Source organism: Lynx rufus, unplaced genomic scaffold (assembly GCF_022079265.1).
Source record: "Lynx rufus isolate CCGP_SWC_20201006 ecotype Redwood Valley unplaced genomic scaffold, mLynRuf1.p SCAF_1, whole genome shotgun sequence".
Lineage (NCBI taxonomy): Eukaryota > Metazoa > Chordata > Mammalia > Carnivora > Felidae > Lynx > Lynx rufus.
Window position 1 is genome coordinate 173,873,784 of NW_025814823.1, and position 69,357 is coordinate 173,943,140.

A 69,357-nucleotide genomic window follows, 5' to 3' on the forward strand; every position below is an offset into this window, starting at 1 on the left:
GTTCCTGATGAATCTGGACTTTTCCACCTGCTGGATCCTCTGCCAAGAATGCCCACCATCACTTACTTGTAGGGTCCTTCTCATCTTTCAAAACCCAGCCAGAATGTGACTTTCTCCTGGAGGCTTTCTGTAGGTGCCCCTTCCTTCCTGGGCTCCCATAGCCCTTGTGCTGCTGTTAAAGTCCCTGATAGCCACTTGCTGTGAATCCGAGGACTCGTTGCTACTCATCGCTTTGGCCCCTCGGTAGCATTTAACCAGCTTTCCTCTAATCCTCTTGGTATCCCTACTACTACTCCTTCCAGCTTCTCCTCTTCCCCATGCTGCTCCATCTCAGTCTGTTAGCCAGGTCCCCTGCCCCTGGCCACACAGGAAGTTTGCAGTGCCTCAGGATCCTGTTCTGGACTCTCTCCTTTTCACTCTCCAGGTTCTCCTGTGCAACTGCACCCTCCCCATGGCTCCAGCCACCACTTCTGTGCTAATGACCCCAAATCCAGCGGTGTGCTAGGCTGGCTTAGACCAGCTTATGAGAGCAGTTATTAAATCTTCAGGAATTTCGGAGCCAGGTGTAAAGTCATTATTTAAAAATTAAGTTCTATAAACTTATGGTTATATAAAAATTATGTTTAAAACATAATAAACACTCGGGGTGCCTGGGTGGCTCAGTCGGTTGAGCGTCCGACTTCAGCTCAGGTCACGATCCCACAGCTTGTGAGGCCAAGCCCCGCGTCAGACTCTGTGCTGACATCTCGGAGCCTGGGGCCTGCTTCAGATTCTGTGCCTCCCTCTCTCTCTGCCCCAACCCACTCACATTCTGTCTCTGTCTCTCTCAAAAATAGATAAACATTAAAAATGATAATAAAACATAATGGACACTCAAAATAGAACTTTCTAATTATTTTACTATTTTCCATTTTCTCTTTTCCATTTACTATTTTCTATTTTCTTAAGATTGTTTTTACCTATTTTGTCTGTGTGGTGAAAATACCGTAAAAGGCCATACTACGGCCCATCTCTTCCCAATTCTCTGCTCTGTGACAGTGAAATCAATCATGGTGGGGGGAGGCAGGATTTACCCCATGGATGTGGGCAACCTCTACAAACCAAGGTACTTCTCTGCTTAGAAAGCCATGTGTTAAAGATTTCCTAGTACACCATGGCCCAGATCTATATGTGGAGCCAGCCCTGGGTGACTTCCTGAGCTCCAGGCTCAGACATCCTACTGTCTGCCAAACACCTCCTCTAGTTCATCTGTCAAGCACCACACAGTCAGCCCCAATCATGCCCCAAACAAGCTCCCCATCACCCCCACCCCCGAGGCTGCCCCATCTCCTCAATGCCTGTTTCATTTTGCAATAGCATCTCTCACCTGCTGTCCTGGGAACCTTCCCCGACTCATCCCTCTCCCTCTTCCCCAACACCTAAGTTACCTCCTGAATAATACCCAACTGTCCCTCCAGCCCTCCTCCAGCCTCCCTTCGGCTTCCACGGTTCGGGCTCCATCATCCCTCCTGTGGATTCTGCCCCAGCTATCTTGTGATCCTGCTGTGTCCTCTATCCAACCCACCTCTATTTAGTCCCACAAAACGCAAATCGCATTTTGGTCTCTCTTGTGCTTAAAATCCTCAGTGACTTCCCAGTTCCTACAGTTGGAAGTACAGACACCCTTCACGTGGTCTTTCTCTCTTCCTCCTGTCCCTCCTGCTTGGTCCTTCTTCATCACAGATTCTGACATTCAGGGGCTCTTAGTCAAGAGTCACAAAAATTGCTTCTGGCTAATTTACGTAGATAAGGATTTTATTATCCGACACTGGAGAGCTCAGAAACTCTCCAGGAAGGCCAGAGAGTCCCCCTTCAAGACCACACTGCCTGGAATAACGCCCAAATCGCACCGCCAAGCAGACCCCCTGCTGCTACAGCCCCCACGGATAAGGCAGCTTTTCCTGTTGGTGCTGGACACTCCCAGAAGCAGTGTCACCGCTGCCTGTGGTCCCTGGTAGGAGCCGCTACCACCAATATCACCTGCCCTCACCAGAGCAGACTGCCCTCCTTCCCTGATTCTTTGGGTTCCAAGTCTGGGACTGGCCTGTCTGGGGTTGAAGTCACAGGTCTTGGCTGCAAGAAAGGCTAAGAAAAAACTGTGAGCTCCTAGAGGGGGAGATGGACCCTGGCTCATAAGGTGGGAGATTCCCCCCAACATAGGAAGGGGAGAGTGTCAATGCTGAGGGCTCAAAAATAATGACAAATGTCCCTTATGCTAGCTTTTAATACTATACAAGTAAAATACTATTCAAAGTAAAATAACCAAGCAGCATAAGAAGGAAGGTGATAAAATGGAAAACTTTCTCTCCCTGAGTGTTCTCAGCCCCACTTGCCAGGGGCAACTACTGTGAACAGTGTTTTGGAAGTCCTTGCTGGTGTGGTCCTTATATATCTAGATATAAGTAAACGTGTACATATTTGTATATAAGGGGTCTGTATATAACTATGTGTATGTATGTATCAAAATTGACTAGTTCCATACATGATGGTTTAGCATGTCAAGCTGTCACTTTACACTATTTCTTGCTACACGCCATGTCAGTACACATGGGTCCTGCTCATCCTTTGTAACAGCAACATAGCATTTCACTGGGTGGATGTAACACACTTCACCAGCCAGTCCTCTATGGATGGACACAGATTATTTCCAGTGCTGCAGTGAACATCCTTGCACAAATGTCTTGCATGTTTGTGTGAGTAAATCCAAGGAATAAATTCCTGGAAGGGGAACTGTTGGCTCAAAAGGAGCATGCATTTATGTTTTTGGTAAACATTGCCAAACTGCCTTCCAAAAAGCATGCACCAATTTGCAGCTCTAGCAGTGGCCTATGAACACTTTATTCCAGGCCCTGCACAGTCTGGCTGCCTCCTCACCTCATCACCTGTCACTTATACACCCTGCATTTCCAGCCACAGTGCCTTTGCCCATGCTATGCCCACAGCCTAAAATACCCTTCCTGCCTGTCTTCCAGGTAAAAATCTTGCCTCTCCCAGGAGACCTATCACAGATGTCACCTCCTCTGTGTAGACTTCCCTGACTCCCCTAAGCTGCCAGACTCCCCTTCCTCTAGGATCCCATAGCTTCTTGGGCATAATTATGTCATAGCTCCAACTGAGGGCCTATGTGTACCTGGCATTCTATGGCCATTTGACAATCACCACCATAACACACACACACACACACACACACACACAAAGTGGTCTTGTCCACCTCCACACACACAAAGTGGTCTTGTCCACCTCCTCATTCCTTCCTGGTTCTCCAGCTGCACTTCCTTTTATCTATTCCCAAGCACCGTCCTGTCTCAGTGCCTTTGCACTTGCCAATTCCCTCTCTGGATCTTGTCCATGTTGGCCTTGGTCCCTCTCTGGGGTCTCTGCTCCCATTGGCCTCCTCACAGAGGTCTTCCCTGGACACTCTGTCCCAAGTCCCCCCTCTAGTCATTCTGTTACATCAGCCGTTCATTATCTTCATAACACTCCTCACAAGCTGAAACAATCTTCTTAGGTGTAAATGTTGACATGTTTGTTTTCTGTCCTGTGTCCCATTTCTGCACACACACAAACACATCATTGTAAACTCCCCAAGGACAGGGACCTTGTTTTCCTTTTCCACTGTCTCCATTGCCTCAAACTTACCTGGCACCTGTCTAAATTCTCAATCAACCTTCGTTGAGCGAATCATCCATCATCCACTATTTTACAGAAAAAGAAACTGGCTTTCAGAAAGGAGAGCTGAGTAGCCCAAGGTCCCACAGTTAATAAAAGCACAGCTGAGATTCGAACCCCTTGAATCCCAAAGGCAACTGCATGCAGTTTTTTTTTTTTTTTTTTTTCCCTACTCTTGGCACTCTGCATTGTCTCCACCGCCAGACTCGGCTCCTGGGGTCGGGACGCGAGTCTGACGCCCAAGGGTCCCCAGAGGCGCGTCGGGGGCCGCCCCCGGAGGCCAGCGGGCTCCGCGGAGATGTCACCCTCCCCGCCCCCTGTCAGTCAGGCTGAGGGGGCGGCGCGGCCGCCAGAGGGGGCGCTGAGCTCAGAGCTGCCGCAGCGCCCGAGCGGGAGCCGGAGCCCGAGCGTGAGAGCAGCAGGGCGCAAGGCGCGATCCGTGGCTGGCGACGCACCCAAGGCCAGGGCACTGCTGCGCCCCGGCTCAGGGCCCGCGCCCCGCCTGCCGCCGACGGACCTGGGCGCCTAGCGAGGCCCCGATTCCCCATCCGCCCCGAGCCCACCCCAGCCCGGCCTAGCCGAGCCCCAGTGTCCGCCGGCCGCAGCCGCAGCCGCTGCTCCATCCCAAGCCCGGGCTCAGCTTCCAGGTGAGGCGGCCGCGCTCCGGACGCCCGGGTTGGGGAAGGGCTGGGGATGGAGAGGGGACTGGGCGGGATGGGGAAGGGGCTGGGAGCAGAGTTGGGGAACCCGCTGGAGAACGGGGAGACGGCTCCGCTAGGTGCGTGTCAGTGTGCGCCCTGGGGTATGTGTGACTGCTGCTCTGTGTCTGCAACTGCCTGGGTGGCCTTGTGGACGTGCGCCCGTGCCCGTGTTCGTGTGTCAGGGTGTCCGTGCGCGTTTGAACGTCTGCGTGTCCTGTATGTGCACGTGAGCGTGTCGGTGGAGAATGTTTGTGTGTATGGTCGTGTGACTCTGTCGTGTGTGTACGTACAGGCAGGCGCTAGGGCTGCGCGCCGAGCCCAGCACCCCGGTTCCTCGGGGCTGCAGGTTGCAGGGCCCCGGATAACCGAGGCAGTGGATCCTCCCGCGTCCCTGGGTTTCAAGGACGCTAGGACTCGTCGCGGCCCTGTGGCCTCACGCTGGGCAGGGGGTAAGACGGGAGGGGGCTCCCGGTCCAGAAGAGCGCTGGAGTCTCAGGAGGGAGGGGAGGGGGCCCGGCGTCCAAGGGGAAGGGCTGGGGTGAGGGTGCGTGGCCAGCGCACCCGTGCCCGTGTGTTCGCCCTCCCCAGGCCGCCAGGATGGACGTGTTCATGAAGGGCCTGTCCATGGCCAAGGAGGGCGTCGTGGCCGCCGCTGAGAAAACCAAGCAGGGGGTCACCGAGGCCGCGGAGAAGACTAAGGAGGGCGTCCTCTACGTCGGTGGGCAAGGGGCAGGGCTTTGGGGCTACCGGGTTCCGGTCCTTGGAGGGAGTGTGGCTGGGGTCCTTAGAGGGAGGGTGTGGGGGGGGAGGGGTCTGGGCAGGAGAATATGAGTCAGCAGATGGGGCCGGGTCAGCAGGGGTCACCGAGGACACAGCCAGCTGAAGGAAGCCTGGGTCAGTGATGACACCTATGGGGAGGGGGGGGAGTGGGGGAAGAGTTGGTGAGGGTGGGGTTCAGCTGAATGGCCGGGGACCAATGTATTGGTCAAAGCAGGTAGCCTTTTATTTTCCCCCTGATTCTTCACATGATTAATAGTTACCTGGAGTTGGAGTTGAGCCCTTACTCTCTGCCAAGTATTGTGTCAAGTGCCATAATGCCCATTACCTCACTTTATGCTCCCGGCCCATTCCACAGAGGTCTAACTATGGTGCTCAAGGTCACACAGCTGCTGAAACCTGAAGCTGGAGTTCGAGCCAAGCTTTATGAACTCCAAAGCCCCTCTCCTTGCAGGCCCTCCCTCCTGGGGCTCCCTGTTCGCCCTCCTCTCCAGCTACTTCCATCTCTGACTTGCTCTGAGGGTCTTCCTGCCTGCCAATGCCTGTGGTTGCACCATTGCCCTCTCTCTGGGTCCATCCTCCTAGCAGCTTCCAGCTGTGTCAGGAGAAAGACCAAGTGGTTAAAATCTCTCACCCCAAGGGTGAGAGGAGAGGGAGCCCCCAGGGTCATCGGCATAAGGGGATGCAGGGCCCCAAACTGACAATTACTGAATTTATATGGTGGTTCAGGGCTTACTAGTGTGGAGTAGGCAGAATTACCCTTCACGTGTGTTGAAGAGGGCTGGTTAATTCGCCCAGGTTTGTGGCAGATTTGGGATTGTGGCGATGTGCAAAATGTTTGTTGACTTCTTGCTATCTATGTACTAGGAGCTGCTGACTTTCCGGATAGCGATACAGATCATTGGCATAGTGGCATGTGACATCAAGTGGCTGGGATGGGGGCCACTTCAGTAGGGGAACCCGAGGGGGTGGCATTTGAGCTGAACCCCAAAGAATAAGGAGCTGGGTGGGGGAGGGGAGTTGGAGGAAGCAGAAAAGGCCTGAAGGAGACAAGCCTGGAGAGCAGAGGGCAGGAAGCAATGGTAGGGGATGAGATCAGAAAAATGGGCAAGAGCCAATTCATGAGAGAGCCCTTGTGGGCCAGGGCAAAGGATTATTACAACTGCCACGAGAGATGGTAAGCTAGGGACAGACATGATCTGATTTCAGAGTAGAAAGGTTCCTCGGGCTTCTGGGGAGAGACCAAATGCAGGGAGGCCTGCCGGGAGGTGGTATAGCTGGAGCTAGGGCACAGGGGGCTTGAGCCCACACCTGCCAGGCCCCAGCTTTGACCTCTCCCCTGCCTCCCCCCTGCCTCCCCCCTGCCTCCCCCCTGCCTCCCCTTACCCAGCCCTTTCACTTCTATATGGATCCCTGGCTCTCTGACACAGTCTCCCTGCTAACAGACTCAAAGCACCCCCTTCCCCTTAGTTTGGCACCTCCTACTCCTCCCCCTGCCCAGGAACCCCTGACGGCCCCCTGTTCCTACACATTAAAACCTCAGCTTCCTATAGCCACAGTTCATGGTCCCACCTCAGTCTGTATTTCCATCTCTGCAGGTGCACAGACAGCATTGATGTGCTCTGTGCAGGTCCAGAAAGCACACCTCATTGTACCTGTCCGCATGGTTTCTGGTGCCTGAGATACCCTCCCCACCCCCACCCCCACCCCCAGTCTCCTTTCTGCATATCTGCCTGTTCCCCATTTGTCAAGGCACAGACAGTGCTCTCTCCCCCCTTCACGTACCCTTGGAGGCTAGAAGTCCCCTCCCCACTACATGAGTTCCAGGACACCAAATCTGCCCTTCTCTTATCCCCATCCGACAGTGAGCCATTGGCCTGGGGCGTGGCACAGAGCAGGTGCCAACAAATGTTTGTGGGAGGAATGACTGGGTACAAGCAGCCCGCCCCCTGCTGTCTCGGTCTGGCTGACCGTAGCCCGGAGGATCCTGCCTTCCCATGCTGTCCTCTCCTCCTCCCACTAGCCTCAGCCCTACTAGACACCCTTTTACCTATTCTGGGGTCTGCCAGCTGTTGTCTGCACTGCCAGATCCTCAGTATAGCAGACTCCCCACTTCCCTGAGGGCTCCTGCCCCCCACGTCAGATCACGCCATCTTGCCTTTCCCAGCTACCTCCTAAGAAGGCCTGGCCAATGCCATGGATGTCAGTCCCCCTGACACCCATCGTGCACCTGAGACCCCTCACTTCATCCAGAAGGAGAAATTCACACCCCAGTTAGGAGAAGAGTCTTTAGTTGGAATGGAGTGGGAGCTGGCGGGGGTGAGTGTCCATAGGTGAGGTGTGGGCAGTCAGGCCTCAAGGACACCAGAGGAACCTTTCCAAATACGAACCTCCCAGCTCCAGCCCCACCCCCACCCCCACCCCCACCTCCACCCCCACCTGCTTACCCTGGTCGGACAGTTAAATGAAACCGGGGAAGTAGAGTGCTGGCTCTCAGGTGGCACACCCCAGAGGGGTGCAGGTATCGTTGCAGGTGGAGAAGGGGCAGACTGTGGGGGAGAACTCGCAGTCCTCAGGGAGCAGGTGTGGAGGGTTCAGTGCAGTGATGAGGGATGTACCTGTGGGCTTTGGGGGCCCAAAGAGGCGGTGATGAGGCCAGGATGCCCACTGTTGTCTGGATCCCTCTGCCCACTCTGTAAACCCCGTGCTTGCCAGAGTGTCTGTTCCCTCAGCTCGGAGTCCTTATGTGTGCTCCTTTTTGTCCCTGCAGGAAGCAAGACTCGAGAGGGGGTGGTACAAGGAGTGGCCTCAGGTACCAGCCCAGCCCTGGCACAGCCCCCTTCCCACACCTCGGGCCTGGGATCTGACTGGGATCTGGAGGTGGGGGGCTGGCAGTGGAAAAGGGTACCCCCAAAGATTCCTGAGAGTGTGCTCCACGAGGGAGGCAAGCCCTGGGACACCACGAGGGACAGATGCATCTATGTCTGCTTTACCTTGGCCCCCAATCCCCTTCTCAAATCCTATGCCTGCTCCAGTGGCTGAAAAAACCAAGGAGCAGGCGTCACATCTTGGAGGAGCCGTGTTCTCTGGGGCTGGGAACATTGCAGCAGCCACAGGCCTGGTGAAGAAGGAGGAATTTCCCACTGATCTGAAGGTGAGCTTTCCTCTCGCCATGGACACGCGCACACACACACACACACACACACACACACACACACACGCCAGGCAGGCAGAGCTGTATGGGTGCCACCGGGCTGCCGGCTCCTCCAGCCAGCCCGGGCACACCTTGTCTCACGTTCTGCAGGACCCTGCTAGACTCAGCTCGGAATGAGTCCGCATGAAGTTGTGTATGGGTGTTGTGCTTCCTGTGACAGTGACCCAGATCTGATTGTATACATGTATCCTGCTTGTGAGCGTGACCTCGACCACTTAGGGCCACGTCTGTATGTCACTGATTGTTCATTCATTTCTTGTCATTCAATAAGTATCCATGCCAGAGAGGAATTATTCTAGGGGTTGCCACAGTGAATATGTTCATGGACCTGACACTGTAGTGGGAGAAGATAGACAGTAAAAAGCCAACCAATAAACCAGATGGTTTCAGACAGGGATAAGTGCTACGAAGAAAAGACAAAGGTGATGCGATAGAGAGTCAAGCGGTAAGGGGACTGCTTTAGTTGGGAGGGCTGCTCTGACAAGGTGACATTTGAGCTGACACCCAAGGGATGAGGCAAGCCATGCGAGAATTGTATTTCAGGCAGTAGGAACAGCATGTGCAAAGGCCCTGAGGCAGGCATGAGCAAGTGTTGGCCATGGAGGAGGGGCGAAATATGCATCACATATTTGTGCAGGCATGTTCCTCCAGGGGGGAGTGACAGTGGCTGTCCACGTGCGCATGAAGGCAAATACTTTCATTAGAATACACTACAGCGTAAAAGCTGTGATCTCTGAAGCGCTGCAGAGTTGGATTTGAATCCCAACTCCACTGCATCCTGACTGTGTGACCCTGGGCAGATCCCATCACATCTCTGAGCCTGATTCTTTGGCTTTAAGACAGAAGATGAATACAATAGGGCTCTAACATAGATTAGGGATAATACGTATTGGAGGTTCTCAAAACGTATGTGCGCATCAGAATCATCAGGAGGTCAGGTTAAAATGCAGACTGTTGGCCACATCCCTAGAATTTCTGACTCTCTAGGTCTGAGATGGGACCCGAGAGTTTGCATTTCTAACAGGTACCCAGGTGATGCTGATGCTGCAGGTTCAAGGACCACACTTTGAGAACCACTGAGGTAAAGAGCCTGACTTGCATTCAGTGAGTGCTTAGTAAAAGATGATAGCCCTGCCATCGTATGAGTGATCCATACCTGCCCCCAGGGGCGCACGTGACCACAGGTGTGCATGGAAGTGCACCACCGTGACAGTGCACTCTGTGGTCCTATATGTCTGCCAGACATTCCTTCTGTGAGGTGCTCCGTGTCTGTCCACATACAAGTGCAGACCGCCTTCGTGGGCGTGAGGGTCTCTTCAACTTTTGGTTTGGGAGATTAGGTACATTCTGCATGAGTGTATCCACTGGGCTCCGGGAGGAGACCCCACACCACCCTTCACTGCAGACATTTTACACAACTGGTCCTTTCCCCTGTTGGAAGTCTGGGACTTGACTCAGAAGTTCTGGTTCAAGTCCTGCCTATGCATTTTATCAGCTGTGTGACTTCCCGTTTCTTATCATTATTTCCAGGGACCGCTCCCATTCATTGATGTCTTGTACGGGCAGGCAGTGTTCTAGACACGTTACATGGAGTAACTCCACAACTAGCTCACTTTATAGATGAAGGAACTGAAGCCCAGAGAGGTGAAGTGACTTGCCCAAGATCCCAGTTCCTGCCTGTCTCTCTAAGAAGAAGGTGGTTGGGAGGATAAGCTCAGGTTACATCACCGGAGTAGCTTGGTGCCCCACAAGGCCGGCCCCTGTGCTGGGAGCTGGGGTGCTGAGAAATCCAGGTCTGAGTCTGAGTTGTCAGCCTCGAAGCTGTTTGTGAGAGGCCTTTGCACAGAACCATTTCTCTCAGGCCTCCTTCCTCCTACCAGCACTTGTGATACCTCTGCTCTAAGGGGGCTCACGATCGTGGATTTCCTCTTTAAACAACAGCCCTTTGGGGTTACCGGGCATGGGGAACCCGTGCAAGTCCAGGATGCACATTTCTGAGTGTCTCCACTTCCCAGCCTGCTCGTGTGCATTATCATGGGACCCTCCCCACATTCCTACTCTCATTTCCCATCCAAAGCAGCTGAGTTCACGGTGAAGTGACTTAACCTGATGCCAAATAGCTAGTGAGTGGCCAGGCTGGGATGTTTTTTAAGTAAACATTTTACTGAGGTACAACGTACACGCAGAAACCACACGATCGCATGAAATTTTCAAAGAGGGAACCCCGCCCCCATGTAACCAGCACCCACAGCAAGACACAGATCATCAGCCCCTCAGAAGCCTGCCTTAGACCTCCTTCCAGTCCCAAACCCCCCAGGCCCAGGCTAGGGTAAGATGAGTGAGGTGTCTGGGGTGCAAAATTTGAAGGGGACACTCATTCTCGGGTCTCATTTGCATGGCCTTGAGAGTGAGTACCTTCTTAACATTTATACCCTTATTCACCTCGCCTTTGTCCTGGCCCTGCCTCCCCCTCCAAGGGTAATTGCTTCTTGACTTCTGACACCACGAATAAGTTGGGTATTTTTCCACTTCATACAAATGTTATCATCAAGTACATGCTCTTCTGTACATAGCTTCTTTCACTCAACACTGTGAGATTCAGCCATGTGTGGCATGCATTGTCATTCTTCATTCTTGTTGCACATCAACTATCGTGTGATTAGCCATAGTGCACACCTCCATTCTACTGTTGTTGGACATTTGGGTCGTTTCCAAATGATGTGCTCAAGCTATTTGTTTTTAAGAAAGGTTTAAAGTTTATTTATTTGAGAGAGCAAGAGAGAGAGGGAGCAGGGAAGGAACAGAGAGAGACAGAGAGAGAGAATCCCAAGCAGGGCTCCTCACTGTCAGCAGGGAGCCTGATGCAGGGCTTAAACTCACGAACTGCAAGATCATGACCTGAGTCAAAATCAAGAGTCAGACACTTAACCAACTGAGCCACCCAGGTGCCCCACAAGCTGGGATTTTTAATACTGGGTGACTCTGAGCAAACTAATTTTTCCCCACCTCCTAGGTTTTGGTGTACCCCATCTGTACACTGGGGGAAATGAGCCAGGTCAGGAGCTATAAACTCAGCCCACCTACACTGGGCCCACCTACACTGGCAATGTGAAAGAACTAAAGCTGCCTGGATAGGGGTAAGGCAACTAGACCACAGAGGTGGTCAGGCAGGCCTTCTCAGTGCCAGCCCCCCAGGCTCCCAAGATTCTTACCTCTGCCCAGTAGGGAGGGACCGTGGTTATATGTGGAAAATGGGGAGGTGGTATACCCCCTACCTACAGATTCCCCCAGGGGTCCAGGAGTGTGCCAGCCCATATGTGGCCTTGTGCAGCCGTGCACGCACCCCAGGTTATTGTGTGTGCTGTGGGCAGCTAGCTCAGTCTTGTGTTTGTGCACATACATGTGCTCACCTGCAGGTGGCTGGCCGTGTGTCTGGCAACCCCCTACTTGTGTGCCTGCTGGTCTGCACCCATCTGGGCAGCAGATGCAGGGGGGAGGGGAGAGTCTTAGCTCACACATCCAAGCAACACCATGAGCTGTTGCTTCCAGCTTATCTTAAAATAGCAACCGCTGAAGAAATCAGGCCACACAGGACCCTGGGGGAGGGATGGGTGGAAGGTGGCAAGGGAATGGCTCAGAGCTCCTGCCCAGCCCTGTCTCAGAGCTTCCATCTCCCTCCAGCCCAGAGGAGCCTCCAGGGTTGTCTCTGGGGTCCTGATGCCCAGCAGAGGCTGACACAAGGCAGGCAGGGATAAATGGGTGATCGAGCGTGCTCTCTCCCCATCCCATCCCATCCATCCAAGTGATGGAAGCGCAGGTGGCTACCAGGTACTGAGGGGAGGGATATGGAGAGCCTTGTTTCCCCTTTCCACTCCCAGCTTCCTGGTGATCTGGGGTGATTTCACCCCTCACACCTTCACTCCACTTCTGAGGCACTCCAAATAAACAATTTAATGAGAAATTCTGGTTGTACTGCCAACAAAGCCCAGCCTTCCCCCAATCAGCCAAAAGCTTCCCAGGGTACAAATTTCAGGAGCATCTCCAGCTGCCCTCATGGCCCTGTCCCTTCTCTGCCTGCAGCCAGAGGAAGTGGCCCAGGAAGCTGCTGAGGAACCACTGATCGAGCCCCTGATGGAGCCAGAAGGGGAGAGTTATGAGGAACCACCCCAGGTGAGGGGTGGCAGGGCTGGGTGGGGCTTTGGGCATCCTAGAAGATTGCCACCATCCCCAGCTAGGGTGGGAGGACCCTGGTAGGGTACGGTTGGGCCAGGGAACTTCATACCCCCCTTTTCTAGAACCAGGCCCTAGGAGGTGGCAACAGAGAGGGAGGACAGATGGCGCCTAGCACTGGGCCCCAGGCACCCCTGCCCTGGAAAGTCCCAGCTTCCAGGTTCCTCCCCTGCCCAGGGAGAGGGGCGTGCACTGCTCCTCCTTGAAGGGGAGGAGTCTCAGGGCCAGAGCCTGGCCACTTGGTCTCCAACCACTTCCTCTTTTGCTCTTCCCCACTCCATCCCCCATCCCTCTACTGCAGGAGGAGTATCAGGAGTATGAGCCAGAGGCGTAGGGGCCCAGGACGGCCCCCCACCAGCAGCACAATTTCCTCCCTGTCCCCTGCCCCACCCCCCCAGAGCCAGGGCTGTCCTTCTACCCCTTCCCCCCAAACACGAGATCTTCCTTTGCTCCGAGGGGCTCCCTTGGAGCCTGTGTTGGTGTCTGTCCATCTGTCTGTCCTACCCGCCCGCGTCCAATCCTGGGGCGCGGACAGGGCCGGGGCTGTTGCCCCCACGTATGTTGCCCTCCTCCCCACCGCATCCCGTCCAATGTCTGCGCGGGTGTAGCATGTTCTATGTATTTTTAAACGAAGATCAGAAAGCGACGGCTCCCTCCACACATCCCCGACAGAGACTCTCCGAGGGCCCCCCCCCCCCGGGCAGCCCAGAGCCCCCCACCCAACTCCCACAACGATCCCAAGAACGTTTGTTGTTTTTGTTTTGTTTTGTTTTGTTTTTTAAACCAAAACCAGGAGCCAGGCTGTGCCATGCCCCCTCCCTCAGCCGGCCCAGTCCGAACGCGGGCGTCGTGTGTCGTGATTGTGGCATGGAGAGTCCCCCACCCCCCGTGTGAGCGTGTCCTGGGTGGGCGGGCCCGGGCGCCTCCCCCCTTCGCGTGTCCACGAATAAAGCCAATCTGTCTGTAGCCGCCGCCGCATGGGCAAAGGCAGGGTTGGGAGGTGGGTGGGGGCGGCCGACCGGCTTCCAGGTCCCAGACTACAGGCCTGGCACCCTCAGCCCAGGTACAAGACTGACCACCTCGTGCCTCAGTTTCTCCATCTCCTATCTTCCCCTGGGATGACCTGGAGGGAGAGGGTCTACGCAGGCTGGGTACTGCTGTTGGCTAGGAGTGAAGGTGGCCTCAGGCGCCACCTGCTGGACCGTAAAGCGCCTGCTGGGGTGCAAGGCCAAGGGAAGGAAGCCCAGAGCCGCACGCAGCAGGGCAGGGTGGACGGGCTCACACCTCTCTGCACACTCAGCGTAGGGACGCGGATGATAACGCACGCGCAGACATGTGTACGGGTATCCTGGTCCTTGCGCGCCAGCCCGAGTGTACGCACCTTAGCAGGCGCGCACGAGCAGACACGCGTGCACACACACTGATCGGCACGTGCAGACTCGCGCGCGCACTCAGTCACACGCGCGCCGCAGAGGAGCCCCCGGAAACCAGCAGCGCGGGCACTGAAAGACCCCGCTTGCGCGCGAGCAGAGCGTTTACAGGTGCATCCCGCAGCGCACACCTGACTAACACAGAAAAACCCACGCAAGGGTAAGGGGAATGGCAGTTGCCCCAGAAGGAGGCAGAGCTCGGGCAACCGATGTTCTATCCCTCCCGGAAAGGCGTCTGAAGGTTTTCGGCTTCGGATGAGGTGGGCGAAGGTACGCAGAAAGCTGGGAGTCCGGCCAGGAGCCCTGAGAGGATCAGGATCGGCACTAGAGGGCCCCCAACACCGTCTAGGTGTGGGGAAGAAGGGGGCGGAGCCGCCGCGGTGAGGCGCAAAGGCTCCGCCTCCGGCAGGGGGAAGGCGCTGTTCTGATTGGCATAGAAGCGCCAGCTGAGGCTCCGCCCCCACCGGTGCAGCGCTGCGGCCTCTTTTGCCGCAGTGGCTCTCTAAACCTGGCTCGAACGGAGGCCCCGCCCCCGCCCTTGCGGAAGCCCCGCTTTGCTTTGCCGCAGGGGCCCCTAACCTGGTCTGCGCAAGACGTCACCCCCTTTTCTCCCGGATGCGACCTCCTTTCCGACTTTAGCCCTGCCTCGCCCTTTAGACCCCGGGGCTGGTAGGAGCTTGCTCTATTTAATCACCTCCTAGGTGTTAGCGCTTCGTCTTTCCCTGAGTCGTTGGGGCCTGGAGATGGTGCCAGGGCCGCGTAGGCCTTGAAAGCTGCAAGAGACCCGTCCGTTCGGGTCACCTTGGCCTGCAGTGTGCGAGCCATGATTTCCGGAAGTAGGAGGCAGCTGGCAGCCGTGTGCGTAGGGAGAACAAACCGGTGGGCTCAAGATTCTCTGATTCAACGTGTGGGTGCCAGGATCTCAGATCCCTTTTGACTGAATTAAGATACTATTTACAAACTCATAGTTTGCAGGGATTGCAAACTCGTGGCCTTCACGTTAACCTTGGCCTGTGGAGATGTTTAATGTGCTGGCACAAGGTTTAAAGGTTTCTCATTTGATTCCAGTTAATGACAGTCCCTTTCCCTCCCCATTGTATTCATCTCATCCACTTCACTCATTTTAATGAACTACCTGGCTGGTAAAGAATGTAAGTTTGCCACCTCTTTTCCAGCTACCATCACCTGATCCCCATTTTTAGATGCTAAAATCAGGTACGCCATCTGGCTTATGGGGAGGTTTATTCTTCCTTCCTGAGTGCCAAGCCACGCACCTGGTTTTCTGAACCTGGTTTTCTGCTCAGAGACCAATGTTGTCATCTGACAGGGTCACTTTAAATGCATTCCAGGCACAGGCCCAGATGCATCAGTGGAAGATACCAGCCCTGTGTCAGAGGGCAGTCCTGACTGTGGGTACACACGTGAGAGGACACCGCTGATGGGTTCCTCCCTTATGAAGGGATGGAACCATTTCTCAAGTGCCCAGTATGTCCCCAGCATCCAACACTTGTCTCCATTATTTTACTTGAAACCATCCTCAAGGATTCCTTGTTATTTTAAATTTTTTTTTTCAACGTTTATTTATTTTTGGGACAGAGAGAGACAGAGCATGAACGGGGGAGGGGCAGAGAGAGAGGGAGACACAGAATCGGAAATAGGCTCCAGGCTCTGAGCCATCAGCCCAGAGCCTGACGCGGGGCTCGAACTCACGGACTGTGAGATCGTGACCTGGCTGAAGTCGGACGCTTAACCGACTGCGCCACCCAGGCGCCCCTGTTATTTTAAAGCCAAATTTATGGATGAGAGAATGGAGGCCAGACAGGCAAAGTTACCTGTCCTAGGTCATATTTCTGGGAAGTGGCAAAGTCCACATTCGGCCCCAAGCCTGAGTCCAAAGCTCACCTCCCTTGGAATTTTCCAAAACGACTTTCTCTGGGGGAGACAAAAAAACACCAACAATAGGGAAACGTGGAGGCAGCCACAGAGCAGAAATAACAGACACTTGTGCAATTTCATGGAGCCTGAAGTGAGATGAAAGGGGTTGAGCTGTGTGGGCACACTTACCTATGTGATGCAAGTGTATCTGGGTCTACACGTGTACATGGATGTTGCTTGAGTGTGTCATGTGTGATTATTTAGTCGTTCAACAATGCCTGCTCTGTTCTTAAAAGCGAGGGGCTGCAGGTCGATGCCTTGAGAGAGCTCACATCCTCTGGATCCACGAATACTTGGAATAAGATAATTTTGAGTTTTATGACTAACGTAAAACAGAGTGATGTGATAGGATCTGACAAGGAGGGGTTGGTGACCAGTGTAAAATTGGGGTGGTCAAGTCAGGCATCTGAGGTGAGGTTAGAGCTGAAACCTTAATGAAAAGGAGGTTGGCATGGGAAGAGCTGGGGAGCAAGGGCCCACCTCTCTGTTGGCCAGCCCCGCCTCACCTGACCCACTCCTTCCCTTCCTTTGCCGGTGCTCTTTCTTCTACCTGGACAGTTCCACCTCTACCTGTTGAAATCCTTCCCTCCTCTGATCTTAGTCCGTAGCCCTCCAACCAGAAGTGATTTATTTCTCCTCATCACCCCTGTGCCACCCAGCTGTGCACAGAGAACCCACACCCCACACCGCACCCATATTAGCACTCAGACGGTCTTTGCTGGCTGGCTGATCTGAAAATTGCCCTCTTCCCCCGATGAAGAGCTGGGGGCTGTCCTGGTGTTCCCACCATTCGCCTGTCTCCCTCCCGGTCTCCCCACCCCCATCCCTAGTAATGTGGTTCCACAGCTTTCTCTGGAACTTTATTTTTGTTTTCTCCCTTCCCTATTTATAGCTCTCTCCCCTCCGAACCATCCCTGCATCCATCCTGTTGCCTAGAAACTGGCTCTGGGCTGAGGGTGGGGGAAGGCCAGGCCCGAGCCCAGGCAGGGGGGAAGGAAGAGCTGTCACCCACTCCCCCTCTCCGCACCGCCCCCAGGCTCCCAGAAAGCCACTCCGCCCTCTGCCCAGCACCCACAGCTGTTTTATAAAAGATAAATCGAAATGTAAAAAAAACAACAGCTTTTGTGAAGTCCTTCACAGCCTCTAAAGGGCATGATGCGTGTGATTTCATTTGTGCCTCTCAATAGCCTACCCTGCCAAAGGCCTGCACCCATTTCTTCAGATGAGGAAACTGAGGCTTTGGTAAGCAAAGGACCCACAGCTGAAGTCTTCTCAGTAGAAACTCCGCAGCTCTGGATTTTTTAGACTTGGGATATTGGCCTGAAACACTGAAAAGAAAAATTTTTAAGTATTAAAAAAATAACATGATCCATGAATTGCAGAGGGTAGAGAAAAATGTCATGATCCCGCTGCACACTAAGCAACCGATCATGCCTCGGCCATGACCTCCACAATGCCCCCTCCCAAGCCACTCCACCATGCCCCTTTCGATGCCCCAACAATGGTTTCACCATGCCTCCCACCATGGGCCCACTATGCCACCTCGCAGTCCCCCTACCATGTTCCTACCATGCCCCACGATGCCCAGCTGTAGCTCATCTCTGGCCCTAACACTTATCTTCCACAGATTGGACCAGGAAGCCTGAGCTTGGCTCCTGGCTCTGTCATTTCACCAAGCGGGGTGACCCTGGATAGTTCGTGGAACCTCTTTGAGCTTCAGTGTGCTCAGCTCAAAAGTAAGGATACTAATTTCCACCATGGCACTAATAAGAGAATTAAATGAGATACCAATGAAAAAGTGCTTTGCAGACTGTGGATTGCTGAAACATGTGAGTGATCAATTAGAATAATAAATATTGGGGCACCTGGGTGGCTCAGTCAATTAAGCGTCCGACTTCAGCTCAGGTCATGATCTCACGGTTTGTGAGCTCAAGCCCTGCATTGGGATCTGTGCTGACAGCTCAGAGCCTGGAACCTGCTTCAGATTCTGTGTCTCCCTCTCTCTCTGACTCTCCTGCTTGCACTCTGACTCTCTCTCTCTCTCTCTCTCTCTCTCTCAAAAATAAACAAACATTAAAAACAATTTTTTTAAGTTTAGAATAGTAAATAGTGTTATTGTTGTTATCATCAGGGCCAAGAGATGGGGCAGGGGAACCAAAGTGGGCCCTGGGATCAGAGAGGGAGCCCACAGCCTGTGTCCAGGAAGAAGGGCCTCTTTTCCTGGAAGAACGCAGGACAAGGGTAGAGACCACCTGAGAGCACCTGCAAACCACTGAGCAGTGGAGGACGGAGCCCCAGGTGCCTGATTCCTCTTTCTTTCTCAAGTGCCCCTGTTCCCTGTCCCTATCCCCTGCTTCCCCTTCTTCCTGTCCCCCATCCCAAGGCCCACTTCTGCCTTCAAAACAAGCTCTCTGGGCAGAATGGGGAAGAGGCCTGCCAAGGAGCAGCTGGGCCATGATTCAGCCTGAGTCACCCATCCAAATCCCAGGGCCGCCCCCAGCTGGGCCAGGGCCTGCAGCTGCCAGGGGAAGGGGGCTGGGCGGAGGGAGGGAGGGAGGGGCCTCTGTGGGCAGTGGACTGTGCTCAGAGGTGCCTAGTCCAGGAGCTTTCATGAATATAGGGCAGTGCTGTGAGGGCCCGGGTGTGATGCATATGAGGAGATGGGGTGGGGAGGTGACCCCATAGACATCTATTTGGGCTGACTGAAGAGGTAAGGTTTTCGTCTGTGTGTGTGTGTGTGTGTGTGCTTGCCTGCACATTCATGGGGTGTCACATGTATATCTGACTAAATGAAGAAGGGCTAATAGTGTGGGCAGAAGTTTGGCTCCCAGCTCTGTCGCTTTCTAGCTGTGTGACCCTGGCAAGTTACTTAATCTCTCTGAACTTCTGTTTCCTCACTTATGAAATAGGAATAATAATATCAATCTCAAATGGTTTTCCTTAAATGGTTTTTAAAATGTTTATTTGGGGCGCCTGGGTGGCGCAGTCAGTTAAGCGTCCGGCTTCAGCCAGGTCACGATCTCGCGGTCCGTGAGTTCGAGCCCCGCGTCAGGCTCTGGGCTGATGGCTCAGAGCCTGGAGCCTGTTTCCGATTCTGTGTCTCTCTCTCTCTCTGCCCCTCCCCCGTTCATGCTCTGTCTCTCTCTGTCCCAAAAATAAATAAACGTTAAAAAAATTTAAAAAAATAAATAAATAAATAAATAAAATGTTTATTTATTGGGACACCTGGGTAACTCAGTCGGTTAAGCCTCCAACATCCGACTTCGGCTCACGTCATGATTTCATGGTTCGTGAATTGGAGCCCCGTATCAGGCTCTCTGCTGTCAGTGCAGAGCCCGCTTCAGATCCTCTCTGCCCCTCTCCTGCTCATGTTCTCTCTCTCTCTCTCTCTCTCTCTCTCTCTCTCTCTCTCTCTCTCCCTCCCTCCAAAAATAAATAAACATTAAAAAAATAAAATGTTTATTTATTTATTTTGAGAGAGAGAGAGAGAGAGCATGGGTGCAAGTGGTGGGGGTAGAGAGAGAGGGAGAAAGACAATCCCAAGTAGGCTCTGCACTGTCAGTGCAGAGCCCAACACGGGGCTCAATCTCACAAACCGTGAAATCATGACCAAAGCCAAAATCAAGAGTCAGATGCCTAACCAACTAAGCCGCCTAGCACCCCCACTTAAGTATGAAACGTAATAAGATGATGACTGTAAAACATTTAGGCGGCCAGTGAATGGTACGATACTACCACCACCATCATCATCTAGAGTATATTGGATTATACAGTGCTTGCGTGAGGATGGACATGTATCTGAGTGTTTGTATTCCTGTGTGTCTGTACAAGCCTAGGTGGGTAGGGGGTCTGGATGAGTGTTTCTTAAAGGACTGAGTGAATGTGTATTGTGTGTGTGTGTGTGTGTGTGTGTGTGTGTGTGTGTCTGAAGCAGAGATAAGAACTCTTCAGAAAGTGGGTTTATATGGTACTGTCTGCCATATGATCCACCCCCTTCCCCCCCCCCATATCACACCTTCCCCAGAGGCCATGATTTGCTGAAATTCAGCCTAGACCACGACGAGCGCTCAGGCAAAGGAACTGAGAAACTGCGGATGCTGCTGTATGGGGAATCTCACTTTCTCAAAAGCCTTTAGCCTCAAGCAGATCTGGAATGGGCGTGAAAGGGGGACTGTGTTTGATGGAGTGGCTATGAACATGAGAGAGCACGAGGGGTACGTGTGTGTGCGCGCATGGAGTTGGGGGTTGGCTGCCGTCTCTGCTCTGGTACAGGCTGCTTGTCTCCATGGCGCCTGTTGCCACACACGCTTGCTTTTCAGAAAGTCACTGGGATTGTTTATTCCACCCCCAGCCTGGGCGCCAGCCAAGGAGCTGCAGGCACTTGTTTATCTTCTGGTGCGTACGAGCGTGTGTGGCTTCCCAGCAGCAAACCAACCCGAGGTACGTGCGCACACACACTCACACGGGTGTGGTGACCATGTTAGTTTTTACAGGATGAGCCCAAACCCCAGGATGAGTCATAACCCAGGCCCAGGCAGATTCACTCCACATAGGGACGAAGATGACCCCTCAGCAGCTCTAGGTAGACAACACACCAATTTAGCAACCCCCAAAGCTCCAGGCAAATGTGAGAGCCAGTTGCTCTGGCTGTGGTCCTGTGCTCTGGCCCCAACCCCAGAACTAATCACTGTGCGGTGGTTGGCCAGGCCTAGGTCACTGCCCACTCCTAAAGCTGGCGGTGAGGCCCGTCCTACCCCACCACATGGGCTGGAGCGGGAAGGTGGTTCCCCAAGGAAAATGGAGGTGCTGTGGTCAGAAAAGGGTGCACAGAGCTGGGCCTGCCATAACCCTCGCATCTACCATGAGTGTTACACTATGCTCAGTGCTTGGTGGTTTTATTTCTCCCTACATCCTCTTCAGAGGTCTGAGAGCTGAGGTACACAGGACGATGTTGAGGCTCAGACAGACTGCAGTCAAGGCTACATAGCTAGTAGCCGTCAGAGTCAGGATCTGAACCCACACTGCCTACTTCCGTGCGCTTTTTGAGCTCTCACTCTGTCTTAGCAAGTGTTTTATTTTGTTGTCTGGAAATTTTCATTTTTAAGCATGTTTCTATCAATAAGTTTGCATGGAACAAAAGTGGTTGGAGAGTGTGGCAAAGGGCACAGGTGGAGAGAGGCCCTGACTGTGCCCATGTAGCAGACACAGCTGGATCTCTGACCACATGCCTTCAGATGCCCTTACAATTTCTGTACCCGCCAGCTAGACTCCCAACAGGTGGTACCTGAATCTTTGTCAAAAATCTGCCCCTGGGTTTTGGAACCCACTTTATCCACATGTACTGTGGGCCAGAAGTGCCTGGGAATTAACACACAGCTCCACGGGTGGGCCCTTCATCAATGTCTGCCAGGTGCTGGGATATAAATACACCAGCTCCTCTGCCTTCAGCCACAGGAATTCTGAGGTGTACATTTACCCCATTTTCTAAAACTTCCTGCAGGATTAAGCTTCAGCCACCCACTGGGGTAGCTGGCTTAATAACCACCTCTTATTGGATGCCTTCCCCTCCTGGGTCACCTTTCCACTGCCCTGCTGGTGTCCCTACACCTCCCCAATAAACCACATTCCCTCAATCTTCATCTCAGGGTCTGTGAGCTGCCCCAGGACTCTGGATCCCATTCTCTTCTTCCATCCTGAGCATCTGGGCCCAGTCATTATGCTCTCCCTTCCTGGCATCTTTCCTTTCCCTCACTACTGGCCTCTCTCATCAGAATTCAAATGCCTCCAAATCTCCTCAACTTAACCTCCTATCCCACTCTAGAGATTATGATATTGTCTGTCTCCCTTCAAGCCCAAATTTGCTGAGAGAGTCATCTACTTGCTCTCTCTACTTCTTTACTCCAATTTATACATCAATTCCCCCACCCCAAGTCTGCCTTCCACCCCCACCACTCCACTCACTGTGCTTTCATTAAATTTCCATTACCCTCTTTGCAAGTCCAGAGATCGCCTCTCAGGCTATATCTTGTCTTCCTGATGCAGTTGACCGTACCTTCCTTCTGTAACATTCTCTTCCCTTAGCTTCTGAGACATCATTATCCTGAGTTTCTTCTGGTTTATCAGACTACTGTTTCTCATTTTTCTTTGCAGTCTTTTCCTAGCTGGTTCCTTAATGTTGGCATTCCTCAGGGTGGATGTGGGGCCCTTGTCTCACCTTATTTGGCCTATACCCTTCCTTCACATACTGACACCCCTCTTGTGACTTCCGTCACCAGAAACCTGGTCTGTTTCCAGCCTGGACTACTCCAGATCTCAGGTTTGGATTCAGATGTCTCAGCATGGCCACCCCACATTCTTTCCCAGGGCTCATCAGGTATCTGTCCTCCACCCAGTCATCTCTGCAAGGCAGAACTTCAGAGAAGCAGCAGAATCTTCTCTCCCTTCACAGCCACAACCATCCATGACCAAGGCCTGTTGGCTTTACCCCTAAATAGGTATCAAAACTGTCCCCTCATCCATCCCAACAAGCAGTGCCATGGTTCAGGCATCATCATCTCTCACGTGGACAACTTCACGGCTTCCTCACTCATGCCCTGGTTCTACTCCTATCCACCCTCACCCTGCCCCAGGGGGACTTTTTAGGTCACAGGTTGGTTCTTGCCACTTTTCGTGTTTTATAAACCTCTCCAAGACTCGATGTCTTCATCCGTATCATGGGGCTGGTAATGTTTACCTGGAAGGATTGTAGAGGGAATAAAATGAAACGATGGATGTAGAATAGGGTTTGTAAACTGTGAAGCGAAGTGCTTTTGTGGGCATGAATGAGCAATTTTCAGGGCCTGAAACGTTAGGAAGCAGCCCTTGTGTGGTTGTTGTCCGTGGTGCTGAACACTGGTCCTGTACCCTGAGGTTTTCTGCTTCTCCGGGATGTTGGCTGAAAACGCCGGTTGGATAGACCTTCTTCTTTTAGCATCTGGATTTTAAAAATGATTTTTAAAAAGATAACGGTGATTTACGGTTCACTAGGTAAGCGAGAGGAATAGAAACTAGGGGTTTAGCGTGAGGTTTCAGGAGTTAGCTCCGCCATTAACTAGGTGTGTGAACCCAGACAATTAACCCATCACTATCTCAGGCTTCTTATCTGAAAAATGGGAATATAATATATAAATATTGTTCCTAAGTGATTGGAAATTGAAATTATATGACACCTGTAACAAAAACTTAGAACGGTGTCTACTCCTAAATAAGCGTTACATTAACGTTAGTTGTTACCATTTTTAATAGGTGGTTTCAAGGTGCAGGTGAGAAGGTTTTATCACCTCTCGGCAATTACAGAATTATTTGTTCTCCTCTAGGAAGTCAAAGAGGAGGGGACTATCTCCTCTTTCTGAGGAGAAACGTCAAGAAGGCCTCATGTCCTTGGCAATTCATATTCATCTGGAAGCCCCTGAACAGCTACTTCAGGTTCCTTCATCTTTCCAAGACTACTGTGAGATGATTAATGTTGGTCCCATTTTATAGATTGGGAAACTGAGGCTCAAAAAGGTGAAACAACTTGCTCAAGGGTACCCGGAGGGAAGAGAACCGAGCTTGCACAGACCAGAGAGTGGGCGGGCACTCTGGCTGGGGAGGCCCGTAGCTAGGGAATCGAAGTCGCCTCCCTCCGACCCTACTCGTGTCGCCTCAACTCGTGGGAGCGTGGGCGGCGGCGAGACAAAGGGGCAGGGGCGGGGCGCGGTGCGGGGAGAGACGGCCGGAAGTGCGGCCAAGGCGGAGGCGGGAAATTTCCGCGCAGGTGGATTTCGGAGATCGCGCCGACCTGGGTCCCTTTCCAGGCGCTGCGTGTCTTTGGACAAATGGCTTTCCCTCTCTGAGTCCCAATTTCCTCCTCGGTAATACAAGTAGAGGGTGTTCGCGGGGCTGGATTGAGTGAAACCTGACGAGCAGCGCGCCCCGCCCTCAATACGCACGGCAAATGGGCAGTCGCTCCGCCCCTCAGTCTCCCTGTCTGTGAAATGGGAACCCGGTCGAGAGGGGCGGGGAACCCAGGAGCCCGGGAACCTCGGTGAGGAGCGAGGGGCTAAGGGCGCCCCTCCCTCTCTCCAGCCTCCGAGTCCTCGCCGGCACCGCCCCCTCCCGGCTTCGGAGACCGCTAGTCGGCCAGCGCGCATGCCCGGGGCGGGGCGCTGGGCGGGAGCGCGGAGCCGGCGCGGGGGACGGCGGCGCGGAGTCCGCGGGTCCGCCCGCCAGCCCCGCCGGAGGCAGCCGAGGCCGCTCGGGCGGCGGCGGCGGCAGCGGCAGCGGCAGCGGCTGGAGCTGGAGCGCAGCGCGCCAAGGAGACGAGCGGTGGCACAGCAGGGTAGGTGCCGAGCCCGCACCTGCTGCCCGCTATGGGCGGGCGGCAGCGACCCCATTCCTCTGCCTGCGGCCGCCCCAGAGCCGCTGTCCAGGGTCCTGGAACCACCTGGGTGGAGGGGCTCGCGCACCGTGCGAGGCGTGTGCCCAGCGTGCGCCGGTGTGTGTGTGTGCGCGCGCGGCCGGGGGCGGCGGGTGTCCATTTCCAGGCTCCTCGCAGGGGTGGGGCGGGGCGGGGGCGGGTCCCGCAGCCTGGGGCCCGGCGCTCGAGGGACCTTGAGGGCCAACCCTCCCTGTGTGTAGGACCCGGACCCTGCGCCCGGCCTCGCCGCGTGCGGCCGCATTGTTCGACAGGGTTGTGCGGGAGGGGGCGCTTCCCGCCACCGCGGGGAAGGGGGTCCGCCCGCGTTGATTCATCTGCCCCCTGGAGCGAGCTCTGTGCTCGAGTGGCTCCACTGAAACCACCGGCACTACTGAGCACACTCGCTGTCGCACACTCAGTATGGCATACACTCTGGGGCACCATCACACACCCCATTACACACTCACCGCGTTCATACATGGGCATCCCACTCCCGGGTGAGGCCACGATCTTCTCTCTCTCTCTCTCTCTCTCTCTCTTTCTCTTACACACACACACACACACACACACACACACACGCACACACTATGGCCCTTGGTCATTCCATCCTACTCATACACACGGCCACCTGTGCACCCACCCAGTACACTAAGTGGGAGCCTTGCGTATATACCCAGGCATAGCTACGCATTCACACCGGCCATTGCCTATCACAGAACACCCAACTCAACAATAGTCGCTTATCACACCACACTCACAGCCACCCTGCTCTGACCTGCTTCTGCCCATTCACATTTACTCATGGTATCCCTCACGTACCCCTAGACCCTGGAGTAGGCTGTGCACACACTCCCTCTCCCACACTCTCCATATCTTAGCTTGCTGCCCATCCTCTGCACTCACTCAGCCCAAGTATGTGCACCCCTGATTGTCCACTCTTGCCCTCTTGTGGATGAACGGATGGATGGTCTGGGTCCATTTCTGGAAAAAGGTATGGCTGTCACCCTTTGCTAGACTCTTTCTCCCCTACGGCCCTAGGCAGGAAGCTTTGCTGCTCCAAGGATACTAGGAGACAAGGGGCGGAGAGGGTGAGGGGCAGCAGACCCAGATTGTCAGACACACACACAGGCATACACTCACACCTTCTGGAGTACTGCAAGCCTTTGTTGGTCTCATCACCATGGGAGGAGGTGTTTGCAGGTGCCTGGCAGCCCTGGCTTCATATAGAGAAGAAGGAACGGACTGGCCAGGTCTCTGGGCTGGAAGAAGAATTCACAGGGGCTCCTCTGCCCAAGCACCTGTGCCTACAGCCAGGCCAGCTCTCCATGAGTGAGACCCTGAGGCCATGTGGCCACACGTGTGTACACCCACAGGGTCCAAGTGGCCCCCACAAGACATAAAGACATAGGCCATTCTGCACATACAAGTTGCACGTATACACACGCAAGCTTTTCTTGAGCAGAATGCAGGAGCCAGGTCCTGCCTCTCCAGGCTGGCTTAAGCTGGCACAGACATCCATAAGCAATCTGCATGCTCCTCTGCATGCGAGGTGAGCTGGCCCACACACCTAGGGGATCATTTCAATCTTCTACCTCAGTCAGGCCACATAAGTGTGCAGGCTTATCTGCTCATCTTGGTGAGCGTGTATCTGTTGGGACATGCTTCCTCACGTCCAAGGGATCAGGAGGACCCTTGGCCTGACCCCAAAAAGCAGAAAGGGGCTTTAAGAGCCAAGCGTCAGTGTCCAAAATCTTAGCTGATACAAGCAGGAAGAACCCAGGATTTGGGTTGAGACACAACAGGCTCTGAACCACAGCCCCCGGCACCAGCTGTGTGCCCTTGGTCAAGTCTTTTTTTCCCTTTGATTTCAGTGTCTTCATCTGTGAAATGGGATGGTAATGCCCCCCCACCCCCCCACCATGAGATCGTTGTGGAGTCTAGATGACAAAATAAGCCTGAGAGTGCTGGGCCCAGGGCTGAGCACACAGTGGGGAAAGTGATGGAGCTGGGTTCCAGTGCGAGGGTAGGGCATAAGGAGGGGGTGCCCCAGGCCTGGGCTGCCTCTTGGAGAAGTGGCTTGAGGATACTGAGGCTCCATCAAGAGCCAGGAAGCACCCAGTAGAACTGTGAGCAGCAGAGCCTCTGAGAATGGTGTCTTGGCAGATCTTAAACCCAGGGCTGGGCCAGCGATTCTAGATATAACTACATCCCTTCCCCCACTTCACAGACTGAGGCCCAGACTGGAAATATTCACTCAAATTCATGGAGCAAGTCAGTGACCAAACTGGCACCTGATGCCACATCTTTCTAATGCCCTGACCAGGCTCTTTGTCCCTACCCCAGACCTTCTAGCATGTCAGAAAGCAGCAAGCTGGGAACTGAGAAGCCAAACTCTTCCGGGGGGGGGGGGGTGCGGGTGGCGCTTTCAGAAGAGGCGTGTTACCCTCTGGGCCATGCCTGCCTCTCAGTGTCCACTTCTGGAAAATAAGAACACAGCACCTGCCTGGAAGGTGTATGGGGCCTGCACATAGTAAATATACTACAGGCTTGATGTGTGTGAGGTCATCTCCCACCCTTCTCAGCATCTAGGTCAAGTGTCAAAATTCAGGTGGCTAGAGGCCAAGGGGATAGCCTACATGAGAAGCTGGCTACAAGAAAAACCTTCAATGATCGATAGTAACGGGCAGCCAGCCTCAGTGCCCAGGACCCCATAGGGAGGGGTGGAGATTGTGGCTCGTTGGAGAGTGCACCCCCATCCAAGAAGGCAGCCACTGCTTGGCTCCAGCTGACTGTTGGCATGCAGGAAGCATGCTCAGATTGCCAAATTCTAGTTTTCTAAGAGAATCTGGAAATCTGATTTTGCACATGAAATCTTACAATTTTTAAATGTCGATCAGTTAATTCCTTTAAAAATTTCTTCTTAGCACTCTGGGTCAAACAAGCAGGTCTGAGGGCGAGATTTTGCCAGTTTGTGCCCCTGCTGTAGCTACCTCCCCCCCCCCGCCCCACCCCCTGCCTCCTCCTGGGAGCACAGCTGGGCTCTGACAGGCTGAGTAGATAAAAACAGGCCTTCCGTGTACACAGCCCAGCCCCAAAGTGAGCAGAGCCCCGCACGCCCCTCATCTTCTCTAATCCTCACAACAGCCCTGTGGGAGCAGGGGAGGCCTTGTCAGGGTCCCCAGTGAGGAGAAGGGACATGCCTGTGCTCATAGAGTTGCTAAGTAGGGAACTGCTTCCTCCTGCTCCCCTTCCGACTTCACTCCATTCACTCCAGCCGCTCCGGACTTTGTATGGCTACTTCAGATGCTGCCCCCAAACCAAGTGCCCCACTGTTGTCTACAAGATGGCCCCTACCCCAGGGTCTCCATTTTGGTGATGACCCTCATCCACCCAAGTCCCATAAGCCCAAAGTCTGGGGGACACAGTGGTGAATGGTCTCAGCTGCGTCCCCATTCAGGGACTCGAGGTCTAAGCAGGGACCTAGAGGTATAAACGACACATAACGTGTGTCTGGCTAGGGGAAGAAGAAGAGGCCATAGGAACTCCAAGGAAGCTAGTGGACAAAGAAAGCTCACTGGAGGAGGAGGTGTTTGAACGGGGGCCTGAAGGTTTAATGAGAGCCAGGCAAGAAGGTGTGCAGAGGCTGAGATGCGAGAGACTGTGAAGCCATGGATAAGCCCAGAGAGGTCGTGGTGCATGTGTGTGTGTTTGTACGCACTGTGGGGAAGTGCATACTGAAAGATAAAGCTTAGTGGGTTAGTAACTACACAGGGGCTTGGAAGCACATTATAGAATTGGACTCAACCCTAAAAGTAATAGGGAGTCACTAAGGTTTCTTTTTTTCCCCCATTTTTAAAAAGAGTGATATGTGCACACATAACCAAAATTTCATGAATCACAAAGGGGCATAGCAAAGAAAGAAAGAAAAGAAAGAAAGAAAGAAAGAAAGAAAGAAAGAAAGAAAGAAAGAGGAAGAAAGAAAGAAAGAAAAGAAAAAAAGAAAGAAAGAAAGAAAGAAAGAGAAAGAAAGAAAGAAAGAAAAGGAAAGAAGGAAAGAAAGAAAAGAAAAAAAGAGTCTCTTCCACCTCTGGATCCCTGGTCTCACTTCCCAGAGGCAATTGCTACTAAATTTCATGGGTTTCCTTCCAGAAATTTTCTTTTTATAAATAAACCCATATATGTGTATCTGACCCTTTTTGTATCTGCATGCATGGGGTCCCACTAGCCAGGCTGTCCCTGGATTTTTTCACTTAATTTATCTTGGGCATCCTTCCTCATCACTCCGTACACTCTGACAGCTGTGGGGGCTCCGTGTGGCTGTCTCACATTTCATGAATTAGCTTCTTGGTTTTCTTCTCGTCACCAACCGTGTTCTCTTGCACCCTCGGTGCACCACCGATCCTTCCTCATGACCATGCCTGGAGGTGGGCTTGCTGACCTAAATGCCAAGTGCACTGTAAACTTTGATGGGAATTGACAAATATCTTTCCAAAAAGATTACAACCAGTTTACTTTCCCAGCAAGAACAAAGACGGGTTGGAGCCAATGAGCGGCATAGTTGGACCAACCTATCAGAAAGATCATTCAGTCCTTCGTTTAACAAATATTCATAGGGAGCTACTTGCTTACTCTATGCCAATCATTGTTCTCAACCCTGAGGTTATATCCATAAACATGACAACGTTCCCATCCTCCTGGAGCTGACATTCTAATGGGAGAGACAAACCACAAGTAATAAACAACTGTATGTAATATGTCAGATGGTGACAGGTACTATGAAGAAAACTGAGCAAGACAAGGGCGATGGAGAGTGCCACAGTGCTGGGGACTATGGGTCAGGGAAGGTCCCAGGAAGGCGACCATGAAGATATTGGGAGAGAAGCCCTTCCAGGCAGAGGAAACAGCCAGTGCAAAAGCCCCAGGACAGCAGGTGTCCAACGATCAGCAAGGCAGCCGGTGTGGCTGAAGCAGCATAATTGAAAGTAGTAGGGGGGCGCCTGGGTGGCTCAGTCGGTTGAGCATCCAACTCTTCATTTTGGCTCAGGTCATGATCTCACGGTTTCGTGAGTTTGGGCCCCACATCGGGGTCTGTGCTGGCAGCTCGGAGCTTGCTTGGAATTCTCTTTCTCTCTTCTTCTTCTTTCTCTGCCCCACCCTCACTCATGCTGGCTCTGTCCTCTCAAAATAAATAAAAATTTTTAAAAATTAAGAAAAAAAAAAAGTAGTAGGAGACAAGGCCAAGATCAGTGATGGGGCCAGAAGATGCAGGGACATGTAAGGAGTTTACTTTTACTTCACACAGGATGGGGAGACACTACATGGTTCTGAGCAGAAGAGGGATGATCTGCCTTGGATCTTGCTAAGATCCCTCCAGCTGCTGTGTTGAGAATGAACTGTTCGGAGCAAAGGAAAAAGCCAGGATAATCCAGGTGGGAGATAGTGTGAGTTTAGCTCAGGAGATATTCTGGATATATCCTGAAGGGAGATCCATTATGTTTTGCTGATGGATGGGATGTGGGGTGTGTGAGAAAAGTCAAGGGTCTAGGGCTTTTGACCCGAGCATTAGTGAGGTGGCTTTGGGAAAGATGTCAGGCAGAGCAGGTTTGGGGGGAACCCAGTGCCCTGCTCACTCTGGCTGCGGATATGTAGTGGGATGGAGTTGCTCACAGATCCAGCTGCCTGCCAGATCCTCTCCCTGGATGTCCCCCAGACACCACACGCTCAGCTTGTCTAAAACACAACTCTGTTTTCCCCCAGATCTCCTGCCTCACACACACACACCCACCCTGGCCAGAATCCTGAGGGTCGCCCTTACTGTCACCTCCTACAGCTGGCTGGCTCTTGTCAGTTTTCCCCAAGATTGCTCAATTCTGCCAACTCTCTATCCCTGGGACCTTTACTGTACCAGCTCTCATCTAGATTATTGCAGAGAAGGGCTGGGTGGAATGAATGAAGAATTGGAAGGATGAGAGATTAAAGAATGATTGGCTAACCCCTCTCCTCCAGCCTCCACCCCAGAGCAGTCTTTGAAAGCACACATTTCAGACTATGTCCCTCAACGACAAACCATTCACGTCTCCCCAGGGCCTACACAGACCCAAACTGGTGGGCTACAGACGTGTTTTGTTTGACCCACATAGTGTTGTTTTTCTTTTTTAACCTTGAATTAGGGTATTTTACGTTAAACTTCTGGATTTCCTGCTGCTCACTGATACTACCAGGATGTACTTCTCCAAAGCAGTCCTTGGCTGGTGGAGTAGTGGCCCCCACTTCAGACAGGGCATGCACTCTCTGGTTTGTCCCTTTCCCCACCATTTCCTATTGTTTTCTATCCAGCCTGCTCCCCTCACTTAAATTACCTGCCTGGCCCCTATGGCATCAGAGTTTGTGACTCACGGTCTGGAAGACAAAAGCGTAACTTCTAGGTAGCATGCTGCACGGGGTGGGCTGACGAGGTAGATGAAGGGTGCATGCTGCATGGGTGATGGTACATAAGCTGAAAAGTTAGTTGCAAAGGGCCTTGAATGCCATTTTGAGAAGTCAGACCTTTATCCAGAGGGCCACTGGGAGCAGAGAAGCAGGGGAGTGATATGGTGGGACAGGAGTGGACCAGATGGGGGCAGAGAACCCAGAGGAGGCCCAGCTGCTAGAAGACAGGTGGGAAGGAGAATATAGAGACTCCTCCCCACTAGGTCGTCCTGAGTCTGAGTCTGTTTTCTCTGTGTTTCAGAACCAGATAGCAGCCTGGGGCACAGGTATGGTCACGAGGGCAGTTGGGCAGTGCTGAAGACCCAGCCTGGCTCCAGCTTCTTTGAAAGAACTCCAGCCCCCCAGCACCTCAGCCCACAGCCCTCTGCTGCCCACAGGATGGGAGCCTGGGGGCTGGGAACCCAGCCATGAGGGACTCCTGCCCCTCCCAGCAAAAGGCCAGCCCTGCACTCCTGAGGCACACCCCTACCCAAAGCCCAGGCATGGACTCTAGACACAGCAGCCCCATTGGGGCTGGGGAAGGGGCCTCCTGTTCTGAGGGCCCTGGCAGGAGCTTGGCCTGCCCCTCCCTGACCTGCATCCCTCCCCAAGAGGCAGCCACCAAGGAGACATTGGGGGCACATGGAGCCTTGATCTCAGGGACACAAGAAACCACCTTCTCTGGGAAGCCAGACCCTGTGTCCTCAGTGAACACTGATCTCTCATCTTTGGAGAATAGAAATCCTGTGTTTTTAGAGAAGATGGAATCCAAGTCTTCAAAGCAGGCAGATTCCACTTCCATGGGAGAGGAAGATGCTGGGCCCTTGAGAAAGGCAGAATCCGTGTTTATAGTAAAAACAGAGCCTGCAGTCTTGGGAAAAGGGGATTCTGTGGCTCCTAGAAGGAAGGATCCTGTGACCCCAAGAAAGGAGGATCCTGGATCCTTGGGAAAGGTAGATCCTGTGTGTTCTGACAAGGTGGATACAGTGTCCCCAGGGAAGGAGGATCCTGTATCTGCTACCAAAGTGGATCCTGAGTTCCCAAGAAAGGAGGAGCCCAGGTATTCAGGAAAAGAGCTTCCTGTGGCCTCAAGAGAGGTGGCTTCTGCATCTGTGAGAAAGGCAGATCTTGTGTCCTTGAGAAAGAAAGACCCTGGGCCCTCAAGAAAGATGGATCCTGTGTCCTTGCTAAACACAGATGCTGCATCTTCAGAAAAGACAGATCCTGGGTCTTTGGGAACACTGACTCCAGGGTCATCAGGCAAAACTGAGCCTGTATCCCCTGGAATAGTAGCTCTGGGGTCCTCAGGAAGGATGGATCCTACTCGCTTGGGGATGACAGATCCTGCATCTATGGGAAATACAGAAATTGTGTCCCCCACAAAAGAGGACCCTCAGTTCCTGGGGAAGGTGGATCCTGCCTCCTCAGGAAAGGAAGATTCCATGTCGACGAGAGTGATAAAAACTATGTCTGCTGGGCAGATGGGTCCTGTATTTTCAGGAAAGATGGAACCCACATCTTTGAAAAATATGGATCCTGTGTCTTCAGGCAGGGTGGGACCGGTTTCTTTGGGGAAGGTGGAGCCTGTGTCCTCAGGAAAGCCAGAGCCCTTGTCTCCCGGGCAGGCAGAGCCAATGTCCATGGGAAAGACAGAGACCGTATCATCACAAAAGGAGGACCCAGTATCCTCCACAAAGGTGGACGCCATTTCTCTGGGAAATACAAAAACAGCATCTTCTGGAAAAGTGAACCCTGAATCGAAAGGAAGAATAGACCCAGTGCCCTCAGGTCCAGAGACTCCCAAATTCGTGGGGACAGCAGGACTCTCATCCTCTGTAAAAGGCGAGGCAGTGACTGGGGGGGAAGCAGATCCACTGTCCTCAGAGAAGGCAGGTCCTATGGCCTCTGGAATGGTGGGTCCCACAGCCTCAGGGAAGGCTGATCCCCTGGCCTTGGGCAAGGCAGACACTGTGAACAGAGGGAAGGCAGAAACTATTCCCCCTGGGGAACTGGACTCTGTGTCTTCAGGAAAAGTGGACCCCATGACTCTAGAAAAAACTGTCCTGGCATCCTTGGGAAAAGCAGAAACTGTGCCAGAGGAAAAGGTGGATCCCCGGGCCTCGGGGAAGGCAGAACCCAAGTCTGAGGGCAAAGCAGAAACAAAGCCCCTTGGGCAGGAGGGCCCTGCGGAAGAAGCAGAGGCTGCATCTCTGCAGAAGGAAAAGCCACTGGCTTTGGAGAAAGGGGAGCCAGAATCCTCAGGAAAAGCAGACCCTATTGCCTCTGGGAAAGTGGAGCCTGCGGTCCTGGGGAAGGCCAACGCTCCAAGCAAAGCAGAGCCCTCATCCTCCGGGAAGTTGGGCTCCCTGCCTCTGGAGAAGGCGGAGGCCTCCTCTTCCAGGCAGTCAGATGGCAAACCCTGCGGCCCAGGCGCTTCTCCCGCGGGTGCCGGTAGCGGCGGAGGCCTCCTGGAGCCAGCGCCAGCGCCCAGCACAGCGGTCTCCAGCCCAGGCCAGAAAGACCCGACGGTCGCTGGGACCGAGAGAAGCCCCGGCCCAGAGGCCGCAGGGCCCCCGGTGGGGCCACGGACTCGCGACAACTTCACTAAGGCGCCGTCGTGGGAGGCCAGCGCCCCGCCGCCGCGCGAGGACGCGGGCACGCAGGCGGGCGCACAGGCCTGCGTGTCGGTGGCCGTGAGCCCCATGTCTCCGCAGGACGGCGCGGGCGGCCCGGCCTTCAGCTTCCAGGCGGCGCCTCGCGCGCCCAGCCCCGCGCCCAGGCCGCCCTCGCGCCGGGACGCGGGCCTGCAGGTGTCGCTGGGCGCCGCCGAGACGCGCTCGGTGGCCACCGGGCCCATGACGCCGCAGGCAGCCGCGCCGCCTGCCGCGCCGCCCGCCTTCCCCGAAGTGCGGGTGCGGCCCGGCTCCGCACTGGCAGCCGCCGTGGCGCCCCAGGAGGCGGCCGAGCCCGTGCGCGACGTGAGCTGGGACGAAAAGGGCATGACGTGGGAGGTGTACGGCGCCTCCATGGAGGTGGAGGTGCTGGGCATGGCCATCCAGAAGCATCTGGAGCGACAGATCGAGGAGCACGGCCGCCAAGGGGCGCCCGCACCGCCGCCCGCCGCCCGTCCGGGCCCCGGCCGTGCGGGCTCCGTGCGCGCCGCGCCCCCAGAGGGTCCCGCCAAGCGCCCGCCTGGCCTCTTCCGCGCGCTGCTGCAGAGTGTGCGCCGCCCGCGGTGCTGCTCCCGAGCCGGACCCACGGCCGAGTGATCTCCTCCCCTTTCGTACGCCCGGGTTTCCAACCTTTTCAGGTTCCCTTCTTGACCCCGAGCTCCTAGAAGGGATCCCTTAGACGGGCGGGAGGCCCACGAGGGGTGGGCAGCCTCTAGGGCCTTCTCATCCTTTTCTTTCCAGCCTCCTCCCCCGCCAGCCACACAAATGAACCCTCGCTACCCAGCCCCCTCGTGGTCATGAGACCACGAACCCAGCCCTGACACCCACCCTCCTGTCCCCTTACAGCTCTCAGCTCCACTCCATCCGGGTCACGCTGGGTGACCTCGGGGCCCTGCTCAGCAGGCCCAGCCCTGAGAGCTGAGGCAGGCTCCTGAGATGTCCAGATTGGTAGGCCGAAGTCATCAGTGGCCGCCCGGTCCCCAGAACAGGAGAGACTGTACAAAAGCTCCAAGTGTGCAAGGATTGGTGTGTGAGATCCCTGAGTGTGCAAGGCTCCAAATGTGAGGCCCCTGGAAGAGCGTGAGTGTGTGTCCATGCAGTGGGCTGGCCCCCATGGCCCCGGGCATGTCTTGCATGCTGGTAGTCATCCCCAATTCCTGTCTCCCTCTCACCTGGCCCCATCCCCAGCCCTATCTCCACCCTCACTGGACACTTGTTCACAATTCCTGACAGGGGGAAGGCAGCTGCAGGGGTGCCCCTGGGGGGGGGCACAGTTCTAAGAGTCTCAGAAAGGTCAGAGGCTCTCAGACAGGTCTGGGAATCACAGACAGAAGCTCGTGGAAGGTCTTGGGTCCCAGGCAGCCTGACAGCTGGTCTTGGGTATTGGGGGCAGGACGGAGAGCTCATTCTACAACCCCAGTTGTCCTCTCAAGGCTGCCCTCTCCCACCCCTCGTCCCCCCTGTGCTGTGAGCCCCACGAATCCCTTGTGATCACTCAATACCCGTTTTCCCCCACCCCTCCAGCCACAGTTTTTGGCTACAAACTGTCACAATATACATTGGTAATAAAAATTTCCCCCAGCTGTTGTCAGCTGTGATTGGCTACAGGCAGAAGGGGGGCAGAGCAGCAAGATATATTGTCGTGTTCAGGGAGGGGTAGGTGTCATTTGGGGGTGACAAGACCTCTTCCAAGGTGCAACGGAAGAGCGGGGGCCATGTGGGGTTCTGCAGCCTGGGTCCTGTGGCAGCGACATCACAGGTCTGTGGTGTCCAGGCCAGCATTGGTGAAGGAGAGCTCCTGCTGTCCATCTGTGTCCACCTTCCTTCCTGACAGCACTGCACCCAGGGGTTCCGTATCTAGCTCCACTGGACTGTGTAGGGGCTCCTTCTGTGGGGAGAAGGAGGGAAGGTGTGAAGGCAGAGACAAGATGGGGTGATTTCCTCAGTCCTTAGCGGAGTGGGCCTTCAAGCCCACGACAGGTGGCTCCTTTACAGGGGTCCCGCCTGTTCCTCCTAAGGCCTCAGTTTCCTGGCTGTGTCCCAGAGGTGGCGACAGCCCCTAGTGGTGCAGACACACTCAGGTGAAGGGGTGGGCCTGAAGGGGGTCTGTTCTGGCCTTTGCCCCAATCCACGGACAGAGGAGCACTTTGGTGTTCTTCCCAGTCCTGAATAACACCAGGCCCTGTGTCCTGGGCCGAGGAGCCAGTCCTGTCCACTACCTGCCACCTGCATCCCAAGGCAGGCCACCGTGCTGGGCACAGTCCGTCCGTGACCTAAAGTCCCCACAGGAGCCCCCTGGGGGAGGGATCACGTACCCCGCTTTACAGATGGCTGAGGCTCAGAGGGATCGCATGGCCAGGAAGAGGCAGAGCAGGGTTTGGATCACTGGTTGTTTTGACTCTAAAGCCTGTCCATCGCTGCCTCTGGTTGAATTTGGCATCTCCTTCTGCCACAGTCAGAGGGACACATCCCACCCGGGGTCCCACCTGCAGTTCATTATGGCACGCACTCCCTAATTGGTTCTAATTGAACCAACTCGTCTACTGAACAAATGATGGCACTGCTGATTATTCGAGCCTACACCCTGCCAGCTTTCATATAAAGGGTATGAACAGAGGGAACCAGGTTTTTTAGCACTTGTGTCATGCCAGGTGGTTTTTTATACCCACTCAAACTTCATCCTCACAAAGTCCTGCATGGTTAGTGTTCTCATCCCCATTTACAGATGAGAAAACTGAGAGCTAGAAGGAAGCCGCCCACCCAGAGTCACGGCGAATGAGTAGAAGAGCAAGGATTGGACCCCATTCCGAAGCCATGGGGCTTCCCGGGGCCTGGCGCAGGGACATGCCCATGTCATCAGCAGGTCCTTCAGCTCTGTCCTGAACCCCACCCCTTCAGAGAAGGACCCCAAGTCAGAAGCCCCAGGCACCCGCTCATCCCCCATCTTGCCTTGGTTTTCTGCTTGTCCTTTTCCAGGTCCACAGAGTTGTCATCCAGGGAATTGAGGCTGTGGGGGAGATGGTGGGGCTCACATAGTTAGCAGCCCCAGTCCTCCCTGTCTGTGGCCAAGAACCACCATTGCCTCCATCACCACCACCACCGACCAGCCTGGCCGTGCGGGCCACTGCTCACCTCATGTGGTCTAGGTCACTGGAGGAGGATAGGGACTCGAAGTTCAGATCCTTTGTGGGGAGGTTCAGCATAGGGTTGGCCCTGGAGAGAAGGCCTGTTTAAGCAGTTGGGAGCCTCAGACACCGCACGGGGCCTCTTACCCACCCTTTGACCCCCGCTCACCGCTCAGTGGTATACATGTTAGTCCCAGGGATGGCAGAAGCTGAGGGCATCACCCCTGCTGCTGTCCTCCGGGCCTCTTTGGCAGCCTTCATAGCCCGAAGCTTTCGGTGGTAGCTGTGGAGAACCAGGAGGAGGTGGGGCGCTACTCTCCCTGCACACCCACTGTGTGCCTAGTGCAGGCCCTGCGAGTGTGACTTCACAACAACCCTGGCAGGTGAGAGTGTTAGCTCTATGTATGGAGGGTACAAGTAGGAGCCAGAGATAGGATATGATTTGCCAAAGGCCACAGCTGGCCAGCGACAAGACCTGGAGTCAAATCCAGAGGTGGCTGCTGCCTCCAAATATATTGGAAAGGGGAAAAGAAGCAGTATTTATAAATGGATAGTATGTGCCAGACATCCTGCTGGTTGCAAGATGCACACTGCTTCCTTGTGTGCTTTGAGGAATCTAGTGTTGTGCTCATTCTGCAGATGCGGAAACTGAGGCTTAGGGAGGGAGAGATGAGCTGTCCAAGTTGTCACGACAGGTCTCTGGGGATTAAATACAGGTATACCAGATGCCTACACCCAAGCTCTTTCTACCCACCGTATGTCTTAGATGGTGGGAAAGGTGGGGTTGAAGATGGAAGGGGTGATGGGAGCAGTACCTCTTCCGGGTGCACACAAGGGCCACAGTCATGATCACGATGACCAGCAGCAAAGCCACTCCCAATCCTATGATGACACTGCTGAGCAGCTTTGGCAGGTCTGACTCCTGGCTCTCCTGGGAGCCCTGGAGAAGAAGCATGAGGGAGGTTGTGGGTTGACATTCCCCCTCCCAATGCCCCCATTACCTCCACCATGCTGACACTCACCAGCACCACCAACCCCAGCTGCAGCAGCTGCGTCAGGGAGTCCTGGTCATTCCGGATCATCCTGGCCACAGAGCCCCACTCAGGCCCGAGGGACATTGGCATCCCCCAGGCTTCCTGCTCACCCTCCTGCCCACCCCACGGGCAGCCCCACTCACACACTCAGCTCATCAAGTGTCAGGGCAGACCCATTCGAGAAGACAAAATAGGCATCGAGGTAGGAACGGCCCCGGGCCCTGGAATGGGGCAGGGATGAAAAGTAAACAACCCAGAACCACCCAGCAGGTCCCTCATACTGCTGCTTCTTGTCCTCCAACCTCTGGGACTGTGGGCACTCACCGAGTCATGGATTCTATGTCCTGAATGCTCACAACGTAGACAGTAGTCCTGGTGGCCTGAATGAGGGCCCTGCAAAGGGGGAAGATGTCGCAGAGGCATGGGGTAGGGGCCCTAGTACAGCCTGTGGCCAGTGGAATTAGGAGTTGTGTTAATTAGAAAGGGGCACCCTCTCTGGACAGCTTCATTGGCTAAGCAGGTAACACCTCTGCAAATCAGGCAAGGCAGCCCCTTCCTTTGGGGCTGGGTTTATGACTTAGCAAGCAGAATGCCCTTGTGCAGTGCACAGCCTTCACAACTGTACATGGCGGCCCTATTTAGGCCTCTCTCTACCCAGCCAACCCTAGGCTTCTAGGAGCATTGAGAAAGGAACTGCAGGTACAAGTACTGGATCAAAGACAGAGACAAAATCAGGGGTAGGTCAGGGACAGAATCGACATACATTCCATCCAGGTCCTGTCAGGGACCAGACTCCCAGGCCCTGTTCTTCCCCACAGGCCCCTCTGGATGCCCCAGACCTACGCTGTAATCTCTTCCATGTTGGCGCCCACCTCCTCCTTGTTCATGGAGAACTGCAACCTTACACGGTAACTTTGGTCCACAGTGAAGAGCTACAGGAGGAAGGCATGGTGAAGATGAGGCACGAGGGACCTGGGAGCAGGCAGAGGGTACTAGAGGCAGGGCCAAACACTCACATTCAGGGTGATAATGGCTTCCTGAGCAGGACCCACAGAAGGTCTGTCCCGGGCCTCGACTGTCACTTGGTAGGTGCCTTGGAGGGTGGAATCGAGGTTGGTCACCAGCCTATTGGAGATGGAAGAGCACAGCTTGGTCTTGGGACCCAACTGAAGTCCTCTGGAACCTACTTAGGTACCTGCTAGGATGAGGAACTCACTGTCTTGAGGCCCTCCCTTGGGTCCCCCCCCCCATCCAGGGGCTGCCCACAGTTACTCAATGTTGCCAATGAACACATTGGCCTCCAATGAGGTGGAGACCCGGAAGAAGCCCTGGAAAGGGGTCGTGGTCCCATCCTTGGCGATGAAATCCACTTGGAAGATGGAGAACAGGATGGCCCCGTTGTTCCCTGAGTCATCGTCTTTGGCCTGGGAGAAAGAGTGGATGGCACCTGGGAGGCAGGCTAGGCACCCCTCCACCCCCAGCAGGACTCAGCAGCTAAGATGGCCTGGGAGACTGGTCCCATTATCTCCATCAGCCTTCTCCAGGCCACGTCAACTAAGCAAACATTTTAGGCAATGTTCTTGCTCTGCAAATCCAGGTTTGGACAAGTCCCTGCTTCTGGCCCCCTAACTCATCAAGTCACTGCCCAAAGCCCTTCCCATGTGGAAATCCTGCCTTGCTTCCCCTCACCCACTGCCGCACACACACACACACACACACACACACACAAGCACAAGGACACTCAAATTTCCTGAGTAGCTACTGTGTGCCAGGCACCTTCCCTTAGATCCCTCATTTCAGTATTTACGACATTGGTACAAATTCCCCTAGTAGGCCATGAAAGCGGAGGTGAGGGCACAAACATTCTTATTCATTCTACCGCCTTTAGAGAAAAATATACCGACATACAGACCATGAGCCTACTGTTCAGAACGAAGCCAAAACTGGTGTTTATGTTTCAAAAAAGAGCCAATTTAAAGAAAACGGGTCAAAGTTATGGCCAGACTCATGACATTGGACTGCAACCGGCTGAAGATTTGAAGACTCTTTAAGGCTTGAAAGAACCTGGAGAGGGAGAATTACTATCCCCATTTTGTGAGAAGAAACCAGAGCTCTGAGAGAGACGCTGTGCTGCTGAAGGCCCAGCTCGAAGTAGGGAAGGTCAGGCCCAGCCATCTCCAACACCCGTGCGCTTTCCACAGCCCAGGGACTGGCACAGGCATACCACTCATCTGTTAACCCCAAGACTACTGCTGGGAACTGCCAACTTCTTGCCCAGGAAGGAAACTGAGCTCCAGAAAGGCAGGCAGCTCCCGGGTCGGTAAGAGGCCCGAGCAGGCCTGGTCCCCAGAGCTGTGTGGGAGGTCTCAGCCTTCTGTGAGGCGTGGCCGGCACCCTCTAACAAACACACCCACATCCAACACCATAAAAACGCTGAAAGTATGTTTATAATTTTACTCTGAAAATTACTTATCTCCAAGGAGCTCATTTAATTTACAGTTGCTATGATTTCTCCGTATTGCTCAAGAATTCTGGCGTAGTGAAAAAAATCTGGCCTGCAAATGGTTTTTATGGTCATGAAAATTTTTATAAAAACTAAATAACAATTAATGGAGTTGAATCATATCAATCAGGCATGTGTTTGTTTCCATCCTGGGGTTTTCTCTTCATGTGTTGGAGCCAACAAATTTCCTCTCTAGTGTTAAAACATTTTAGGGGCAGCTGAAAGGCCTGAAGGCCTTGTTTCCTGTGTCTCCTGGGGCTAACGTGATGGACAAAGGCGGGAGCCAAGGACTTACCTGGACAGAAGCCACCTGCTGGTTGGGCACCACAAGTTCTGGGATGATAACTACAAATGTGGACAAGAAAGGGTCAGTGGAGTCGGGGCCCGTGCCCACTTGTCTGAGGTGCTGACCACAAGCCCAGCTCAGAACTCATTCCCCCAAACTTTCCCTCGACCTCTTTGTCACCAGAAACCCCCATTACAATGGCCTCTGAGCCGTTAGTTAGCAGCTCATCCACCTCCCAGTGTGCAGATAATGAGGAAACTGAGGCCCAGAGAGGGAGGGAGGGACTGGCCCAGGGTCAGATATGAGTTGGGGCAGACCTGGGATAAAAACTCAGATCCCCCCTCCTTTTGAAATCCTGGGAAAGAGGCAGGATTGGGGACCTTTCTTTCTTTCTAAGGGTCCACTTGGGGCCTGAGGAGGGTCTATGGGAGCTACCTAAAGGTAATTCTAGCAGAGTATGGAGGGAAAGGCTGACTGCTTACCAAAAGTCTTATTGTCAGGCAGAAAATAGGGTTTATTATCATTCGTGTCCTCGATGGTGATGGCGAGGCTTCCTAGAGGAACAAGGTTGGCTCGTTCTGGTCTCTAGGCAAAGGCCTGACCCAGAAAGCCTGGGCCTCAGGCACACTCCCAGCTGCCTCCCTCCATGCATCTCCCATTCTCAGCCCCCTCCCCTGCTTTTGACCTGAGGTGTCCACTCAGTCTCCTCTGGCCTTTGTGGCAGGGTGTATCCTCCCCATACTTCAGAGAAGGTAAGCAAGTTGTCCAAGGTCATCCAGCAAGAGCATCAGGCCAGGATTGAGCCCAGCCTGGATATGTCCCACCTGACCCCAACATTGTCCTGACACTTGCTAGCTGTGTAAGCTAGGTTATTGAACTGGCCGCTGTGTGCCTCAGTTTCCTCATCTGTAAAATTAGATAGGGATCACCTACCCCACGGGTTGTGTGGGAATAACATAAGGAAATGCTTATAAGGTGCTTGGCATAGCTCTTGGCTCTAGCAAGTTCTCAAAATATGCTAGCTCTTAATGTGGTTATTATTGCTATCATAATCAAAGGCAGGATACGAGCACTCTGAAGCGTGTTCCTTCCTTTACACTGCCTCACAGAATAATAGCATTATTATTTTACACGCGTGTTTTCTTTTAATCTGTACAGCCAACCTACTACCCAAGTCCACTTGACAGATGGGTAAACTGAGGCTTAAGGAGGTGTCACAACTTTCCCAGTGACACAGCTGATAAGGGCTGGAGCCAGAATTCGAACCCTGACCTTGTAGGTCCCAGCCCATGGCTGCTATGCCGCAGCCTGCCAGGCCACCTCACCATTGTCACTGTAGGCCTGGAAGCGGAGGTCCGTTGTGAGGTCACAGGCCCGCACGACTAGCGTGACCAGGTCACAGGTCTCATAGTCAATGGCCTCACTCTGATTGATGAACACAGAGCCATTGGCCGACACAGAGAACCAGCCACGGCACAGGCTGCCCACGTTGACCCCGGCCTTGGTGCAGATGACGTTCACAAGCTGTATCTCCAGCTGGGCCATGGTATCCACATCGCGAGCAACCACCTCAGCCACCAGGCCACGCTGCGAGCCATTCTCAGCCACACGGACGCCCCGGAGTGAGGCTGAGTCCAGAGTGGGCGGTTCATCATTCACATCCTCCACAGCCACAAGGATTTCTGCTGTGGCCTCTCTCCCGTGGGGGTCTGGGTTCTCAGCACTCACTGTCAGATTGAAGAAGGGCTGTGTCTCGTAGTCCAGACTCACATCCGAGGGCAGCCAGAGGCGGCCCTCAGCCCACCCAGCCCCCAGCACCGAGCCTTGGAGCACGAAGTTGTTGGCACCACTCCCTGAAAGACTGAAGCTGATGCGGTTGTTGGCTTCCGTCTGATCCGCATCCCAGGCCTTCAGCACGCCCACCAGCTCTCCTGTGGGTGAGGGCAGAGTTCACAGGGACCCCTGGCCCAGGCATCGGCGGCTTCATCTGCTCTCACCTCCCTCAACTGCACCCTGGGGGGACCAGATGCCTCACTGGGCCCCAGCCCCAGTGCCTGGCCTGACCCAGGAAGGACTTACCTGGGTCCCTCTCCTTCACCGAGAAGGAATAGATGGACTGGTTGAAGACGGGCAGATTGTCATTGATGTCCTGTGGGCAGAGGTAGTTCTGAGCCCAGGGACCTCAGGAGCACCCACAGTTCGGCCTCCCCCGAGCCCATCTGAGAAATCGGTGCTTCCTCTGACCCAAGGCACAGAGGCTGTCAGCATCTCCTCAGAGATCACCGTCCGCTTTGCAGATGAGAAAAGGGCCTTTGAGAGGACGGAGCTAGCCCAGAGCGCACACCTGGGGCTCACAGACCGGTCGCGGGACCTCTGAAGTTAGTTCTACGATTTCAGGGAGCCCCACCTCCTTCTTGTTTCTCTGACCACAGCTCAGAGGCACCTTAGACCCTGCCTTCCAGAAGGGTGGTTGAGTACCCCCATCAGTGTCCCTGCTGGCCCAGCTCGACTCCCCATCTCTTGGATTTATTGTGTTGGCACCAATGCCACTGTTTCCACAAAGGCCCTGCAGCCCATGCTTTCCCTTGTCACGTCTTTTCTCCCGTCCCTCCTGCCTTCAGCCGACCCCAGGACACTCGCTCCTGTGCTCAGGCAGAGCTGAGTTCAGGGTACCTGCCAGGGCTTAGACCTGGTCCTGCCCCCAGATGCCCACTGTTTTCTGTTCTCACCTTCCTTCTCTGGCCCTGGCCACTCACACCTACAAATGCTGCCACTGTTGTTACAGCACAGAGCTTCCTTCCCAAACACTGGTGTGTGTTGGGGGGGGTGCCCTTGGCTTTTCCAGCCCTTCCCCGAGGTGGCCCACAAGTGTCTGCTTTTGCTTTCAGCTTTTTTAAAATAACGGTTCAACAGACACCTTTGAAAACAAAGCCATGTCCCCCTTAACTAGATGTATTTTCTGGGGGTGATTTCGCAGAATGGCATTGCTGGCTCAATGCACACGGCCAGCTGCCTCCGAAGTCGCAGGGGTCGCTAAGAGCACAGCTCTGAGTCAAATCCAGCTCCCCCTCGGCTTCACGCATGACTTTGACTTCTCTGGGCCTCAGTGTTTTCATTCTGCAAGATGGGTCGTAGTGCCCAGTCTAGGGGCTGTTATGAGGACTAGTTCATGGGTGTGAAAGGACCTACTTGCTCAGCTAATGCAATTCTGCTTGCTTCCTTCTTCGTGACCTACTTCACCCCAAGGACAGCTGAACAAGCTGGCAAGTCCTAATTTGGCTTCTGTTCCTCCATGTTCCCTGAGGTCTCACTCTGATCCTTGTAGGAAAGCCGTGCATCCCGACCCAGTGGGACACAGGGCTGTTCTGTGGGATGTTGCGGACTGTGCATCGCACAGCCCTAGGGGGCGCCAAACACATCACGGACATTGTAGAGGTGCACATTTGTTACAACACTTTTCTGAAGGAAGGTGCCCTGTGGGCTGGTGGCAGCCTTAGAACCAGAGAGACTGGGTTCAAAACCCGATTCTGCGACCCTAGGCAAGCTACGCCACCTCTGTGCCTCAGTTTCTTGATCAGTAAAATGGTAATAACCATCCCTACCTTGCAGGTGTGATGGAAACCCCATAAATGCTGATTTTCATCCCTTCTGTTTACCCTGGAGCGGTGGTGAGGAGATAGGAGAGTTTCAGGTAGAACTTTGTGAATGATAATTAGAGCCAATACAGTGAGTAGTTCCTGCCTTATCTGTGGGAGAAACGTTCCAAGAGCCCCAGAGGATGCCTTTAACGGCAGATGGTACCAAACCCTATATGTACTGTGTTATTTCCTATACGTATGTACCTATGATAGGGTTTAATATATAAATCAGGCACAGAAAGAGATGAACAATAGCTGATAATACAATAGAACAATTATAACAATATACTGTGATAGCTGATAATGTGAATGTGGTCTCTTTCTCTCTCTCAAAATAGCCTTTTGTCCTGTACTCATCCTTCTTCCTGTGAGGCTGTGAGATGGTGAAATGCCCATGTGATGACATGAAGTGAGGTGGATGACATGGGCGCAGTGATGTAGCGGTGGGTAGCTACTGACCTCCTGATCATGTGTCAGAAGGATCATCTGCTTTGGGGACGCTATTGACTGCAGGTCACTGGAACTGAGGAAAGCGAAACCGTGGATAAGGGGGACCCGACTGTATTCACGGAGTACTTTCCTTGGGTCAGGCACTCTTCAAAGCCCTTTCCATTCGCTAACTCACTTTAGGTTGTTTTTATCACCATTTTACAGATAAGGAACATGAAGGCACAGGGAGTTTGAGTGATTGTCTAAGGCCACACAACGGAGCCAGAATTCTAACCCAGGCAGCCTGGTTCCAGACCTCTCTTGCCCACCATACTGCAAAGGGCAGAAATGTGACTCAAGTTGGAGGGGTGGGATGCTGGCCGTACGCAATGAGCTCCCCAACACAGGGCCCACCCTGGCACCCCTCCTATGGCCGAGCCAGGCCTTACCTCCACGTTGATGGTGATATTGACTTCAGTGCTGAGGACAGGCACACCACAGTCAGCCACAAGCACGGTCAGCACAATTCGGCCGCCCAGGGCAGGCTCAATGGCCTCTCGGTCCAGGGGCCCCAGGTTTCTGAGGATCCCTTTATCAGGGTCCACTGAGAAGTTGTGGCTGTAGGGGCCAGGCAGCAGGCTGAAATGCAGATGGCTGTTGTTGGTGTCTGGCTGGTCGTTGTCGTGAGCCTGTGCGGATAACCAGCATTGGGCCATCAGCTCCCAGATGCCCCCCAGCCCCCCTTTGCAGCCTGGCCTCCCCCTCCAGCACTGGCACGCAAGGCCAATAATTAGGCCTAAAGCCAGTGGGACGCTGGCCAATCTCTCAGCCTCAGTCTCCCATCAGAGGGTCAGATCAACAGCTTGCAAGAGTTCTGAGGTCTTAAGCTCCTGATGTCAATCATTTGCCCCACAAATATTTCCTGCCTACCTACCGTGTGCCCAGCCCTGTTCTAGGCACTGGACAATCACAGAGCCATGATCAAGGCAATTCCCTCACGGAGCTGAAATTCTAGTGGAGAGGGGGCATGGGGGAGTATGTTATAGCTATTCAAAGTTCAAAAACAGGGGTGCCTGGGTGGCTCAGTCGGTTAAGCGTCCGACTTTGGCTCAGGTCACGATCTCGCGGTTGGTGAGCTCAAACCCCGCATTGGGCTCTGCGCTGACAGCTCGGAGCTTGGGGGCTGCTTCCGATACTGCGTCTCCCTCTCTCTCTGCCCCTCCCCTACTTGCTCTCTGTCTCTGTCTCTCTCTCAAAAATAAATAAACATTGGGCGCCTGGGTGGTGCAGTCGGTTAAGCGTCCGACTTCAGCCAGGTCACGATCTCGCGGTCCGTGAGTTCGAGCCCCGCGTCAGGCTCTGGGCTGACGGCTCGGAGCCTGGAGCCTGTTTCCGATTCTGTGTCTCCCTCTCTCTCTGCCCCTCCCCCGTTCATGCTCTGTCTCTCTCTGTCCCCCAAAAAATAAATAAACGTTAAAAAAAAAGTAAAAAAAATAAACATTAAAAAACGAAAAAAGTAACAAAATTCAAAAACAAACAAGTATAAAATAAGTGTGAAGTCCAACCAGTTTCTGATTTTCCCACAATGACTACTTCAGTGCTGTTGTTTTTTTTTTTTAACCCGATGATTCTTCACCCAATTCGTGTGTGTACGTGTGTGTGTGTTCCTGTCCCGCCAGGGTCCTGAACACATGTGCTTGGTTTGCCTTCGGGGTGATCCAGCATGGAGAATGCAGCAGGTTCCTTGAGTCCTTTGCATATGCCTTCCCCTCACCCCAATGCCTTCTACGCCTCTCTGCCTGACTCCAGGCCAGGTTGGTGATTGCCCGGGGCCTCTACGTCCCCTGTGCTGTCTTTAACACAGCACGGGTGACACCCTTGGGTGACTCTCTGGCACCCTCCCCTAACTGAGAGGCACCTGCAGAAATATGGTGGACTCATCTGAGAGGACCTGGGGCCCAGCAAAGGGGCTTTGAATCCAGGGCTGGGCTACTCTGACTTGGAAGCAAGTCTTCCTCCTTGCCCATCCCCCACCTCAGCTCTTTCATCTCAGCTCCACTGGGACTTGGTTATTAAATGCCTCCTGTACAGGCAGCCAGAGATGTTTGCTCCAGAAGCCTGACCCTGTCTGTTCACGCCTCAGCACTTTGAATTTGGGCCAGTTAATTCACCAAGCGCTTCTCGGGGCTAACGCCGGGCACCGTGGTTACAGCAGCAGGTCTGAAATGCTCCTGCCCCAAGGAGCTCACAGAGCAGAGTGAGAAGTTATCAAGGAAAAAGAAGAAAAGGCTCAGGTTTCAGGGCAGAGAGGTCTGAGCTCTGGCTCCAGGGCTGCCACTTACTCTCTGTGCAAGCCCCCAAAAGTCACTGAACTTCTCTGAGCCTCAGTTTTCTCCTTCTGTGAAATGGGGATCATTACAGCATCTGCTTCACAAGTCAGTCGAGACACCAGAGGTGGGAATGTGCCCTGGAAACCACACAGCCCCAGAAATACGAGAGCATTCTGTGGCCACATGATTGTCATTCTGAGGACCTGGTCTCTTTCCCGCTTCTTACAAGACCGCCTTTCAGATGACTCAGGGGAGATGCTTGTGTCTGATGTTTCTTTGGAGACAACAGTGGGTTTTTATCTCATAGACTCTGTGAACCTAGCCACTGATATTTCCTGTTTTGCACTGGCCATCAGGGAGCTCAGAACTGAATTTTCAGCCCACTCTTAGCAATTGTGTGGCTCTGGGTTCTAACTTTACCTTTGTGCCCATTAGCAATACCATTCTTATTTTCTCTTTTTCCTTATTTCCCCCATTTTTACCTTACTTTTAATCAAAATCACCTCAAGTCCCTTTTGGAATGAAACGGGGGCTGAAATTAAAAAGAACTATATGTTTTTGAGGGCTTGCTCTATGCTAGGCTTTACACTGAGCACTCTGAATGCATTATCTCATTATTCTCTAGTGGCCACAATTGTCCTCATTTTCCAAAGAGGAGACGGAGGCCCGGAGAGACAGATTAACTTTCTCAAGACCACAGAGGAGAGCCCAGATTCCATCTCAGGGCTGGCATGACTACAGAGCCAGGCTTGGTCCCTTGTCCCTGTTCCACCTGCCAGGTCCAGGCCGGCTCGCACCTGGATGGTCACAAAGACATTGCCCTCCTCCTCCTGGACAAAGATGTTGTAGGAGCCGGTGACCACAGGCGGGTTGTCATTGACATCCAGCAGGATGATATGCAGTGTGGTGGAGGTCGACATGTTCCCGCCGTCTGTGGCCTGCAGCGTGAGGTAGTACACAGCCTGCTTCTCACGGTCCAATAGCTCGCTGTTCCTCACTGTCACTGTCCCTGAGTCTGGATCCACCTCAAAGACGTCTGCCCTGCACAGGGTGGCCAGAGTGAGCAAACAAAAATATAGGATGCCCACTTAAATTTGAATTTCAGATAAGCAATGAAAAATATTTCAGTATGTCCCAGGCAATATTTGCAATCTACTTATTCTAAACAAATTATTTGTCGTTAATCTGAAATTGGAATGTAACCTGGTATCCTATTTGTTACCCACCTACAATAGCCCCACTGTGAGGCAGAGAGGCGGGCCCGGGTCCCGCTCATCCACCTGCCCCCTGCCCATGCTGAGACCTTACCCGTTCCCCGGAAGCAGGCTGTAGGTGATGCGGCCCCCATCACCCGTGTCAGGGTCGAAGGCCTGTGAGCAGAGAGTTAGACAATGGGACACTGTTTGGAAATGATGTCACTCCCTGTCAGCTATGCAACTGATGGGGACAGGGCTGTCCTGCTTCTTGACACAAAGGGAGAACCCCTAACACACTGGGATTCACAAATAGACTCCTCACGCATATGTGTACACACTGGCTAGGACGTGATGACATCAGGTGACACAGAGACATGGCAGGGTCACGGTCCCCAGGTCTGCCCTTCTCCATGTCTCTCCTGGCCCAGCCCACTCAGGTCCCCGTCACTCACATGGATGCTGTTGGTGACCACAGTGCCGTCTGGACTGTTCTCCGAGACACTGAGGTTGTACAAGCTGTGGGTGAATGTGGGTCTGTGGTCATTAACATCCCTAATGTGGATGGTCACCAGGGCAACGGAGGAGTTCCCACTGACTGAATCAGTGGCCACGACCTGAAGACAAGGGAAGAGCAGCAGCATTGGGACCAGAGCACCCGTGGACCGCACTCCCCGGCACCCCAGAGCACCCCTCACCTGCACCAGCATCACTGTCTGCCTCTCGTAGTCCACCAGTGCGGGAGCTCTCACAAGCACCTGCACATCCACTGAGCCCGCCGCCCGCTCGGGGGAGACACTGAAGGCTTCGGCATCGGGGCCCCTCGTGGACAGCAGGAAGGTGCCATTGCTGCCCTGTAGAGTTGGGCATATAGTAGAGCAGAGCCCCCACCTCCTACAATGCACCAACCTGTATCTTGCCTGTAATCCCCGCCCATAGGCTCCTGCCTCAGGAAGCCCAGACTTCTGAAGTCCCATAGGTGGGGCATTGGTGGGGGGCTCTCAAAACACTGAGGCAAGAGGGCCCTGGGGAAGCTGGGCTGTGCACTCCCTGCAAATGTGAGCTCATTGGAAGAAGACATCTCTAGGTGCCTGGACTCCTGGCTTGGGCTGGAGAGACAGAGCCTGGACACATTCCCCTCACTCCCAGGAGACGTTACTGAGTCTTGCTTACGAGCTCCCACTCAACATGCTCCACCACCCGTACCAACACCAAATACCAGTAATGCCCAACATCACCCCATTACCCAAAGCACCCTCCATCCCACACCCCCTCCGCTCTACTCAACACCAACCACTAACTCAACACATCTCCCCACCCACCACCACCCAGTGCCATCCTCCCCTCCACATTTTGTATCAACTCAATATCACCCAATAGACCAAATACCATCCATAGGTATTCATTGCTCAACACCACCCCGCTCAACTTCCACTTAAGAATACTCTCCAACTTAGCACTCATTCAGATCACTCTGTGCTCAGCACTGCCATTTCCCCAATATCCAATACTGCCCAACACCCCTCAACTTCACCAAGCACCCATCAGCACCCCCTCCTCAACACCACTGAAAACTATACTCCATTCAACATTATGTAGTATCCGGTAGTAACCTCCGCTCAACACTGCCTTTCTTTTCACCACCACCTAGCATTGCCCTGAGCACATGACTACCCATCAGCGTAACATAACCCAACATTTCCAAGTATCGCCCAATAACTCCAATTTTCTACCACTGTTCATGATCAGCACCAGCAACACCCACCACTCACCTCCCCACCTTGCATCTTAGTACCGCGTTCTATGGGTCAGTCTCCATCTCCCTCCCCCAGTCATCTCCCAGCATCACCCTCACCCAACCACCCCTTGTCTGGGTGTACCTGCCTTGTCTGGGTCGTACACGACCATGGTGAGGTCATCGATGGGGATGCGGGTGGAGGCATGCTCATCAACATAGCCAGTGAAGTTGACTTGGGTGTCTTGGGGGGTGAAGGTGCAGGCTGGGAGGCTGCAGTTGTAAAACTCGGGTTTGTTATCATTGACATCTGTCACCCTCAGCGTGACCCATATGCTCACCTTGGCATCTTGCCCGTAGATGTTTTGGTGCATCTCGGTGGCCTGAGAGCAGAGCAGAGGCCAAAGGGCAGCACTCAGAGAACAAAGGCTCAGAGAGAAGGGAGATTTAAGGCCAGAAGCTGAGAGTTGGGGTGCAAAAGGGGGCAGTGGAGCCCTCACTCACCGTGACCTGCACCTTCACCTCTTCATCCTCCTCCAGCAGCTGCTCACGGTCCAGGGAACCACTGACCGTGATCACCCCATCTGGCCTGATGTCAAACAAGCCGGGCCTTGTGGAGTCTAGTGACAGGCAGTAGGAGCTGCTGTTTCCAGTGGCTCTGGCAGAGCCCCCATCCCTCCCCGGCCTGGGAACACCCCCATTCTCACTGGAAATGCTGTAGATCATCTGGGAATTGATGCCTCTGTCACTATCCACAGCCTCCACCTTCAGCACTGAGGTTCCCTGCGCAGAGAACCACCTGGTTCAATGGCCCAGACCCTTTCCTTGCCTCTTGGGCCCACCCAGGCCCCCTCCTTGTCCTCTAGCACACCTGGGGTGCATCCTCAGCCACAGAGGCTGAGTAAAACTCCCTGACAAATTGGGGGTCCAGGTCCGGCTGGTCGACCACAGAGATGGACAGGAAGACAGGCGAGGAGCACTGGGTGATGTGGCTGTTGTTGTATATGCCGCCTGAGTCCTGTGGGGAGACAGGTCCCTGTGAGCCCGGGCCTCGGGTCACGGCACCCCTCCGTCTGTGCCCCCACTCACGCAGGCCTCCAGCTCCAGCTGATAGAAGGCACTTTTGTTGTTGTAGCTGAGGTTGCCATTGAGGATGATGGAGCCATTGGGCAAGATCCTGAAGAGGTGCTGGCTGTCTCCAGTGCTAGGGATGACCTAAGGCAGAGCACAGTCAGGCCAGGCTCCCCTCTGAGAGACCTGGGTTCAAATCCTGGCTCTGCTCTTGACCAGCTCTGCCACTCTTACCAGGTCACATAACCTCTCTGAGCCTCAGTTTTCGCCTCTGGGAAATGAGCTCAGATATTTCATCGGTGGGTTGAGAGAAGGGTCAAATGAAGTAAAGTATGTGCTAGGCACATCATGGGCACTCAGTTAACAGGAGCTATCGCTAGCAAACTTGTCTTCAGGAGAACTGAACACCCCCTTGGACAAGACACTGAACATCTCCAGTCGGCCACCAGGCGGTGTGATATGAACTCAGCAAGGGCCCAGACAGTGCCCTGGGCAAGGAGGTGAGAAGGAGGGTCCTGTCCACAGCTTGGCCAAGTGAGGTCCAGCAGGGGCCAGCGAAAGGTTTGGGAGCTAGGGCTGGGCCACCACAAGGACACTGTCCTCAAGCCGACACTCAAGGTTCTTGCAGGTTGTGTGGGAGATGCTGCCCCCTGGTGGCTATGAGGGGCAGTGGGACCTATACTCCCAGGGACTTGCCAACGCTCACCGCCTGTATGGAGTACACCACGGCTCCTGCAGACCCCGTGTCCGGGTCCTTGGCCATCACAGAGAACACCAGGGAGCCGACTGGCAGGGTCTGTAATGAGGAACTCTAATCCATCCCCTCCATAACTGAGCATTCACTTCCCCTCCCTGAGCTTCAGTGTCCCCAGCTGTACCACAGGGATAATATATTCCAGAGCCTGAAACCCAGTGTTCCCCTTTCCCTCCCACCTGGGCTGGGCCTCTGGAGACAACTGGGGGGGGGGAGGTAGGGAGGGGGGAAGGTTACCCCCTCTTCCTCTCCCCAACACCTCAGCTGGCTTCTGATTTGCAGAGCCCCTCAGGATAAGGATGAGCAATCATTCAGGAACCCAGGATGTGTCACTCCCCTGCTCAAACTTCCCATGGGCTCTCTGTAGCCTATAGCAGTACATTCCAGACAGCACCCTGCAAAGCTGGATGGTTCTCTGGGGAGGCCTTTGCCAACTGTGACCTGTCCACACCTTCACTATTTCCACAAAGTGGTCAAAGTGATTTTTGAAAATCATGAATCAGACCACATCACTCTTATGTTAAAAACTCTCCAATGGTTGCCCCATTCTGTCCAGAATAAGGTCCAGACTGCCTCTACGGCCCTCTGAGGTCAGGCCACTGCTCACCTGTCTGACCTCACCTCCTCCTCACCTTTTACCCTCTGCTCACACCCGCTTCCTGGTTATCCCTAGAACACCCCAAATTCATTCCCAGCTCAAAGCCTTAGAATCTGCTGTCCCACTGACTGGACCATCCTTTTCCTGGAGCATCTCATGGCTGGCTCCTTCTTGCCAGGTAGGTCTCTGCTCAGATGTCACCTACTCAGAAAAACCTTTCCTGGCCACTCAACCTAAACCAGCCCCCTTCCTGGTCACTTTCCTCCATTTTGTCCTGTTTCATGCTCTTCATAGAACTTAACACTGTCTAAAATAATCCTGCTTATTTAATGTTTCATTGATTATTATCAGTACTCTTCATTAGAATGTGAGCTACTGAGGGTGGTAACCAGGTCTGTCTTATTTACCAAATATTCTCAGCACCAAGGACACTGCCTGGTACATAGTAGGTGCTCCATCACAGTCTGTCAAATGGCTGCCTGGATTTCACTGGTCTTGTGTCTGGCCTAGTATGGGGTCCTACATCTTATCATCTTCAAAGCCACAGGGTAATGAAGATCCAGGAGTGATGTTGTATTTGCTGTTCAGGGACCATTGGGGAACCTCCTCCCACACAGGCAGTTCAAGTGGGGCTGTCCTCCCTTACTAGAAGGGAGGGCTCATGTACAAACCTAGCCAATCAGAGCATTCCATACCTCTAGGTTCATGGGCACATGACCCAAAATGAGCCAATAAGAGTCAGCTCTGGAGTTTTGGCCAGGACTATGGAGAAAGAGGCACTCTATGTTCAAGTTGCAAAGCATAGAGTTTCAGAGAACACTTTCATCACCACAAGAGAGAATGGCCCCCTTGCCAAAGATGGGGACAACAAGAGAAACAGAACTGAGACATGGAAAGAAATCTCTTCTTGATCACATGGTTTGAGTACCTGAATCCAGCCATGCCTAAAGTTAGTGTACCTCTGAATTTTTCAGATACATGAGAAAATCAATTCCTTTTAAAAAAAATTTGCTTTCATAACTGAAATCATTCTAATCCAGTCTGACTAACATGTTGCTATAACTATTGTTCATGGGGTTACATTCCCCTGGATTTGGTTCCTGCAGCTGCCCCTTCTAAGAGGTGCTTTTCCCTGATCTGGACCCCCTGCTGGCTGTCTCTTGTTCTTTGCACTCTAAGAACTTCTGGGATGCCCGCATCACACACACACACACACACACACACCCATTAAGGTAGATGCTACCTCATTGATTTTGGTGGAGAAGCCAGTATTCTGGAAAACGGGAGCATTGTCATTTCTGTCCTCCACGATCACATGCATTTCCTTCTGCACCTGCAGGTAGGAAAGCCCAGGTGAGCCTGGAAAATGTGAGCGCTTGAGAAGACAAAGGGAGCAATGTCTGGGTTGGGAGTGCAAACTGACTTCACTTCTCAGGCAATTAGGCAATATGTGGGATAATCTTGTATTTGATACAGCTTCAAACACCAGAAAAGTTGCGAGTATAGTACAGAAAACTCCCAATACTCTTCATCTAGATTTACCCATTGTTTGATTTCTTGCTCTCCATGTGTTTACAGAACTATTTCAGAGTAAGTTGCAGACATAATTAGGTCATTTCTAAAACATCTAAAATGTGCCTGTCCTATTATAGGAATGGTCATTTTCGCTTGTTTACCATAATTTGAAGCTGTGAACAAACCTAGGTGTCTCTCAGAGGAGACCAGCTAACACAGTATGTACGTCCCCACGCTGGAAAATACTACAAGAAACAGGTAGCTCGTGAGCAGACATGGGCAGAGCTCCAGAGCCAATTGTTGAGTGGACAGCACAGTTCAAGATAATAAATACAGCAAGATCCCACTTGAGTTTCAGAAAACGCACAAAAACGACAATCTTTCTTCCGTGGATGTATGTACATATCTACATACATACATACGTGTGTGTGTGTGTGTGTGTGTGTGTGTAAACGCATAGTGAGGGATGTGAAAGAGCAGTGACCGTGGACGCTTCCGCTGGGGTGGATAGGGAAGTGTCATCCCAGGGACTTGAACTTTAGTTGCGACTTTTGAGATGTTTACGAAGAGAATATGTTCATGAATATCCAAGTCATTAAAATGATTTTTTTTTTAATGGACAGAGTTCGGGGAATATGTTATGAAGACAAAATCCTCCACTAAGGCACAGTGGTATAAGTGTGTTATTTAGAAATATGAGCACGGATACCAGCTTGTTCAGCCAAGGGAGTTGAAAGCAATCGGCTCAAAAGAGCTAAGGTAGGGAGGTATTTAGCACCTGTCTTTTATTAACATTTATATTAATATAAATTAATATAATTCATGTTATACTTATAAACAGCATATTTATATAATTAAAGTAAATTAATAATAATATTAAAATCTTGGTAATATTGTGTGACCCAAAATGGGCAAGTATAATTTGGATGAAAATAAACATCAAATTCAGTTTTTGTTAACTAGGGCCCTCTCTGCTTGCTTGAGGTAGGGGACAGTCAGGAGTGGCCCTTGGTCCTCCACTCTCCGATCCCAGGACCACCCTGCCCTCCCTTCCCCCCTTCCAACTCACTGGGTTGTTGTGACCGTCGCTCACGGAGATAGTGATGGGGAGCAGGTAGCGCGTCTGCAGCGGGCAGAGAGGAGAGGCCCCGAGGTGGACTCCTGCTCAGGGTGGGAGCAAAGACAGGGCCCCCACCTCCCCGCCCCCCTCATGGGGCCCTCCCAGGCTGCTGCCCTTTACCTCATAGTCCAGAGGGCTGGCCAGCTTCACTTCCCCAGTGGCTGGGGTGACACTGAAGAAGTAGGCAAATTGGCCACTAATCCCATAGGTCAGCGGGTCCTGGTCACGGTCCTGAGCTACCAACCAGAAGGCCTCGGCACCTGAAGGTGGGACAGAGAATGCCCACAGTCCATGGTCACCTCTTCTGGCGCTGGCCTAGCTGAGCTGGGCTAGGGGCCCTGTGTTCTCTGGGACCTCCCGGCCACCAGGGCTCTGCCCGCTGTGGTCATAAATGTCAGGTTTGGCTGTTGCTCCTCAGCACCCACTCCGTGGCCTTTTGATAACATCATGCTGATGTCCTCTACGGTGAGACCCCATCTGCACTGGACACGGCAGGGTGGGCTGTTATCCAAGCATCTCCCTTTCCCCTGGCCCTGGGATTGCCTCCCTGGAATTGGTTGAGAAGAGACCAGAGATGATTGGAATGGAAGTATCTAGCTGCAGCTGCTGGGTGCATCCTAGACGAGGACCGCTGGAGTCCCTCTGGAGGTGCCTGGGCCTCCTCTAAGCCTTTCCTTCACCCGGAGACTGTGCCTCCAGAGCCTGCCAGAAACACCATCTGCGCAAATGAGCGTCTACAGGAGCCCCGGCTCTTTCGTTGAGCCTCTGGAGGGCATGTCCCTGGGCAGAGCAGAGGCTCAGAGATAGCGGGGGACTTGAAAATCCCAAGGCCTTCAACTCTCCAGTCTAAAAGAAACTTTTTACAGATTCATCAAACCCTGCTCCAGGGCCTCACCTCCTTTATCACATCCAACCTCTGCTCAGCCACCTCCAGCATCAAAACTTACTCTCTCCTCAGCCACCCCCTCCCATTGTTGGACAAATGTCCATGAGCAAGGGCTTTCTCCATCTCACCAAAGTGTTTCCCTGTAACTCCCACCCACAGGTCCCCAAAGGCCATGAGCTGGGGTGCCCTTGGGCCCTTGCTACTTGTAAGGGACCCACAAGAATATTTCATTTCTGTCATAAAATATAATTTTAATATTTATTTTGGAGTAAGGGGCTCACAAAGGCAGAAGTGCCGTGTGGCTCAGCGCCCAGTCTGAGGGCCTCAGGGACCCAGTCCTCCCCTTTTGCCCATTACAGCTTTTCAGAGACAAGCTCATCAGCGTGCCCCGGAGTCAGCTTTCTTTAGCCAAACAGTCCCAGCTCCTCCCACAACTTCTTGGACAGCTTGGTTACAGTCCCTCCCCCCAAGCCCCCTCTTCCAGGAAGACCACCAGACCACTGTTCTGCTAAAAAGATGTTAGTGTCTACTTTATTTTTCCTTGGTCGTGAGACACGCTGTCAATTTAATGACTGTTTGGGGGGGGAGAAAAGTCACTCTGGGTTAGATGACTATCTCAATTGTAAGACACATCCTGGTTCAATTACAGTGCAATAGGATGTGGCCCTTATGCCTAAGGAAATATGGGAGGTGAGCAGGTGGGTGTAAATCCTTATGTGTTTATATTTGTCCATGGGCATAGAAAGACGTATCAGTGGACAAATGCTCTTTAAATGCTCTTTTTTTCAGGTTGACCTGAAAAAAGAAATTAAATATAAGAAATCAATAAAAGACATGTATTAGGTCTCTGTGTATAAGGAATTATATAGTTTGTCACTAAACGAAAATGGATATATTTAAAAATTTTTAATGTGTATTTATTTATTTTGAGGGGGGGAGAGAGAGAGAGAAAGTGGGGGAGGGGCAGAGAGAGAGAAAGAGAAAGAGAATCCCAAGCAGGCTCCAGGCTATCAGCTCAGAGCCCGACACAGGACTTGATCCCACAACCTGTGAGATCGTGACCTGAGCCGAAATCAAGAGTTGGACACTTAACCGACTGAGCCTCCTAGGCACCCCTAAAATTGATATTTAAAACACCATAATTGGGGCGCCTGGGTGGCGCAGTCGGTTAAGCGTCCGACTTCAGCCAGGTCACGATCTCGCGGTCCGTGAGTTTGAGCCCCGCGTCGGGCTCTGGGCTGATGGCTCGGAGCCTGGAGCCTGTTTCCGATTCTGTGTCTCCCTCTTTCTCTGCCCCTCCCCCGTTCATGCTCTGTCTCTCTCTGTCCCAAAAATAAATAAACGTTGAAAAAAAATTAAAAAAAAATAAAAAAAATTAAAACACCATAATTATATATTTTTTAAAAATCTGCCTGATGAAGCTAAACTATTGTATAGCGTTAGTGTCAGAAAAAGAGGTCTTGTGTGAGAGAGAAAGGACAGGGAGTGACCGAAGGGACGAGAAAGGGGACCTGGGAGTGTTGGCAACATCCTAGTTCCTGATCCAGTGGAGGTTACGTGTGAATTCAATGCACTTTCCTGTACATATATTATACTTCAAAATAGAAAGTCTAGTTCGTGTGTTCGCACCCTGTGTCGGGCTCTGAGCTGGCATTGTGGAGCCTGCTTGGGATTCTCTCTCTCTTTCTCCCTCTCTGTCTCAAAATAAAATTAAAAAAAAAATAGAAAGTCTAAATGACATAGTTTTTAAAAACCTGACTGAAAATACTTCCCATTGTAAGAGAGCTGTAGAATTTGTCTCACGAAGAAGGAAATCATCCTTTACTTTAAAAGCCCAGGGAGGAGGCCTCCTGACTGTCGGTTAAGCGTCCGACTTCAGCTCAGGTCATGGTCTCTCGGTTCGTGGGTTCGAGCCCTGCGTCGGGCTCGGTGCTGACAGCTCGGAGCCTGGAACCTGCTTCGGATTCTGTGTCTCCCTCTCTCTGCCCCTCCTCCGCTTGCACTCTCTCTCTCAAAAATAAATAAACATTCAAAAAATTAAAAAAAAAAGTTCAGAGAAGAGCCACGTGGTTATAAAAAACCCTCATTTGGCTCAGGGAGGGAGGAGCACTTCTCTGAACAACGAAGGAATTAGTTTTCTGTTTCCAGAGCGGTTGCAGAGGGAGGAGTGTGCCACAGGGGAGGTGAGGAGAGACAGACAAGGGTCAGGTGACCTGACCAGGCTCCGAGTGGACACTTTTGTGACAACAGGGAGTGTGGCTTCCCGATTCATGCTGCAATTCCTGCTTTCTCCCCAAACCTTCAGTAGAGGCTGGAGCTGGCTGGAGGGGACCAGGGACTGGCCACGGAGAGGGAAGAAGGAACGAGAGGTGAGCCTCAAGCTCCAAAAGAACATCCACGGGAGGGGCCTCCGGAACTAGCATGGGGACTTAAGCTGTTTTGTTTAGACATTAAAGTCTTACCCCAGAGAATGGAGATCTTGAAGGCATTTGGGTTGTAACATCTATGACATTTGCTTGAAGGTATGTATGTGTTTTATCTATGACCAAACAGCTATGAAAATATATGTAAATATCGTTCATGTTTACACATTACTTCTCTGTTGTACAGAGAACATTTATAAATATCTAATGGTTGGACACCAGCCCAGCCCTCCAGGGGACGTTGTGTCATCTCTGAGTGAAATGGGACTATTACCTCCCTTATCCTGGGCATTAAATTTTTACTAATATAACCCTGAATAGATCTTGCTGTCCTGGCAACCACACCCAAAGGCACGTGGCCTTTGTGCCTGCAAAGTCCATCCCCATCCTTCCCTCAGATCTGGGCATCTGAATCCCAGGACAAACTCTGGGTTTCACTTCCTTTGATGCAGTCTCTTGTGTTATGTTGCAGCTTTACATATCTGAGATCCCAATTCTGATGCTAAGACAAAGACTGCGGCTTGTCCCCCAGTAGTCATACTCCTCCTTTCCCTCAGAGTAAGAGAAGCCCAGATTCTGAGCTGGTTACACGGTCAACCAGAGTAAAGACTTCATTTCCCAGGTTCCCTTGAAGCTAGGTGTGGATATGATGCTAAAATCTGTGTGTGTGGAGTCTGGAGCCTGTCCTTAGGACAAAGGGCCAAACTCACATTGCCCCTTCCTCCTCTGGCTGGCTGGAATAGGGTGAGGCATGAGCCATCTTGGACCACGTGGATGAGGGCCGCACCTGAGGGAAGGCAGAACCTGGACGTGGAAGGAGGGAGGGTGCCCGACACCAGGAGCCTAGAGTTGGGAACAGCCTACTGTTCTCATGGAACAGAACCCCAGACAGCCCTGGACTTGTTGCTGTAGATGGCTAGATGAGAGAGTTATAAACCTTGACCTTGTTTACACCTTGGTTGTTTGGGGTCTATAATGTACAGCTGAGCCTATATCCCAGTAAAAATAGTCATCTTTGTTTCTGCTTCTCCAATCCACATCCTGCTGGGAATTTGGTATTCAGTTCCTATGGTTCCTCCAAAACGATATTTCCCAAAAGTCATCCCCTCTTATACGCTGCCACCATCTTTACCATAACCAAATATCTCATTATTTATGATCCTTCTTTTAATCCACTTATCATTTCATGTAAGTACATTTATTTTAAAAGCAAGCTTTAGATCGCGGCTGTAAATAGAAATCCATTTCACTTGCCATAGATAGAAAGTAACTCTACAAACAAAGGCAATAAAAATAAAGCAACCTTATTAACTTCTGGAGAGAAGTGTGTGAAAGGCTCTGAGTCTGAAACCTACTCTCTGTTTAGGGGCTAAAAACAGGGACCGGAGGGAGGTTAGCAAGTGGGAGAGTTGGAAGAGAAAGAATTGTCCCAAGTGGATCCTTGCTCCTTGGGGAAATCAGAAACACCAGAAAGTGATGGGAAACAGGAGGAATGTTCTCATGGGGTGTCTTGGTTATTTGATGTTGTGTGAGGGCCCTGACGCAAAAGCTGAAGAGGAGGAGAAAACAAATTTCTGGAACTGACTCCCATCAGTCCACCTTTGCCCCTTGACGAGCCATGCAGCTGCAAGGATGGGGAGCTAGCTCCTAGGGGAGGCCCTGGCACCCTCTTTGGGTAAGGGTTTGGCACAGTCTCTGCACAGGGATGGTTACTCACCCACTGGTAGGTCCTCAGGCAAGTTCACTCTCGTCATGTTTCCCGAGAACACTGGGGCCACATTGGCTGCCACTGTAGGAACATAGATCACTGGAACACCTGGTTGCCATTGCAAAGCCTGACCCCCACCAGCCCCTGTGGGAGCCCATACCAGTCCCAACCTTCAGCCAAGCTCACCCGCCAGGGCCTGTATTGCTCCCCAGGCCTCCCCAGGGCAGCCAAGCATGAGGCTGGGTCGTAGGAGCTGGGAGTTTGCTGATGAGACAGTGCCCCTTCCTTCTGGAAGGTCCTGCCAAGGATCCCCAGGTTAATGCTACTCTGATAGGGGAGGAGAGGCACCCACCGGACACCATGAGGGTAGGAAACAGGAAGCAGGACAGCCACAACCATGCCATCATGTCTGGAAGGACCTAGGAGAAGAGGTGTCAGGGAAGAGGCACATATACACATGCCTCCCTCCCTTTGGCGGACCCCCCATCTGTCTGGGTCTGACCCAGGCCACCCACAACGACCATCAGCAGCTCTCCTAAAGGGCCCCTATTATCCTCTGCCCATTTTCCAGATGTCCCAGGGTAGGAGTTATGGCGGGAGGGGGGGCGGTGGTACCCAGAGGGGTGGGCAAGGTAGCTGAGCCTGGTCCAGAATTCCATTCTGAGAATGACTCTGAACTTGACTCCAGAATTCAGTGTCTACTGTGTAGTAGGTACTGCTCTAAGCCAATTGTATGTGTAATCTTGATATTCCTGCAACTATGAGGTGGTTGAGAGAATAAGGGGCTTTCCTGAGGCCACACAGGAAATCAATGACAAAACTACACTCTTTTGGGGGCGCCTGGGTGGCTCAGTTGGTTGAGCATCCAACTCTTGATTTCAGCTCAGGTCATGATTCCAGAGTCATGGGATTGAGCTCTGCTCAGCATGGAGCCTGCTTAAGATTCTCTCTCTCTCTCTCTCTCTCTCTCTCTCTGTCTCTCTCTCTCTCTTTCTCTCAGGGGCACCTGGGTGGCTCAGTCGGTTGAGTGTCCGACTTCGGTTCAGGTCATGATCTCACAGTCCGTGAGTTCGAGCCCTGCGTCAGGCCCTGTGCTGACAGCTCAGAGACTGGAGCCTGCTTTGGATTCTGTGTCTCCCTCTCTCTCTGCCCCTCCCCTGCTCATGCTCTGTCTCTCTCACTCTCCAAAATGAATAAATGTTTTAAAAAATTAAAAAAAAAAAGATTCTCTCTCTCTCTCCCTCTGCCACTCTTCCCTGCTCATGCTTGGTCTCTCTCTGTCTCTCTCTCTCTCAAATAAAATAAAATCTAAATTTAAATTAAAAAAAAATTGAACACAAGGCTTTTAGTCTTCAGAATTCACTCCCTCAGCCACTACACTACTCTGCCTATTTGAAGTGTCTAAAACTAATAGCATCCTTCAAAATCAGGTGCCTGAGGAGGGACTGTGACTTATCCAGGACAATCCAAAGACTCTACGGGTGGGCAGGGTCCTTTGTCCTACTTGCGGACACATTTAACAGCTGCCTTTTCAGCCTTTCCCAAAGTGTGCTCTGTGGAACACTGCCCATGTAAGATGCCCTACAGCAGGAGGGTTCCCTGGTTAAGTCAGTTTGGGAAGGATCCAAAACTATGGGACAACCAAGAGAAAAATGACCTCAATCTATGGCTGATTCCAAAAGATGGGACCCTCCAAAGGGGAGAGTAAGGAACAAGGGAGAGAGAGATTGGCTTCCAGAGCTGATCCTGACAATGAAACAGCATCAAAACCCAGAAGTCCTCTCCCTCTCACCACCCAGCCCTCTCCCAAGTTCCCACCTCAGGAATATACCCATTTGCCCAGGTTACCCTGACTTCCCTTTTCTGGAGTGCCCCACATCCAATCCATGGGCACCCCTGCATTTCTCTCCATCCCACAGAGGCCACACTCACAGGCCCCCTTCCCCCCTTGCCTGGCTCAGCCCTCCTCCAGGTCTCCCTCCCCTTAGTCTCTAATCCAGTTCGCTCAGCTCAAGTAATCCTTCCTTGCCCCCTCTGATGACCTCCCTCCCCTGTTCAAAAGCCTTCGATGGCTCCGCATTGCCTGAGTCCACACTGCATAAAAGGGCTTCCACAGACCATCCATGCCTGACTGCCATCTCCCATGCCTCGCATGGCCACAGGTGCACCCCGCTTTCCTTCACTGCCAGGGAAACACGGGGGTATCAGGTGGATTGGTAATTTTAAATATCTGCTGACATTTCCTGAGCACATACTATGTGCTGGGTACTCTGATTCATTCATTCATTCTTTTATAAATATTTATGGATGTCTACCATCCACCATGTGCTATACCTTGTTCTCAGCACTGGGAAAATAATGGCGAACAAAAGACTCTGCGTGCTGCCTTCACCAAGCTCCTGGCTTAGTAAATGTGACAGACCCTAAACAAGTAAACACAGTGCTATCTAACTGCTTGCTGCATCCTGTGCTATGAAGGAAGAAAATGTGCCTAGTGTGGGAGCAGAAGGAGGGGTGCCACTTTGGGCACTATGGCAGATAAACTGGGCTACGCACTTTTTGACACTTCTCCCAGCAAGAGATGAGGACTAGGTCTGCTCCCCTTGAATCTGGTCCATTCATCATGTTTTTATTTTCTCTCTTTTATGAGACTTTAACACCTGGGGGGCCTTGCTGGCCTTTCCCAAGGTGAGCTATTTCCTAGAGATGACAAATGACTTCTCTGCAAACACTCCTCTCCTATACAAACCGACCAATCCAGAGACGACACCCAAACCACCTCCTTTATCTAACTCACACACCAGGTCAGTATTCCCCCTGCCCTAAGTCACCCCAGGGCCAAGCACTGGACAGCTAAGGACAGCCCCTAGACCCTACCAAAACTATTCAAACTACTTAATCCTAATCTTGCTCTGCTGCTTGACCTGAAGCTTCCTTCCCATGGAAAATGCACTGAGGCTCTGGGTCATGCTTTCTCCTCCTTCCTGCCTCCTGACCAAAAGCTTCCCCATGTGGCCCTGCATGGTGTGGCAAGCCACCTCTTCGAGAAAACTGTAATAAAAATTCTTACAATTGCCTTAGCCTCTCCATGTCATTACACAGTCACCTCCATGAATTAAAAATCCCACTGGTTTTATAGTTAAGACATCTGGGCAGGCCCCATGACTGATCGATAGACTATGGCACCAGAGATGCTATGCCGGTTTCCAGGCCTAGGCCTCAAGATACTGGCAGTTTCCTTTCCAGTGTCTTGGAACACTCACTTTTGGAACTCAGCAGTCATGCTGCAAGAAAGCCCAAGCAGTCTCTTGAAGAGACTCATGCGGAGAAGAACCGAAGCCCCTGGCCAACAGCCTGGTTGAGCTCCCAGTGGACAGCTAACATCCATGTGAATAAACCATCCCCAAATGGCTGCTCTACCCCCAAATGAGCCATCCCTTCTGAGCCCTGCCCAAATGGTAGATCTCTAAGCATAATAAATGACTGTTGCTGTTTGCCAGTAAGTCCTAGCGTGGTTGGTTATGTAGCAGTGGATAATGGGAACACATAGGGCTGAGTCTCTGAGAAAGTGACATGTCTGACAGATAAGGAAAGGGCATTGTGTGAGGAGTGGAGGAGGGAGCTTTCTGTTCAGGAGAATTCAACATTTATCTCCACTTCTTCCTTCTTGAAACCCCACTCAAATGATGGTAAAGATTTTAGAAGTTCAAAAGAGTCGATGAGAGATGAACAACTTATCAAGCTAATGATAGTGAAAACCAGACTACGGATGACACCCACGAGAAGCCAGCTCAAAACCACAGAAAGGCCAAAGCATCGACGGTTCTAGAACCCTCTGAAATCGGAAGTGTGGGGTGGCCTAAAAGCAGGAAAATTAGTTGAAAGTTTGCATGTGGAACCGTTAGACTCCCAGATACCGCTTCTCCACCCATGCAGTCAGGGGGCTGACATCCCACCCCCCACACACATTAGAGAACTTACATGGAGGCTACTTCCTGAAAAGGCTGAATCGGAGAGATCTGGAGCCAGGGGGCCCTAGGCCTGGCAGAGGTGGGGTACCACAGCAAAACAGGGAGCTAAGTGAAAGACTGCACACTAAATGGTGACACTCTCAGCCCCTTGTCCCTTCTCAGTTCCAAAAGCACTGGAGATGATAGGACACCTCCCCCAACCACCAGAAATTAAAAAAATAAAAAATAAAAAAATGAAAAAAAAAAAAACAGAGAAAATGGACCCACTTAAGAGGAAACAACCCACAGATTCTGAAATGTAGGGGCTTCCATTGACTCACTTTATGGTGCGGCTTCTAAAAGACAAGTTCCAGGGGCGCCTGGGTGGCGCAGTCGGTTAAGCGTCCGACTTCAGCCAGGTCACGATCTCACGGTCCGTGAGTTCGAGCCCCGCGTCGGGCTCTGGGCTGATGGCTCAGAGCCTGGAGCCTGTTTCCCATTCTGTGTCTCCCTCTCTCTCTGCCCCTCCCCCGTTCATGCTCTGTCTCTCTCTGTCCCAAAAATAAATAAACGTTGAAAAAAAAATAAAAAAAAAAAAAAAAGACAAGTTCTGCCTTGCCCCCTGACCCAGAGCCCCCACGGATTTCATTATGTATGAACAGGAACCATCAGACATTGAAGGGAAGAGAGATGCCATAGCATGTGGGAGCTCCTACTGAAAACTGCCATAGCTTCAGGAAGTTTACAATCCGGTTGGCACGATCTTCATGGCTTGAAGTCAGGGTGGAAGTATTTACACCATGGAAATAAGCAAACACAATAAATCATGGAAACCTGCACACCAGTGACAGACACTGAAAAATCCAAACCAAGTCAAACAAAAATATGGGGAAAGGCAATTCGGGGGCTGTTTGTTGTTATAAATCTCGTAGTATGATTTGAATTTTTTATTTTTTTATTAAAAACATTTTTTGATTATTTATTTTGAGAGAGAGCGCGCGAGAGACAGAGTGCGAGCAGGGGAGGGGCAGAGAGAGAGGGAGACACAGAAACTGAAGCAGGCTCCAGCCCCTGAGCTGTCAGCACAGAGCCCGACACGGGGCTCGAACCCACGAACTGCGAGACCGTGACCTGAGGCGAAGTCAGACACTCAACCAAATGAGCCACCCAGGCGCTCCTTATTTGAATTTTTTAAATTCAGGGCCCATGGGGCGCCTGGGTGCCTCAGTCGGTAGAGTATACGACTCTTGATCTGGTGGTTGTGAGTTCAAGCCCCACCTTGGGTGTAGAGAGCACTTAAAAATAATATCTTTTTAAAAAAATTCACAGGGCACCTGGGTGGCTCAGTCGGTCGAGTGCCCAACTCTTGGTTTTGGTTCAGGTCATGATCCCAGGGTTAGGGATCGACCCTGGCATAGGACTCTGTGTGGAGCATGGAGCCCGCTTAAGATTCTCTCTCTCTCTCTCTCTCTCTCTCTCTCTCGCTCTCACTCTCGCTCTCTCTCTCTCTCTCTCTCCCCCTCGGCCCCTCTTCCCCTCTCTTAAAATAAAATAAATCAGTACCCATACTACTTGTCTGAAGCGAGCACTGTTACAAAGTTGCTCAGTCAGTATGAGAGGTGGTCCCAGGTCAGGTAAGAACCAGTTGTGTTCCGGGAATTGTAAGATGGGTCCTGTGGCTGGACCCAGGAGAGAGAGGGGCAGGGAGGGAGACGGGGAGGGAAGCAGGCAGAGGCAGATCACGCCTGGCCCTGTAAGACAAGGCGAGGCTGGTTTGCTTTATTCTAAGGAAAACGGAGGGTCATTCCAGGGTTTTAAGCAGAGGAGTGGCAGGGACTAATTTACTTTTCTAGAAGATCTTTCCAGCTGCTACATGCCGGTGGATTGAAATGGTGGCAGCAGGGCTAAAGAGAAGAGGCAGGAATAGAGGTATTTTGGGGGCAGGACATAAATTCACATCATCTCTGCACAACCCATTTTGCCGACAGAGAAACAGGCTCAGTGGAGCTCACAGCTAGAAGTGAGGGGGTCTTTCCCATGGGCTTTCCCCAGGGCTCCAGCAGGAGGCGGAAAAACCCAGTTCAGCTATGGGCCCCACACCTTCAAACCATCTGTTGTCTCAGACCTAGTGATCCAACGAACCTAAAATGAAGAACTCTTGGGGCGCCCGGGTGGCTCAGTCCGTTGAGCGACCGACTTCAGCTCAGGTCACCATCTCGCGGTTCGTGAGTTCCAGCCCTGCATCAGGCTCTGCATTCACAATGCAGGTTCTCTCTTACCCTCTCTCTCTGCCCCTCCCTCTCTCTCTCTCTCTCTCAAAATAAATAAATAAAGTAAGGAAACTCTTTCAGCAGAAAAACTGTTCATCACAAGTGGTGATTTGTAATCATGGAAAATGGAAGTAACCTAAATGTGGGAACACCAAGCAACAGTCAAGAAAGATGGGACGAAGGCCTCAGTGGAATATGTGGCAGGTGTTAAGCATCCCGGCAGTGAGCGACAGCAGCTGCCACGGAAGGAACATGTACTCCATGCCGGACACCGAGCTGGGCACTATTTGACACAGGAACACTTAAGATAGGCACCATTACGGGGCGCCTGGGTGGCGCAGTCGGTTGAGCGTCCGACTTCAGCCAGGTCATGATCTCGCGGTCCGTGAGTTCGAGCCCCGCGTTGGGCTCTGGGCTGATGGCCCAGAGCCTGGAGCCTGTTTCCGATTCTGTGTCTCCCTCTCTCTCTGCCCCTCCCCCGTTCATGCTCTGTCTCTCTCTGTCCCAAAAATAAATAAACGTTGAAAAAAAAATTTTTTTTAAAAAGATAGGCACCATTATACCCACTTTACAGATGGGGAAACTAGAGGTCAGAGAGGCAAAGAGCTTACAGAGCTGAGAAGCAGCACAGGCTCTCTGGGCGATTCACTCTAAGCCCATTTCCTCCTTTGTAAGATGGACTGACAACTCTACGAAGTGATAGGGGTGGGGGGAATGGATGAGAAGAGAATGTGCCAGCTCAGCCCCTGGCACACAGAAAGCACTCAACAAATGCAAATCCCCTCCTTCTGCCTGTTGTGCGGTCATCCTCACCATATGACTGCTCCTCCCAGTCCTACGCGAGACGTTGACGGCCAGGCGGTGGAGGATGCCGGTGTGATGGAGCTGGGGTCACCATGCAGTGACTGGGGGGGGGGGACCTGGAGCGGGTCGTGGAGGTGGAGTTGAGCCAGGACGGTAGTTTGGTTGGGGGTAGGGATGACAAAGGATGGAAGCAGGGACGGTGGTGGCAGTGGTGTGGGGATACCGTTTGTGATGATGAGGGTGGGGAGGCAGGTGGAGATGGTGGTGGCGGTGGGCACACAGTAGACGCACAGATGGAGCTGGACCCTGATGATGGCGGGAGACAGCTGGCATCCACTGTGTGAGCAAAATCGGGGGTACCTCAACACTGGCTGGATGCAGCCAGTCCTGATGTCCCCTTGCTGTGTGATCTTGGACCTCACCCCTCACCTCTTTCGTTCTCCCACTTCCCCTCCTTCAGGGGTGAGTCAGCAGCCACAGGGAAATTAGTCACTAAGTGTGCAAGGTGTGCTTTTCACTATGACAAAGTGCAATCGGGAACACAGGAAACCCCTGCCCTCGGGATCCAGTCCTCAAGGGGAAAGAAGCCGGCAAGGATGGCCCACGTGCTGTGGCTGGCACTTTGTACCCTGTGCCATTCGGTCCTCGGCACACCACGGCCCGGGAGCAGAAGGGACGTGACCCAGTCAGTAATGGGATCAGAACCCAAAGCAGGAAGTCTATTCTCTCTCTTTCTGGGCTTCTGATTTTCTCTTCCTCATCAGCCAGACTTCTCCTAGACAGTGTGTGCAGAGCACCCAAGGGCAAGGTAGAGGGAGAACAGCCTTAACTGGCAGGCATCCTCTAGGGTCCCCAAGGCCTCCACCTCCTGGCCTCCTGCCTATAAACCAGCTACACTCATTGCTCATGGAAGCTTCTTCCAACTTCCCCCTCCCATTGTCGTGGGGCCTCAAGAAGCCTGCTGATCCTTACTCCGGGCAACAGTGATATATCCAAAGTCTTGCCCCTGCATCTGGTCCAGGCCATCCCAGAGAGGTGGCTGTCAACCCCTTTTATTCCTGAGTCCCAGGGAAGATAAGGCTCCTGCCCAACGCCCGCAAGCCAGCTGGGGGCAAAACTGGACGCCTCCCTCCCACCCAGTCCAGTGCTCTTTCTTGCTGCGGTCCTGCCTCTCCTCCCCACTTTAGTACCTCCACCCTGGGTTTCACACAACCTTGTCCCCTTGTTACAGAGACTTTTTACACACACACGCTCACTTGATCATAATGAGGCCAAAGTTCTATGGTCCAGAGTGTCACCTCTGGATTTGGTCATTTGAGAAAAATGTACAGAGCCTGTGTGAGCTGGACAAGGAACAAGAACGAACCTGCCCCACCAGTGAGCCTTCTCGCCCGCTGGGCACAGCTACTCCCAAGCACAAGCCTCCACCATGGCTCTGGCGGCAGGAAACACTTCCTCCCACTCGGCCTGGCAGGCTGAGTCCTCACAGGTCCTGGGTTTCTCTTCCCACACAAGCTGGTCCCCTTCCCCCTCCTGTGGTCCAGTGGCACTGGATGCTCCTGTTCTCCATCCACACCCTCTATTTTTCTCTATCCAGGCATTTGCATTTGCTGTCCCCTCACCCGGAATGCCTTCCCTCGCCTTCTGCATATGTGCAAATTCTCTCCATCCTCTAAGGCCAGGTCAGGTGCAGAGCTATGTGTGTGCTTTGGTGGGCCCTCCTCCGGCCCCTGAGTTTCTGGTCTCCCAGCAAGGGCAGGGGACAGAGCAATTGCAAATGAACAAGTAGTGAATGGCGTTGCCTGTGGGCTGGGACTGGGGAGAGGCCTTGATAGTGCCCTGGCCGGCCCACCCCGGGCCTGTGCCGCTGGGCAGCCTGGGCGCGAAGAAGGCAGTCTCACCCCAGCCCCAGTACCACGCAGCCACACCCAGAGGCTCTTCTTTCCCTTCTACCTCTCAGTTTGCCTTCTAAAAAGTGGGACTATCTACATTCTAGAAATCCCAGCTTCCCTCTCCCCACACTTTCCTTCCTCTCAAAAAGTACTCCTTAAAGAAGGAGCGATGTCAAAAAAGAAGTGAATTAGGGTGCTTCTGAACCCCTACTGGCCACATGAGATGTGCAGGCCCCCCACCAGGAGTGCCCCTCTCACCCCCTCCCCCGCTTGGATGAGGCACACTCACCCTGGCCTGGGAAGCACTGGCTCCTTGACCCCAGTGGGAAGAGGCAGCAGCCACAGTCCCCAACATCCCAGGGCACCCACACCGTCTCCCAGACGGGGGGTGAGGACCCCAGATCTGCCCAGGACCTCCAAGAGGGTCAGAGAGGGTGGTGGCCCTTGTCACCCACAGGCCCCCAAAGAGCTGACTCGGCCAGCATGGCCACTGCCACCTCTAGCTCATCGCGTACTTTCTC

The 69,357-nt window shown here is 52.9% G+C and overlaps 3 protein-coding genes across 4 annotated transcripts; 2 read left to right on the forward strand and 1 right to left on the reverse strand.

Annotated features, from left to right (window-relative positions):
• The first annotated feature begins 5,006 nt into the window (after positions 1-5,006).
• SNCB (synuclein beta) lies at positions 5,007-12,964 on the forward strand. Of its 2 annotated transcripts, XM_047072764.1 has the most exons (5): positions 5,007-5,127; positions 7,957-7,998; positions 8,222-8,340; positions 12,499-12,570; positions 12,932-12,964. In XM_047072764.1, exons 1-5 carry the CDS (start codon positions 5,007-5,009, stop codon positions 12,962-12,964), a joined length of 387 nt encoding a protein of 128 aa, XP_046928720.1. The 2 variants fall into 2 exon arrangements, with proteins under 2 accessions (XP_046928720.1, XP_046928725.1); XM_047072769.1 differs by lacking the exon at positions 7,957-7,998 and having other exon boundaries at positions 12,481-12,570.
• Positions 12,965-31,189: 18,225 nt separating this feature from the next.
• GPRIN1 (G protein regulated inducer of neurite outgrowth 1) lies at positions 31,190-35,145 on the forward strand. The gene has a single exon (XM_047072779.1). The coding sequence runs from the start codon at positions 31,329-31,331 to the stop codon at positions 34,167-34,169; it is 2,841 nt and encodes a 946-aa protein (XP_046928735.1). The 5' UTR covers positions 31,190-31,328; the 3' UTR covers positions 34,170-35,145.
• A 180-nt stretch (positions 35,146-35,325) lies between these two features.
• CDHR2 (cadherin related family member 2) lies at positions 35,326-60,324 on the reverse strand. The gene is made up of 31 exons (XM_047072790.1): positions 60,273-60,324; positions 59,930-60,001; positions 55,024-55,163; positions 54,867-54,906; positions 53,512-53,627; positions 51,623-51,712; positions 50,935-51,060; positions 50,717-50,863; positions 50,553-50,628; positions 50,350-50,465; positions 49,995-50,228; positions 48,809-48,964; positions 48,566-48,727; positions 48,226-48,287; positions 47,715-47,958; positions 45,037-45,276; positions 42,600-42,669; positions 41,846-42,451; positions 41,003-41,074; positions 40,530-40,579; positions 39,004-39,155; positions 38,748-38,856; positions 38,575-38,663; positions 38,056-38,124; positions 37,875-37,952; positions 37,720-37,780; positions 37,513-37,637; positions 36,867-36,980; positions 36,705-36,785; positions 36,522-36,579; positions 35,326-35,457 (listed from the first exon to the last, which is right to left on the reverse strand). The coding sequence occupies exons 1-31, from the start codon at positions 60,322-60,324 to the stop codon at positions 35,326-35,328; spliced, it is 3,939 nt and encodes a 1,312-aa protein (XP_046928746.1).
• Between the last annotated feature and the right edge of the window lie 9,033 nt (positions 60,325-69,357).

Bases quoted from the DNA above. Each gene is read 5' to 3' on its own strand.
- CDHR2 (XM_047072790.1), bottom strand. From the start codon at position 60,324: ATGGCATGGTTGTGGCTGTCCTGCTTCCTGTTTCCTACCCTCATGGTG. The intron at 36,981-37,512 runs GTACTGCTCCCA...GGTTCTCCACAG, and splicing joins CTTGTGTGCACCCGGAAGAG to CTACCACCGAAAGCTTCGGG. The intron at 35,458-36,521 runs GCAAGATGGGGG...TCCCCACAGAAG, and splicing joins AGGACAAGCAGAAAACCAAG to GAGCCCCTACACAGTCCAGT.
- GPRIN1 (XM_047072779.1), top strand. From the start codon at position 31,329: ATGAGGGACTCCTGCCCCTCCCAGCAAAAGGCCAGCCCTGCACTCCTG.
- SNCB (XM_047072764.1), top strand. From the start codon at position 5,007: ATGGACGTGTTCATGAAGGGCCTGTCCATGGCCAAGGAGGGCGTCGTG. The intron at 5,128-7,956 runs GTGGGCAAGGGG...TTGTCCCTGCAG, and splicing joins GGAGGGCGTCCTCTACGTCG to GAAGCAAGACTCGAGAGGGG. The intron at 8,341-12,498 runs GTGAGCTTTCCT...GAAGTGGCCCAG, and splicing joins AATTTCCCACTGATCTGAAG to GAAGCTGCTGAGGAACCACT.